Consider the following 72,089-nt stretch of genomic DNA (forward strand, 5'->3'; position numbering starts at 1 on the left):
TGAACGGTGCCGGTACCTTACCGGCATCGTTAATACCGCGGCCGCCAGGAATTAATATTCTTTGCCATGGGGTCTATGTTATTAACTTATTTCGGAACTTTAATTGACATACCATTCAGTTCTCTTACCTTTACGGCTGCTGCTCTTCACCATAGAGAGGGGTCTACATGGAACGAGAGCCCAACTACTGTGTTGCAGAATGCCTGCTGACCATGTGAGCTGCTCTGGTCTATGGCTTCTGTGGCATCCTCCAGAGATGTCTAATCCAAAATTGAGTTGTCCTCACCTCATGACAACTCACCTCATCCAGGGGTAGCTGCAAGGCATAAAATAAGCGGTGTCGCATAGCAATTTGCTATGCAATTCTGTAGGTTTGTTAATCAAATGGACACTTGTGTAGCAAAGTTAGCTATTTAAGTTGACCTCTTCAATGAACGCACAGCTCGTCCTGCATTCCTCTTGCCCATGGTGCTCTCTTCACCCTATTTGCTCTGTTCACTTCAAGTGCTAATGGAGAGAAAGTGCAGCAGTAATCATCTTGTCCACTCTTAAGTGCCAAAGGCATGTGTGGGAGTGCTAGGCAAGAATTTCTTTTTCTTTTTCAAATAATTGCAAACCAGAAGTAATAGGGATGACACTTTTATTAAGCTTTCTATATACTGTCTTGCAAAGACCAGTATGTGTCAACTTTATATTTATATAAAAATAGTCATGCAATTCCATTCTTAAAATGTAAGTTGTTACATAATGTATAATTACAGTATTGGTACTGTAACATATTGCATCATCTCATACTTTACAGTAACGTTTAGGTTAGTGTATCTAAATTTCATAGTGTCCACTGTATTTCATTTTGTTGGGAAAGATAGTCATATTGACAAGTGAACACTTTTGAAAATGTACATGATCAAACGCTTTTGATGGCAAACCTAGTTCTGTAACCTGCACGTTGTATACATCTTGTAATTGGTGCTCAACCCATGAGCAAACCTATATTCCTTGAGATTCTGTATCATCACTGTTGCTTTATACCAGGTACCCTAAAAGTGAGATGGGCACAAACTACAATATTCCACAGAGTAATCCCAGTTCTATGGCTGCTAGACAATCCACTCTGTTTAGTCTCTTTTTTACCTCTTACATAATGAATACACAAAGCGAACTAGATGCTTACGCAAAGTAATGATCAATAGTGCCATCCAGTCTGCACATCTACAATCTACTGCAATACTAAACACTGTTTGCCTCCAGAGAAAGCTTTGTTTTATGATTGAATTATATATTACCACCTGCAGGAGACAGCTGGCCAAACTGTTTTCAGAGCCTTTTTATCATATCTCTTTATTTGTGTCCATTCATGCAGCTAACCTTTTACATTTTACAGACCCTCATCTATGGCTCGCAAAGTCTTTTCATCCACTTGCATAGTCAAGTAGATTTTATAAAGGGTGGGTAGCATTTGCAAGAGATGTTTGGAACTTTTATTTAACATTTATGCAGAAAAAATGTCAAATAAAAGTTTCACTGTGCATGGCTGTCCTCTGGGTGGAAGCAGTGTTATGTTATGTTATGTTATGTTATTTTGCACTTATATAGCGCCTTATATACCATTGGTATGGTCTGAAGGCGCTGGTAGGTTGAACGCCCTTGGGAACCGAAGTTCAGGTCAGTAGACAGAGTAGAGAGAGTCAACGGCACGTGTGCGCACCGGGTATGTGTGCAGCTGGTGCAGTATTCGTTAATAGCTGCTTCTTAGCGGTAGGTGTGGTGGTTGAGATCAGGGGTATGTGTTCGTTCTGGCAGGATTTATCCAGACCGACTGGGGCTGCGTTAGGCCTGAGGAGAACGCCTGGCTGGGGGGGGTGTGACCAGCAGTGTTTACTTAGAGTGATGGGGAGTGAGCGGGAGGTGTTGGTATGAGAACAGTTATACCGAATGGTGTCATAGTATCTCTGTGTTCTACTTGAGTGGTGGTGTAAAGAAGAGAGTAAGCGTGGGTTGTGATATGATGGGTTACATGCTCTTTCATACCTTCTCCGCATTCCGGACCATACTATGTACGTCGCGCAGTTCTATGTGCTCCAGTCCGTTCTATGGACTTTTAATCATTCCATGTGTCCCCGTCAGCGCTACACACTGCGGTCTGCTCGGCGCACTCATGCATTCCAGTCCACCCCGCACGCTCCTGACTGCCACCCGCACGCACTCCTGTCTGCCCCTCGCATGCACCCTGTCTGCGCCTGTACTTCGCATTCACCCACCGTGCGCAGTCACCCGCTCCCCGCATTCACCCATTCCCGGCACTCACCAGCTTCGCACACTCGTCCGCTCTATGCACTCATGCTTTCCCGGCATCAACATTAGTGTGCACTCATTAGTCCCTTAGAGTCATTCGTTAATACGCAGCAATCCTGTTCTATACACTCATTTGCTCTCTAGCCTCATCCGCTCTCTAGCCTCATCCGCTCTCTAGCCTCATCCGCTCTATAGCCTCCTCCACTCTAGACGCTCCTCCACTCTAGACGCTCCTCCACTCTAGACGCTCCTCCACTCTACATGCTCCTCCACTCTACACGCTTCTCCACTCCACTCGCTCATACGCTCTGTGCAATCATCAGTTCTACATTTGCTTCTCTGTATTCATGCCATCGTCCGCCATACACGCTCATCTGATCTACATACCCAACCACTCGACATGCTCATCCGCTTATCATGTTCATCCATTCTATACCTTCATCCGATCTACATACTCATTCGATTTACACACTCATTCGATCTATGTAGTCATCTGTTCTTCCACTCATGCATTCTTTCACTCAGTGCATTCATCCGTTCAACACGCTTCATCCATTCTAACTAATTCATCGATGCTATTCACTTCGATCCCTCCTCATGCATTATGTGCATTTCAGCGGCTTACATCTCCTTACTGTTTCCATATGATTTATTCTTATCATCCACTTCACTGTTTTGATCTACATTACTCGTTTAATTCTGTCTGTCTTTCTAGTTTATATTTGGGTTATTAGTTGTCCATTTCTCGCCTCAGGTAGTTTGTTGGGTTGGTGTCGTTGAGATGCTGTTTGTCTGTTTGGGTTAGTTTGGTTACCGGTTGGTTTTAGGGGAAGAGCCAGGTTTTCATCAGTTTGCGGAAGGATGATAAATCCTCAGTTTGGCGGATGTGCGGTGGGAGTGAGTTCCACAGTGTGGGGTCCAAGGCTGAGAATGATGATCCGCCTAATCTGACTGAGTTTGTCTTAGGTATGACTAGGAGGCCGGCTGAGCTTGATCTTAGGGTGCGAGGGGGGTGATAGGGTTTTAGTTTGTTTTGAAGATATTGAGGTCCGGTTTTATGCAGTACTCGATGGGAGATGCATAAGGTTTTGAAAGTCACCCTTCAGGCTACTGGAAGCCAGTGCAGTGTCTTAAGGGCTGGGGAGATGTGGTCTCTTGGGCCGAGCGCAAGTAGCAATTTGGGTGCTGCGTTTTGTGCCTTTTGGAGTTTATTCAGTTGGTACGCGTGGAGTCCGAGGTATAGGGGGTTTGCATAGTCCTGTCTTGACATAACGATTGAGTGCCAAACAAAGTGGGTTTGTAGGGACATGCACAATTTTAATGAAATTACATTTTAAATGTTTAGGTTGAATAGATAAACTAAGTTACCCGACCTGTAGGCCTAGTTTAAGTTGAGAATTTGCAAGGCCTGCCTCCTCTCACTAATGTCTTTTTTCAACAGTGTGCAAAACTGCTATATTGTGGCTTTTTACATGTCTCGGGTACAAATAACCTCTGGTGGCATTAATAAATTACAAAATTGCTAATCAAATGAGCTTGTTTGCTAATCAAAAATAATTTAATTAGCAAACTCTTCTAATCAATTTTTGAAAACTAATTTATGCCTTGAGCTGCTTGTGTAATAGCACCTCGAGCGTTCCAAGTGCCGGATGGGATTACCAATAAATAATCTCAGGCCCAAATAACCAGACAGACTCAAAGAATATGGCAAAATACTACTTTATTATTAGCTCAATAAAGTAGGGAAACCTGGTGAACAAACGGATTGTAGCGCAAATACTCTCAAATACATTTCGGTTACACCAAAGCTTTATACCTCGATGTACATCAGCTCTGACATCATCCTACGTGGCAAACAGTAAAAACCTATTGATCGGAGGTATTGGTTAAAGGAACATAGATACCTATAGTTCATTTAGGTGTTGGTAACATCATTGGCTGCCCCTTATGTGGTAGGCAAGCCTTAAACTACCTCCAACTATGTATAATACAGATAATAGCAGAATAATAGCAGTGGATTGACTTCTGCAGCAATAAATAGTCCATTATTACATAGGCTCTCATGATTGGTTGTCATTCTCTTCCAATCTTGGACATTCATCTCGTTAGCAGCAAGTAAGTAACACGAAACCCAGGTGCGGGGAACAACATCAGACAACTGACCACTTGGCCAATTATCCTACCATCTCTCATCAGTTAGACCCTAAGCCAAGGTTTCTTCTTTATAGTTGACCTTGCTGGCTGTTCTCTTCCTCAGAACTTTAAAGGGATTGAAGGTACATTGCTACCTTTGTCTAGAGCTTTATGAACAGGCCTTGTTTCCTGGTCGTGCACCACCTGTGAGGAGACCATGTTTTGTCCATAATGCCCTTCTATTTAGTGCTATATATGATATGATAGGTTATTTATAACGCTCTTAATACCCAGAGGTTTCTAAGCGCGGACCCGGGGATCAAACCTGTGCTGCTCCGTGTCATCTTGCTTCCAAGGCGAGCGCGTTGCCTCTCCGCTATCTCCAGATTCAATTATACTGGGTGCTAGTACACCTCTTGACCTCTGGAGACTTGGTTGCTACGTCTTGCATATTCTTTCTGCATCTATGATTGTTCAATACTTGGCACTTGCAAATGTTCACTCCTTTGCTTAAGCCAAGAGAAATATGTGCGTATGTAGCTTATCCTCTTTGATTCCTTTCGTGCCTTGCAGCGGTTTCTTGCTGTGGCATCCTTGATCCCAATACAAGCAAATATTCTTTGTTCTCGCACACAGCTGTATTTCAGTGCCTATCAATCTGCAGCCTTGGTTTCTCTCCTTCAGGCTTCTCGGTTACTATTTATACATTTGACGTCCATATTCTCATCATGGCTGCTTTACCCGTGTTATATTTTCTACTGCAGCAAGCTTCTATATATCTCATCTACCTTGCGTTTCTGCATACATAGATCTACTGTATCTCTTCTCACTTATCGACTCAGTGTATATGAATTTTTTTCCGTATTTGAATAAATGTTCACTTTGTTACTTCCGTCACATCTTCATTCTTTAAGTATTCATACATTGGGCCTCATTACTAGGTTGGAGGTAGCCTTGCCAGTAAGAGCGGCAAGGCTACCTCCATCCCTGCATGAAAGTCTGGCACCCGTGAATGGGCAATTAGTGGGGTATTCCGACCCCGCCGGACCCGGTAATTGCCCTTTTGCGGATGCCGGTGCCGGTAGATCCCCATTCCCATTTAAGCCCCCATAGGGCTCCATGGGAATGGGGATGCTTGTAGCACCGGCACTGTTCATAATGGTGCCGGTGCTACAGGCATGCTGTGCTCACATGTGCCTTTCATTCCGCCAGGGCATACCTGGCGGAATGGAAGGCACCCGCGGCACAACTCAGAGTTTGCCAGTCCAGTAACAATAGTAACGGCAAGCATACCGGTACAATTGTTACCGGACCGGCAACCTTGTAATGAGGCCCATTGTTTCAGTGCATCCTTGTGTCTTCTCTTTATGACGTCACTTTACACTTGTGAGATTTCACAGCCGGTAAAATAGCTCAGCGGGTTGAGCGCTCGCTGGTGCGATCTGAGCGTGATCTGCAGAACGTAGGTTTGAATCCTGGCAAGGCCAACTCAGCCTTTCATCCTTCTGAGGTCGATAAATGAGTACCAATTTCGGTTGGGTGATATTGTATGTAAATATGTGCTCTGTAAAGTGCTTTGGATTAAGGCGCTATATAAATAACACATCATGTCCAATTCTAGAAACCAACTCTTACTATCTATGAGACAAGAAATCAGTAAGGAGTCCAAGAAGTCCCTCTTTAAGACTAATATCGAGAAATATTTAGGTGAGATTAACTGGAATTTGAGAGCAGGGGAACACTGTTCGGCAGTGAAATCTGCTTTAGCCAGGAAAGTCGATCTGGGGGACTGGATAGAGAATTACAATCGATAAAATGGATTAAAAAAATATCAATTTATAAAGTTTGTACTGTGCACCTCTAAAAAAACCTCAGCCATACTTGAATTTATGTCCAGCCCCAAGACTAAGACGATTTATACTTCTAGTCAGGATTAACCAGCTCCCTGTATTGGCCACCACTGGTGTTTTTGATAAGATTCCTAGGGCAGATCGTCATTGTCGATTGTGTAAGGACAACAAAGCGGTGGAGACCGGGAAACATCTATTGACTGGTTGTCCTAAGATGCTGAATGTATATAAGAGACACTATGATAAATATGTGTAAAATATTAATCACATAGGTGCGGACATCTTCTGGTGGCAAATTATCAACACATCCAACTTGAAGAAATGTATCGCAATGTATAATATATGGCTCACTTTGGAGAGATTGCTGAAAGTATCGATTTAAGTGGCGGTGAAAGGAATTTTTTGCTCCCTACACGCTGTTTACTTTTAGTAAAGAAATTCCTTAACTTCGCTAAATATAATGGATGTAAAAGTATGTTTTTTAGATTTTAGATATCTGCACTTGTGTAGATGTAAGATGTATATATTATGTGAAGTTTCTTTATAAACTAAAATACATTAATAATAAATACATTATCATTATCACTATAGTTGTTCTATAGTCAATGGTGTCTGCTGACATCCTTCTACCATGTCCGTTCGAGGGTACATTCGATATGGTTGTCTGAGCGCATAACATCTCTCATATCTTCGATGCAGTATTGGGATGATATCGGGTGTCACGCACAGTGTCTTCTTTTTGGTCTTCCAATATGACAGAGTTGAGGGGGTGGGCATTATAGTTGATGTGTACATCTGCCTCTCTAAATGCTGGTGTCTGATCCGATAGCCAGAAGGGGCCTTGGACCCGCAACCAGTGAATTCTTTGCTGCAGATCTGAAGGGGAGCCCTGTTGTACCCAATTATTTGCTGTTGTCAGGGCCTGTTGGGTTTCCTATTCAGAATTCAGAGGGCAAGATTGTTTAGGTCTACGAGACCCCCTTTATCTATTGAAATACATTGAACATAAGGTTCAACTGCAGCTATACTTGCGATACCAGAGCTTGTGAAGCCTGGGTAGAGGAATCCTCTGTGGTTGTGTAGGATTGGTAGTCTGCCCTTCATCCTTACCTGTACCCCACATACGGGATATTCACCTGTAACAGTGTACAATTGTATTAGGATAGGGCTTGCACTTCTCCTTGGTATCAGGACTTGTGTTACCTTATAATCTTGTAGGGTTTGTAATCTATATCCAAACACTTATTTTCCCCACTTCATACTACAGTAACAGTGTTGCCTTAAAACTGTCTGAATGCTAAAATCTTGTTTTAAAATGGCACAGGTAAAAACTTAAAATATTACAAATACATTAATAAAAATATATTAAAATCAAATATCATGGTAATCTTAACTCACATGAACCCGTAGGCCCTTTAAGACGAGGTAACAGTATCTGAGATGGATGGGGATGCAGATCTTACTAATACATCAATAATCAGACCGACTCAAGAAGTTGGCAAAAACACAACTGTTTTAATTGCAATTGTTTAAAACAGGGAGTACAACAGACATCATCGAATGCCGCACAAGCATTCTCTCAAACATTTTGCATAAAAAACAGCTTTATACAAAGCATTTGTCATCACTGACGTCCATACCACGTGGCAAGATAAGAAAACGTACTAGGGGATATGATAGGCTTAAAGAAACCATCTACATATACTTTCTATGGGGGATTATAGAGGACTGGACTGGACTGTGATTGGGAATGAGAGCATAGCCTTAGCCTCTGGTCTCAGTGTAGCTCGCCCCAAAGTCTATTTTCATCTGACCATGTGACAGGAGACCACGTTTTGGAGCTCCTTCGTTGTATTTAATACTATTAAATGAATACAACCTGACACCTAATGTTTTCCCATTACACCTCAAAAAGGAGCTTGGCTTGCTTCTCACGTTCATTGTAGCATCTCGAGTAGATAACCAAGTTCTTGGTGGCCTCAACTCTAGCAACGTCCCTTGTTAATTCTAGGTTAGACTATTGCAGTGGTATTCAAACTGTGGGTCGCGACCCCCTAGGGGTCCGCGGGTGCATCCCAGGGGGGCCCTGAGAGCTCAGCATGAAAAAAGATTTATTTTTTTTTTTTTTTTTTTTTTTTAGATTGGAAGAAATGGGCAGGGGTGGCCCACATGGGCGGGCTGAAGCATGAAACTGTCTCAGGCAACAATGAAAAAGTGGCCCACAGTTGTAAATGGATATTCATTCCTTTAGTCACAGACTGGGCCTCATTACTACTATGGCGGACCAGTAACAACGGTGCTGGTAAGCTACCGGCACCGTTGCTACCGTTCCGCCATAGTAAGAGTTGTGCTCGTGGGTACTTGACAGCAAATTGCTGGCTGCACTACCACTGTTTGTTGCCTTTATTATTTATTTATTGTTATTTATCTGTTTCTCCTCTGCTTCGCACTTTCCACTTCTCCCCCCTTCCATGCACTTTTCCCCTCACACTTGCGCGTTCTCAATGTCACTGGGCCTAGTAAGATCGCTGTTTTATTCTCCTCTGTTCCCCTCCCTTGCCTTGTCACGCTCTGAAACACTTGTGTACGAGCGCGATAGAAATAAAATATCAATGCCTGCCCCCTGGACTCCCAGCAACAATTGCAAACTGTTTGGCTATTTACCCATTTTTTGTTAAAAGTATGCTCTACAATGCAACATTTTAACCTATTATTTAAAAAAAAATTCACAGTGGGAAACCCCCCCGAACCTCCCCTTAATGCCCCTCCACTTAAAAAAGATTCACCAGCCGCCACTGGCCCTCAGACTGTGTTGGGAACGGGATGGGGGAACCGAGGGACTATGGTGGGAGCACAATGGGCGGGAACCATGGGATAGTGATGGGAGCAGAGTGGGGAGAGCCCTGGGTGTGTGATGGGGTGGGGAGAGACCAGCGACTGGGTAGGAGTGGGATGAGGGAGCCCAGCGACTTTGATGGGAGCAGGTGACGGCGCGCAATATATACTGTCCATTTGGCATTTCTGGGGGGTCCCGACCTGCCCAAATTTTGCTCAGGGGGGCCCTGGTCAAAAAAGTTTGAAGACCACTGGACTATTGTAACAGTCTCCTAGCAGATGCTTCTGCTGCTAATGTCACTGCTCTCCAGACAACCCAAAACGGTGCAGTCCGAGCCGTGCTAGGTCTGGCCAGGCACTCTTCTATTACTGATGCCAGGAAGAAATTGCACTGGCTGCCCATCAAGCATAGAGTATCCTTTAAGATACTCACTCTTACCTTCAAATGTCTGATTGGTTCTGCACCCATCTACCTGACCCAGTGTATTCATCGCTACGTCCCCGGCCGTTCACTTAGGTCCACTGAGCAAGCCATGCTCACTCAGCCCCATTTTCGAACTGCCAAGTTCGGCAAAACTATCTTCAGTGTCTCAGCCCCTACTCTCTGGAACACTCTTCCTCTCCATCTTAAGAGCTCCTCCTCACTGACTCAGTTCAAGAAAAATCTCAAGTCCCATCTCTTCAATGCTCCTTAAATCTTCATTTTATAGTTCCCCCTGAGATGTCCGCTTTTCAACTGTCTGTTTAGTATTGTCTATTTTGTTTTGTGTGTGCCGTGAGGCCTTTGGGTTATTTGGCGCGTTATCAAGAATTAAAATAAATAAATAAATAAAAACTCTTGACATTGGGCGAGGCAAGCCTTCTCAAATCTTCCTTCACCGTCAGCTGTTTTATTCTACTCCGCCACACTTTCAGCCCTTCTATTCACAGGGTCCAAGTTTGCTAAAACGTGTCGTGGAAATTCAGTATTACTGAAAGCTGCGACTCATAAACCCTCACCAACCATTGCTTTAAAAAAAGTCTAGTAGTCAGCTGATGTTAACGCCCAATAAAAGGAACTTAGCGGGCGATATCCGCGGCTTTTGTCTGCCTAGATGCGAGTTAGACACCTCACCAGTCGCGAACATTGAGAACAACATTGTGATGTCTGAATGCACAAACACTATGGCTGTTGTAGAGAGGATACGTGTAGTTAATAACAACATCTCTATTTCAGATACGATCATAGTGAGTGAAATGTGTAAGACACAACGAGAGGTAGAGCCAGCCCGCTTATTGATCTAACCATACAAGGAAACACCAGTGCCTCTAACATTCATAACATAGTGCCATTGACACTGACTAAAGTGAACGATAAAGTTGAGAACTGCGTAATAGTTGCATTTAATGTATTGGACTCGTGTGTCAACTCAGAATGAGAGGTGTGTATCAGTGGCGGTTGATGGGTCTTTAACATCCCCGTCGCCAATAACAAATAAGTTTTATGAATATTAGTTTGTGTTTTCAAAAAATGTGAAACAATATTTAGGGATTTTTTTTAATGTGTAGAGCATTTGGGGTACTTTTGTTACTACATTTTTGTATTCATGTTTATTTTTTTAATTAGAGGTTTGTTTTTTATTCATGCAAAGTATGGTTATTGTGATTTAAATGTTAATACCTTTGTAGATTGTTTAGCAATTGTTTTTGTTTAGTATATATTTGATTTTTAGTTGTATTGTATATTGTATTCAATATTTACAGTTTACTATTATGTATTTCTAATTTTAAAATGTATTTTTTAATAATGCAAATTATAAAATTTAAATGTTTATGTATAGTGTTTTTTAATTGCATGGTAAAGTTACATTAAATATTTGATGTGCATTTTCTTAATATAAGTGTTATATATGAATTATATGTATATATTATGTATGTTTCTAATTATTGAGTCTTTTTGTATCATAAACATGTTCTGGTTTGTTTTATGATTTTAACAGTATACATTGTACTTTTTAATTTTAGAAAATGACTTGTTAGCATGCATAGAATTTTGTCTCTTCATATAATTTACGTTTTTTAGGTTTGTGGTGGAGTTAAGGTTACCATGATATTTAATTTGAATATTATATTCCTATAAATGTATAGATGATTTTTTCATGTTACCTTAATGTTTTTATTTTGTAATGTTTGCAGACTTTAGGTTTTTGTTGTTTAACCTTTGTTCTTTTTTAAAACAATTTTGTTACAAATGTCACTATTTTTACGGTTCCTTAATTGTTTATGAAATGGTTTAAAGTACTATTACTTTTGTTAAATTATGTGTTTGAATGTATGTCCTTGAAATATATGAATGTTTCTGTAATTGTTTAATGTGTTTTCATTTATTTGTGTAAAATAATCAATGATTAGTATTTATGAACATTTAAATGTTTTATGATGGCCTGTTACGCTTACCTGGTATCCAAGGCGCCACACAATACTGGATGGAGGTCTAAGCACTATCCCGGATCCCTCTCTGCTTGGTTATGTACCAGACGTTGGATAGCGCTTATGACAGGAGAATGGAGGGTTAAGATACTGGTTCTGTGATGGGTGGACTCCCACCTCCCTCTGGTCCAAATCCCCTCTCTTGGGGTTATTGCTCACCTTAGGTTTTTGTGCGTTGAACTCTCCGTCCTGTGTCTCTGTGCAGGGGCGCGTGGTTAGGGCAGGCGTTCCGTGGGCCTAGTTGCTTCACTGGTCTGTGTGCCCTTATGTCGGGTCCAGACCGGCTATGACTCTGCTTGCTATCTTCCAGGTGAGTTTTAATGTCTTTTCCGTCTTTATTCTGTCTCTTTCTTTCCCTCCGTTTTCTCTGTCTTCTCGGCGTCTTGCTCCACTACGCTGTTCCCTAACAATGTCTTTTTGTTTTCACAGGGATGGTTGCGATCTCGGAGTTGCCGCTCCGATGGCGAAGACCACAGTGAGTTATAGATGCGCGGAGCGCTGCGCTGTTTCTTGGTGTTGATTGCTAACCTGTGTTCTCTTCTCTTCTTTGTACAGGTTGCAGTGATGTTCTGGAGTGATGAGCGATTGAAGTGCTGCTTGCCCAGGTAAGTGCTTTGTTATTGCTGACCTTGTTCCTTCTCCCTTGCAGGTTGCGGTGAAACCCAGAGATGGGCGAGGTAAGAGAAGCGCAGGATGGATTCAAGGCTGGTTACTTCACAGGTAAGTGTTCTTGCTCACTAATGCTTTTCTTGTTCTTCCAGGTTATTAATGGAATCCGGATCGAGGGCTTCAGGATCGGGCCACCGGGGAAGCAGATGAGCAGGAGCTGGGCACAGTGAGCGTTACGCTGCAGGAGTGCACAATAACGCGAAGCGTGTTCTGCTGTTGGGGTGTGGTTTAAATAGCCTAGGTAAACTAGTTCCAGGCCCAGCCACACCCAAAACACTAGAGCGCATGGCTTGGTTCTAAAGAACTGAGCTGTGTAATTGGCCTCCATGTTGGATTAAGGTCCAAAACTGGTATTGCTTTATTCCTGATAATGAGCCAGGTCTGACTCCATGTATGTTTCAGATGGAGTTTTAAGGCCCTTGGGGCCAGTGTGAAGGGTTTTATGCAAGTTATAAGATGAATGCTTTTATGTACTTATTCATATGTTTCTGGGTATCATTACGAAAATCACCAGAAACTGAGGAAGTACATAAAAGCATATTTACATGTTATTAATAATACATGAATATATATTTTGAACTTTTAGTTTATCTCATAAGGTGGATTAACATTTTGTAAAGTTACTGAAAATGTAGAAGTATGATAAGTATTGATAGTGTTTATGTAAGGTGATTTTTTTGTAAAAGGTATATAGACATTTACTGCATCATGTATTGTAGAAAGAGTGAAAAAGATGTAATCATATGTCATTTTAGAAAGATTATGTAAATGTAACCAATAGGAAGAGGTGTAATTAAAGGTTACTATATTGAAAAAATAATTTGTATTACTTTCCTAACATCCTTGTTTATTTTTTTGTTTAATTCAAATTGAAAGTATTTTAAGAATCATGTGTTATGAAATATTCTCCAAAATTACATTTCAAAAATAAATTGTATGATACATTTGAATTGTTTTGAAGGTGTGACTTTTTGAAGTGTTTTTATATACTGAGTTTTAGTAACTGTTTTAAATGCATTTGAAGTTTTAAAGCAGTTGTTGGTTGTGTAATACTGCATTACAAAGTATGTAATATTTGTTTTATTTCATGTTCATTTATATTTACAAAAGTAAAACATTTTTAAAAGTCTTTTGCATATAAAAAGTGCACATTCATGATTTTCAAAATGTTATACACATGTGACCTGTAGTACTTTTTATATTTGTTACTTTTATGAAGTAATTGTTTTTTTTAAATATTTTATGTTTTAATGTTACAATACATTGTTAAAGTAAGGTTACTTTTGTAAATACATTTGTTTGTACTAAAACTGCATAACCATTGTAGCATAACTATGTTTTATATGGTGCATTTTATCCATATACGCATTTTTAATATTGCTGTTTTTAATCATTTTAATTAGTATGTATCTTGCATGTTTGTTTTATTCAGCAATAAATGCATAGAAATATTAAAATGTATATTATAGACCAATTACCACAGGACCTTTTTTACTAAAAATCCTTGACCGCGCGGCCTACCGACAAATTCAGGAATACCTTGAATCTAATAAACTTCTGGGACTCAGGCAATCAGGGTTCCGGCCTCGCCATGGCACTGAGACCGCCCTTATCGATTTAAAAACGCAGATCGAAGAGCTCAAAGACAAAGGCAAACTGGCGTTATTACTTCTCCTGGACCTCTCTGCTGCCTTTGATCTTGTCAATCACAAAATTCTCTGCCATCACCTCAAATCAGCCGCACATTTCTCAGAAAATGCCGCTACTTGGATCAGATCCTTCCTGGACAATAGATCTATGCGCGTGTTTTCCCCACTTGCGGCCGCACCACCCGCTCCGGTCTCTTGTGGTGTGCCTCAAGGGTCTTGTGTCTCGCCCACGTTATATAACGTGTTTACCAAACCCCTTTTCGATATTCTGGACCACTTGGGCGTCACGTATACCAATTACGCTGACGACACACAGATACTAATCCCCATCACAGGAGACTACACAACTGACTCCCGTGCCATCAACGCCATCTACCAGGTCATCCAAGCGTGGATGGCCCAACACGGCCTCTGCCTAAACGATGAAAAGACCGAGCTCCTCATTCTTGGTTCACAACAAAAACTCACTAAACTCGACCCTGCCTTCAAGTCTTTCACCATTGATGGGAACACCATCCCTATTGCCAAGGACACGAAAACCTTAGGGATTTACATCGACTCAACCCTATCCTTGACTAGACAGTCCAACGCAGTCTCATCTGCAGCAGCGTATACTTGCAAGCTCATCACCGCCTGTCGCCCGTTCCTAACCACTGCCAACTGTGTAACCTTGGCCAGGACCCTCGTACTATCCAAGGTCGACTACTGTAATGCCCTCTACCTTGGTACGAATCTCCGCAACTTAAACAAGCTACAAATTGTCCAAAACAATGCGATCAGAGCGGCCCTTAACATTCCTAGGCGCCAGCATATATCTGACACCAGGCGCAACCTGCACTGGCTCTCTATCCCACATCGCATCTCCTTGAAGTCCCTGGCTCTCACACACAAATGCCTCCACAACCAAGCCCCTCGTTACCTGGCAAACAGATTCTCTTTCCACAATTCCACCAGACCTCGCAGAGCGGCCCAAGCCAACTGCCTTGTCATCCCGCGTTTTAATCACCAAAGATCAGGTGGAACCAGCTTCCCCATCCTGGCAGCCAAACTTTGGAACTCACTCCCCAATGACCTTAGAGCAGAACCTTCCTTCCTGAAATTCAAACACCTTACCAAAGCTTGGCTATCCTCCCAAGACAGCTAATACCAGCTTACTGCCCTACTTGCACTTTGACCTACTTTGCATCCATTATCAACTATCCTGTATATCACTGCCTTATCTATATGCGCTTGAATGTATACTTTGTAAATTTTTGTAAAACTTCTTGTAATACTCCTGTAATACTCTGTCACATGCCTTGTCCTGCCTTCATCTTGTTGCAACTAAGTTAAGCGCCCGGTTGCCCCTGGGCCTGGTGCGCTATAGAAATAAATAAAATACAAATACAAATACAAATTACTGATATTGGTGGGTTTTAATTTGTACACACGTTCTTACTGTTAGTAGGTTTTGTACAGCATAAAGAACATGGTTTGTTTATACTATCTTGTATGCATTTTTAATATTAATGGATTTTTAAAATTAGTATGACGTTTGTGTGCGTATGTTTTGTACAGCATAAACACATTGTAATTATGTATTGTTTTTTAATGTTTAAAGTTGCATATAAATTATATTTGTAATTTTATAAATGAACATATTTTTACTTATATACAAGTAATAATTTCACACACATATATATATATGTATATATGTTGTATTTACAATTTTGAAATGTGTTTGTGCCATATAAAACATACTTAAGTGTATGTTATACTTGTAACCTATTTATATTTATTCAGAAATTTATCATTAAATAAAATATATATTTTTGTATACAGCTTAAAAATCTATTTTGATTATCTGTATTGTACTACAAAAGCAATAGATATGTGTGAGGTGACAACCCATGTATACCTATCAAGTTTGAAAGCTGGTGACACAATAGGTGAATGTCTCATCATTACCCAATGATTCAACATCATAAGAAGCTGAAATGACTATGCTGAAGTTGTGAATGAAAACTCTGCAAGCAGTAGAAGTGTCTTTAAATATCATAATTGTATGTTCTGTTATTTGACATCTGCACAGCACCCACTTCCATATGGCATGGCATTGAAGCGCTGCAGCCAAAAATGCCACTTGGCAGACCGCAGACTGAGCACACATAAGGAAAGAAGCATCACCTTGCATACAATGGTAGTTATGAATTAATTTAAATAACTGCACAGTTTTTAGCAGAGATGCATCAGACACCATGTGACAGCTGGACAAAACCTCTCAATGGAGCCAGCCCCACTCCATGGGATATCAAAGTTCGAAAGGTCACTACTATGAATCAGTGTATCAACCAGGGGCAACTAACACGAATATAGGGCACCACCACACCCCACCTACAGAACAAATGCACAATAAACAACAAACTGCATGTGAATTACACATCTAAATTGTCCGAAATATGAGTCCTAAATAAAGAAAAGGTAGTCAAACGGAAAAATGTCTGTCCCAGGTTTATCAGCAATATGCAAAGTATCCTACCATGGTTCTGTTTTGTCTTATGAACATTTCGGGAAAAAGGATAGTTGGTACATTCAGCTAAACAAATAGTCGAAAGGAAAGAATGGCACTGAGAATTTAGGAGCCATATGTTAAAGCTGCCATTAGGTGTTCACTTTAGCTGTGGAATGGCATGTTGAGCAGTTATTCGGTATATCAAGTGCAAAAGGTAGGGATGCCACGGGTATGAACGAGCACAGAAAATATCAAACAAGACATGGTTTTAATAAATGTTTTTAAAGTATGTCTTAATTGATGATACATTGTTGCAGACAAACAGCAACATTTGTTTCTCCTACTCAATTATTGTTCCACATTTTAATCAGCCTAAAAAGAATAGGCATAGCCTGGATCATTATTTGGTCAATTTGGAAGTACTACAGAATCGCCAATTTGATATTTCTGAGACATTTTGAAGTCATGGGTTCATATTTTTCAGCTTTTACACTTTCAATAGGTTTTCTTTAGTACTGTGCTTTTTACTACAGAACAACTCTTTTTTTTTATTTCAGTGTGTTAGTTTGTTTTGTTTCTATAAACATTTTTAAAATATATTTCTGCATGTCTATTTCACATATATGACACCATGGCAGAATTTTCTAAATTATATTTTTGATAGTTACCCCTGCAAATTACTTGCGTAGCATTTTGCAAATCAGCTGGCTGGGGAGTTTCAAAGTAGCCCCAAACCCAAGATCTTATGTTGCCAAATAGAATTGTTCCAGAAGTAGATATATTTTTGTTGATGATTTTATGTTTTTTTCTAATAACACCACTTAACATGCTTGTATTACTGTAAGTTGTAGGGACATTGTTTTGATGTTTTCTTTGTAGGTGAACTTTCTGATATATAAATTGAAGAAGTGCTCGTAATAAGTAAGTTATCGTTTTTGTTTTTGTGGACCACAACACTTTTAATCCTCAAAATTCCACTACTTGAAATATGAGCTTTAAGTTGTTTTTTTGATAATGTTGCAGTTATTGGCATTGTTGCAATGCCACTTGGTTTATTAGGCAAATTATTTGTTTGATTTTTATGTATAACAAAAGTTTTAACATTTCAAATACAAGTAGTAGAACTGCTACGGTGTATTTTAAGTTTGTACCATTGCAGTGCACTACTAGACATAGGTGTGAAATATATTTTTTTGGAGCGTGCATAATAGAAGTTTGCACATTTAAAAATTGTACTAGAAACAGTCCTAGGGAATGTATGTGTTCTTTTTTGGAATTTCTGGAGTTTGGACTGTTAGAATAGTACTAGCTTCAGTATAAGGAAATGTATCTTTTTCATTTTCTTGTGCAACAACACTTTCGATTATTGAAACAGCGCTAGAGCTAGTAATAGGCAATGTAGGTTGTTTTTCACTTTCAATAGAAATTTGTACTGTTAAAGTGTCATTTTGACGGATTTGTACTAATTTTAATGTCTTAATTTAAGGTGCTTGGTTAATTAATGAGGTGTGCAATAGGGAGTTGAGTTGTAACATTGGCAGTATTAACAAGTAGATTAGTATGTTCAGTTGTTTGTTTTAAATCCTTTAAAGGATTTAAATGACTTGTGAAGACTAAAGTAAAGACTTGAATAGAAGACTGTTTAAAAAATATTTACTAACTAGCTTTATTGCTTACTAGCCCAATGTTAAAGTTAGAATGGTTAACTAATTGTTTGCATGCAATATTTGGTTTAATTGTTCTCAGCGAACACGTTTTTCAAATTTTCAGTACTAACCCGTTTTACCTTTCATATATTATATGCCAACATACATTTATCATGCTATAATTCTTTTTCAAGAGAAAACTAGATGTGATCAAGTTGGACTATGAAAGTGTCTTTGGTAAGTTGAAACGGTGCAATGATCATTGTTTCCCTATTAACTTGATGTTCATGGAATATATCTTCTACAAGTCATCTGGTAACATTATGAACAGTTGGTATAGATGCAATAATATCCGTGTATTGTGAAGAAATTATTTTTTGAACTTGCTATTTGCTAATGATTTGTGTGTTTTCCTTTTTTGGATGAATGTTTGTTTTGTTTTTCCTTTAGTTTTTTTTCTTTCACAGCTTTTATTTATGCTTGTGTTTTCAAACTGAAATTGAATAACAAAGGACAATTTTGTTTAGAAAAGGACAATGTTTTTCACTTTTATTGGTTTTCACAATTTTGTCAAAAAAAACAATTTTGTTTTACTTTTGTTGGAATCACACTTTTTTCAGTAACAAAGGGCAATTTTGTTTTTTTTATTAAGGAAAATGCTTTTTGCTTTTATTGTGTTATTAAATTTGTTTTAACAAAATACAATTGTATTTTAATTTTATTGGACAGGAGCCAATTCAGTTTTACTTTTGTTCACTTTGCAAGTGTTTTTTTCAAATGTTTTCAGTTGTTGTTACTGAGTGCCTGAAGACTGCCACTGGGTTGTAGTGGTGTGCGGTATAAATCAACATAACATTGCAGTAAATAGTACTTACAACATTAATGATTGTTTTTCTTTTTCTCAATGTTTTGCTGAATTGGATTTTTATCTGTTAATGATGTTCGCCTTTAATAAAGAAATATGTTGTGATAACAGTAAAGCATGTGTATGTTAATGTAAATGTAATCATTGTAACATTGGTAAATGTATTTATTGTGAAACATGTAATTTGTTACATTTGACAAATTATTAAATAGATTATATACATACTTTATAAACCATTGTGTTAAACCATCCATAGTTGTATTTTTGTGGATGTTTTGTTAACTATACAAACAGTCGTTTGTGGCCATAGGAAAATTACCTTAAAAAGTATTATAACATAGTAAGTATATGGCTTTTTTAGTATATACAGGCCGATTCATGTAATTCCTCACAAAAGTGTCGCACACGGCTGGCGCACAGCGTGCCCGTGAGAATGTCTGCGCCAGCCGCGTGCGATAAAATCAATTTCCGCGCACAGCGTATTCATGGATTCTCGCCTCCAAAAGCAGACGTGGCGCCGAGTGGAGCAGCGACCCTGCAGCAGCGCCAGTTACGCCCCCAAGAATGCTCTTGCGCAAGGAAAAGCCATCAAGATCGCAAAACCATTGCAAAGGGCTGCGCCAATCCTGTACCAGGTTACCGGACTGGCAAACAGCAAACGCAAAGCGGGGAACGAGTATTACGGGTGTCGGGAACACACGTGCGCGAGAAGTTTCACACGCGATCTGGCCTGGGGGAGCGTGTGCGTGTATTCCAGGGGTGCGCGAGAAGTATTACACGCGAATGGCCTGGGTGCGTGTATTTCAGGGGTGCGCGAGAAGTTCCACACGCGAATGGCCTGGGCGCGTGTATTTCAGGGGTGTGCGAGAAGTACTACACGCGATCGTGAAGTTCCACACGCGATCTGGCCTGGGGAGCGTGTGCATGTATTTCAGGGGTGCGCGAGAAGTCTCACACGCGATCGGGCCTGGGGGAGCATGTGCGTGTATTTCAGGGGTGCGGGAGAAGTTCTACACGTGAATGGCCTGGGTGCGTGTATTTCAGGGGTGCGCGAGAAGTTCCACACGCGATTGGCCTGGGCGCGTGTATTTCAGAGGTGCGCGAGAAGTTCCACACGCGATTGCCCTGGGCGCGTGTATTCCAGAGGTGCGCGAGAAGTTCCACACGCGATTGCCCTGGGCGCGTGTATTCCAGAGGTGCGCGAGAAGTTCCACACGCGATTGGCCTGGGCGCGTGTATTTCAAAGGTGCGCGAGAAGTTCCACACGCGATTGGCCTGGGGGAGCGTGTGCGTGTATTTCAGAGGTGCGCGAGAAGTTTCACACGCGATCTGGCCTGGGGGAGCGTGTGCGTGTATATCGGAGGTGAGCGAGAAGTTTCACACGCGATTGGCCTGGGCGCGTGTATTTCAGGGGTGCGCGAGAAGTTCCACACGCGATTGGCCTGGGCGCGTGTATTTCAGAGGTGCGCGAGAAGTTCCACACGCGATTGGCCTGGGCGCGTGTATTTCAGAGGTGCGCGAGAAGTTCCACACGCGATTGGCCTGGGCGCGTGTATTTCAGAGGTGCGCGAGAATTTTCACACGCGATTTCAGCAGGGTATGTGTATTTCAGGGGTGCGCGAGAATTTTCACATGCGATTTCAGCAGGGTACGTGTATTTCAGGGGTGCCGGGGAGTCCTACATGTGATTTGGCAGTGTGGGTCCTCCCAGGTGTCCCCTGTACACCCTCCACGGCCCCTGCAGGCAGCCCACACCACAGGGGACTACCCTGCATCCCTGGTCATGTCCCGCAGGCAGCCACCCAACATGGGCATGCCCCCCAGCAAAGGCACATGTCTCCTTGCACTACTGATCACCAACTCATGTCCCCTTGCACCCCCACCCCCAGCATTGCGGGGCACCTGCCAGCAGGCCCCCACTCATGTCCCACTCATGTCCCCCTGCACCCCCACCCCCCAGCATTGCGGGGCACCTGCCAGCAGGCCTCATGCCCCCTGCACCCCCACCCCCCATTAGCATTGCGGGGCACCTGCCAGCAGGCCCCCACTCATGTCCTCCTGCACCCCCACCATTGCGGGGCACCTGCCAGCAGGCCCCCACTCATGTCCCACTCATGTCCTCCTGCACCCCCACCCCCCAGCATTGCGGGGCACCTGCCAGCAGGCCCCCACACATGTCCCCCAGCCAACATGTCATCACAATCTAGATCCCTGGCCCTTATGGTCAGCCTCCAAATGCAAAACACCCACTCAAGTATTGCATCCACCCACTTAGAAATGGCAGTGACAGGATAGAACCCCAATAGCAAGTTTGGAAATGAACACATGGCCCTCACATACACCCAATGGGTGTCAGTGAATCTCAAAACCCATATCATGATATGCATGATACCAATGAGATGATACTACACATTGAAGTTTGATGAAAAAAATTTATTAAAAACAGCATAAATGGAATTAAAAATAAACAAATGACAATGGGAATCAAAAACCAAAAGCAGCATGTCCGTAAAATAATGAAATACGAAAAATCATAATCCAAAGGAAAGGTGTCCAAAGTCACAGTTCAAGAAAGTAAATCCAAGGTAAAAACAAAACAGAAAACCATTGCTCCATGGGTAAATCCCAAAAAAAATGTAAAAATCCAACAGTCAACTATATACAGATAAACAAACCAGGGTCCATGATCCCAACTGAAGAAATGAAACCTACATAAAAATACTACCTAATAAAATAAAACTATATACAAAAATGTGGCCCATTGTCCAAAAGGTCCAGAATAAATAAAAAAGCAAAGGAAACCTAACACTAACTACATAACTATTTACAAGGGCAGCGGGCTAGTCCGACGGCTCACTGGTTGTTGTCATGGGCCAGGGCATAATCGAACTCCTGTTCAATGGCTTGGAGGCGGGCATGTTCCCTGGCCCGGAGGTCCTGCAGGGATAATGCAGTGTCCAGCTCCAACTCCCTGCGAAGACCGTCGAGGCACTCGGCCCGCCTCAGCGCCCTCCGCATGGAGTTCTCCGCCCTGACCATTGTGAGCTGTTCCTCCTCTGCCCGCTGCCGCTCCGCACCTATCTGCTGGCCCAACCGCTCCCACACGGAAGCCACTCCCATTCCAGGGTTCTCCTGCCCTTCGGCCGATGCCTGCACCCCTGATGTTGATGGCCCCGAGCCATGATGCCTCCCACGTTGAGCCTGCCGCTGTCTCCGACACAACTGCCTCTGCCAGCACGACGGCATCCAGGCTGATGGAAACCACCGACGCCGTCGTGCACGTGCCCTGCCCGATGATGCCGTCACATCCTCCATCTGCTGGGGTCCAGTTGCTGGTGTGTCCACCCCTGCTGGACCTCCCACTCCCGACTGTGGCAGGGATGGGATCCCCACCGAGGTGGCTGCATTAGTCGGGGCAGGTCCACAGGGGGCCCTGGTGGCATCTGGGCCGCAAGACGGCATGGAGTACGACTGGCGCATAGCCTCCACAGAGGAGGAGAGGGTCGCCAGAGTGCCCGACACATGTACGAGACCCCCGACCATGACCGCTCCCAACTGGGCCACGTTGGCACGGAGCTCTTCGTGATGACGTGCGTGCTCCCCCCGGGAAGCACGCACCTCATCACGAATGACAGCCGTGCGCAACGCGACAACAATCAGGACCTTCTCCATACGGCCAGGGGTCCCCTCGTCCGCAGGTGGAGGGGAGTCAGATGACATGGACATCCCCCCCTACCTGCGGACGGGCCTGGGATGGGGCATCCCTGCTGGTGCATGGTGGTGCAGTCACAGTGTCAGGGACAGTGACATGCACAGGCACCTCCACGGCGACCTGTGCTGCCTCCTGCCCCTGCCCCTGGACTGCACCACTTGCACCAGCAGGGATGCCCCCACCAGGCCCCATGTGCGGCTCAGTAGCGGCCTCCTCCTCCTCTGTGGAAACCACCAACCTGGATGGCTCCACACTGTCTTCCGCCGTTGCAAGCCCCTGTGGGGGCTCACCCACCCCTTCCGCTGCAGCCGTGGGGGCATCCCCGCCGCTTAGCTCCACAGCGCCGTCTCCACCCTCTTCTTCACTTTGCGCTGTGTAGAGGGAGACATAGAACACAAGCATCAGGGTACTGTACAATGGTCCCCTAGACAGGAAGCAATAGCAGATGAGTGCCACTGTCAAAGATCACTTCCATCATGTCCCTCCACAACACATGGGTCAGTGCAGGCAAAACACATGCAGTAACAGGCATGGCGCATGCTATGGACATAAGCAAACATGTCCAAGGGACTCTTGAAGCATACAATGTTGTTTTTGGACTCACATGCATCATGGGTCATGCCTATCACATGCACACACTTCAACGTACTTTCATCCATCTGGACTCGTACACCCCAGACACAGTGGATGCAAGGATAACTAGGCTGCAACTGTGAATCTGAACATTGTCACAGACATATGTCATGCATCCATGGCATCCACAAGTCACAGACACGCAGGTCAGAAACACAGACATGGACACCATACATGTACATGGCATCAGCACCCATCCCTCACCCACACCCATGTCCAGGAACAGAGACTGGCATGCTCTCATGTGTCCATTCCGCATAGGGCTCCCCATGTTACATTTAAACACATACACCAACCGTGTGCTTCACACATTACTGGTCTCACATGCATGACCATGACGTCCCTGCACACACACATGCGTACATGGCCTATGTCACACATACAGGCAAGTATCAGACAACCAGCATGCTGCAACATGCCCTGTCTCACACAGCAATGCTTGGCCACTTACCGCTCGACTCTAGACGGGTCTGCCTCTCAAGGATCTGGGCATGGAGAGCTGGGCGTACGCGTTCCAGGACCCTCAGCTGGATGGTACTCATGCTGCCCCGGCCCCCTCCACGAGGCGCCGAGCCTTTATGAGGGTCCTGGACCTGAAGTCCTCCCAGCGCTTCTTGACTTGCTTGATGTTGCGGGTTGCCACCCCCTCCGCGTTGATGGCAACCACAAAGTCGTCCCAGATCCTGTCCCGTCCTTCCTTGTCGGCGCGTGGTGATCCGAAGAGGGCATCATAATGCCCCAGGACAAGCTCCACCAGGACACCAACTTCCTTCTGACTGAAGCTGGTGGCCCTCTGCCCCTCTGGCTGGGGGTCGCCAGTGGTCTCGGATGGTGTTTGCCCCGACATGGCGACCCCCGAGGCAGGCGTGGGTGGGCAACTGGGTCCTGGGGCTGGGCTGTGGAGCGATGGTATCCCAGTCGGGAGTGTTCTGTTCCAGCAGGGGTGGACACAGCAACTGGACCCCTGCAGATGGCTGATGTGCAGGCACCAAATGGCAGGGCACGGTGGCAGCAGGCAGGCAGCAGCAGATGGCTCGTGGGAGGCTGCTCGGGGCTCTGGGGGGCAGTAATTCGGCCTTTTGGGCAGGAGCGTGGTCTTCCGTGTGCTTACGCGTGGCCAGCTTGATACGGAGTGATTTGGCACGTGAAAATTCTGCACATCAGCGTGTGAATCGAGGAAAGGCCCTTAGCGCGTAAGCGCGTCAGCACGCATACGCGATTCCATTGGACCAAAGGCCCTTAGCGCGTATGCGTGTCTGTGACGTATCACAGCGGGTGGGTGTTGGCTACGCGTTCTTCTACACGCAAGGCAGACGTTGAGTGGTACCCTGCTCCCCCAGGCCCGATCGCGTGTAAAACCACCCGCGAGCCCCTGAAATACACGTACCCCGCTCCCCCAGGCCCGATCGCGTGTAAAACCACCCGCAAGCCCCTGAAATACACGTACCCCGCTCCCCCAGGCCCGATCGCGTGTAAAAACACCCGCGAGCCCCTGAAATACACGTACCCCGCTCCCCCAGGCCCGATCGCGTGTAAAAACACCCGCAAGCCCCTGAAATACACGTACCCTGCTCCCCCAGGCCCGATCGTGTGTAAAAACAACCGCGAGCCCCTGAAATACACGTACCCCGCTCCCCCAGGCACGATCGCGTGTGAAAACACCCGCGAGCCCCTGAAATACACGCACCCAGGCCAATCGCGTGTGAGAAACTTCTTGCGCACCCCTGAAATACACGCGCCCAGGCCAATCGCGTGTGGAACTTCTCGCGCATCTCTGAAATACAAGCACACGCTCCCCCAGGCCCGATCGGGTGTGGAACTTCTCGCGCACCCCTGAAATACACGCGCACAGGCCAATCGCGTGTGAAACTTCTCGCGGACCTCTGGAATATACCCGCCCAGGCCAATCGCGTGTGGAACTTCTCGCGCACCTCTGAAATACACGCGCCCAGGCCAATCGCGTGTAGAACTTCTCACGCACCTCTGAAATACACGCGCCCAGGCCAATCGCGTGTGGAACTTCTCGCGCACCTCTGAAATACACGCACACGCTCCCCCAGGCCTGATCGCGTGTGGAACTTCTCGCGCACCCCTGAAATACACGCGCCCAGGCCAATCGCGTGTGAGAAACTTCTCGCGCACCTCTGAAATAAAAGCGCCCAGGCCAATCGCGTGTGGAACTTCTCGCGCATCTCTGAAATACAAGCACACGTTCCCCCAGGCCCGATCGCGTGTGGAACTTCTCGCGCACCCCTGAAATACACGCGCACAGGCCAATCGCGTGTGAAACTTCTCGCGGACCTCTGGAATATACCCGCCCAGGCCAATCGCGTGTGGAACTTCTTGCGCACCTCTGAAATACACACGCCCAGGCCAATCGCGTGTGGAACTTCTCGCGCACCTCTGAAATACACGCGCCCAGGCCAATCGCGTGTGGAACTTCTCGCGCACCTCTGAAATACACGCGCCCAGGCCAATCGCGTGTGGAACTTCTCGCGCACCTCTGGAATACACGCACACGCTCCCCCAGGCCTGATCGCGTGTGAAACTTCTTGCGCACCTCTGAAATACATGCACACGCTCCTCCAGGCCCGATCGCGTGTGAAACTTCTCGCGCACCTCTGAAATACACGCACACGCTCCCCCAGGCCCGATCGCGTGTGAAACTTCTCGCGCACCTCTGGAATACACGCACACGCTCCCCCAGGCCCGATCGTGTGTGAAACTTCTCGGGCACCTCTGTAATACACGCACACGCTCCTCCAGGCCTGATCGCGTGTAAAACCACCCGCGAGCCCCTGAAATACACGTACCCCGCTCCCCCAGGCCCGATCGCCTGTAAAACCACCCGCAAGCCCCTGAAATACACGTACCCCGCTCCCCCAGGCCCGATCGCGTGTAAAAACACCCACGAGCCCCTGAAATACACGTAAACCGCTCCCCCAGGCCCGATCGCATGTAAAAACACCCGCAAGCCCCTGAAATACACGTACCCCGCTTCCCCAGGCCCGATCGCGTGTAAAAACACCCGCGAGCCCCTGAAATACACGTACCCCGCTCCCCCAGGCCCGATCGGTGTAAAAACACCCGCAAGCCCCTGAAATACACGTACCCTGCTCCCCCGGGCCCGATCGCGTGTAAAAACAACCGCGAGCCCCTGAAATACACTTACCATGCTCCCCCAGGCACGATCGCGTGTGAAAACACCCGCGAGCCCCTGAAATACACGCGCCCAGGCCAATCGCGTGTGAGAAACTTCTCGCGCACCTCTGAAATACACGCGCCCAGGCCAATCGCGTGTGGAACTTCTCGCGCACCTCTGAAATACAAGCACACGCTCCCCCAGGCCCGATCGCGTGTGGAACTTCTCGCGCACCCCTGAAATACACGCGCCCAGGCCAATCGCGTGTGGAACTTCTCGCGCACCTCTGAAATACACGCGCCCAGGCCAATCGCGTGTGGAACTTCTCGCGCACCTCTGAAATACACGCACACGCTCCCCCAGGCCCGATCGCGTGTGGAACTTCTCGCGCACCCCTGAAATACACGTACCCCACTCCCCCAGGCCCGATCGCGTGTAAAAACACCCGCGAGCCCCTGAAATACACGTACCCCGCTCCCCCAGGCCCGATCGCGTGTAAAAACACCCGCAAGCCCCTGAAATACACGTACCCCGCTCCCCCAGGCCCGATCGCGTGTAAAAACACCCGCAAGCCCCTGAAATACACGTACCCTGCTCCCCCGGGCCCGATCGCGTGTAAAAACACCCGCGAGCCCCTGAAATACACGCGCCCAGGCCAGTCGCGTGTGAGAAACTTCTCGCGCACCCCTGAAATACACGCGCCCAGGCCAGTCGCGTGTGAGAAACTTCTCGCGCACCCCTGAAATACACGCGCCCAGGCCAATCGCGTGTGAGAAACTTCTCGCGCACCTCTGAAATACACGCGCCCAGGCCAATCGCGTGTGGAACTTCTCGCGCACCTCTGAAATACAAGCACACGCTCCCCCAGGCCCGATCGCGTGTGGAACTTCTCGCGCACCACTGAAATACACGCGCACAGGCCAATCGCGTGTGAAACTTCTCACGCACCTCTGGAATACACGCGCCCAGGCCAATCGCGTGTGGAACTTCTCGCGCACCTCTGAAATACACGCGCCCAGGCCAATCGCGTGTGGAACTTCTCGTGCACCTCTGAAATACACGCGCCCAGGCCAATCGTGTGTGGAACTTCTCACGCACCCCTGAAATACACGCGCCCAGGCCAATCGCGTGTGGAACTTCTCGCGCACCTCTGAAATACACGCACACGCTCCCCCAAGCCCGATCGCGTGTGGAACTTCTCACGCACCCCTGAAATACACGTAGCCCGCTCCCCCAGGCCCGATCGCATGTAAAAACACCTGCAAGCCCCTGAAATACACGTACCCCGCTCCCCGAGGCCCGATCGCGTGTAAAAACACCCGCAAGCCCCTGAAATACACGTACCCTGCTCCCCCGGGCCCGATCGCGTGTAAAAACAACCGCGAGCCCCTGAAATACACGTACCCCGCTCCCCCAGGCACGATCGCGTGTGAAAACACCCGCGAGCCCCTGAATAACACGCGCCCAGGCCAATCGCGTGTGAGAAACTTCTCGCGCACCCCTGAAATACACGCGCCCAGGCCAATCGCGTGTGGAACTTCTCGCGCACCTCTGAAATACAAGCACACGCTCCCCCAGGCCCGATCGCGTGTGGAACTTCTCGCGCACCCCTGAAATACACGTACCCCGCTCCCCCAGGCCCGATCGCGTGTAAAAACACCCGCGAGCCCCTGAAATACACGTACCCCGCTCCCCCAAGCCCGATCGCGTGTAAAAACACCCGCAAGCCCCTGAAATACATGTACCCCGCTCCCCCAAGCCCGATCGCGTGTAAAAACAACCGCGAGCCCCTGAAATACACGTATCCTGCTCCCCCAGACACGATCGCGTGTGAAAACACCCGCGAGCCCCTGAAATACACGCGCCCAGGCCAATCGCGTGTGAGAAACTTCTCACGCACCCCTGCAATACACGCGCCGAGGCCAATCGCGTGTGAGAAACTTCTCGCGCACCTCTGAAATACACGCGCCCAGGCCAATCGCATGTGGAACTTCTCGCGCACCTCTGAAATACACGCACACGCTCCCCCAGGCCCGATCGCGTGTGGAACTTCTCGCGCACCCCTGAAATACACGCGCACAGGCCAATCGCGTGTGAAACTTCTCGCGCACCTCTGGAATACACGCGCCCAGGCCAATCGCGTGTGGAACTTCTCACGCACCTCTGAAATACACGCGCCCAGGCCAATCGCGTGTGGAACTTCTCGCGCACCTCTGAAATACACGCGCCCAGGCCAATCGCGTGTGGAACTTCTCGCGCACCTCTGAAATACACGCACACGCTCCCCCAGGCCCGATCGCGTGTGAAACTTCTCGCGCACCTCTGAAATACACGCACACGCTCCTCCAGGCCCGATCGCGTGAGAAACTTCTCGCGCACCTCTGAAATACACGCACAGGCTCCCCCAGACCCGATTGCGTGTGAAACTTCTTGCGCACCTCTGGAATACACGCACATGCTCCCCCAGGCCCGATCGTGTGTGAAACTTCTCGCGCACCTCTGTAATACACGCACACGCTCCCCCAGGCCCGATCGCGTGTGGGCCTTCTCACGCGTGTAGGACTTTGGCGCACATTTTTTTCCTGCGCAGGGACGCTACTGCCTGCTTTCGTGTGGTGGACATGTATGGGCCTGTGCGCGTCTTTGGCCGTGCGCTGTTTTTCCCTATTCGATTCCATGAATACGTGTTGTAGGCGAGCGTGTGGGCGTTCTGCGCACTTGCCTCCTGTACTTCCCCCGTGACGCCCACATTTTCACGAGTTGTTCCCCATTCTGCGTGTGACGCCCCGTGTTACGCCTACTTTTGTTATGTGCGCCGCGCTATGTGCGAATTCGCAGTGGCCTTATCGCACGGCATTCGATGACCTGTGCGCCAGCGTGCGCCGCGCACTTTTTCAGCGCACATCCCACATGTTGCACGTGCACGGACTTCCATGAATTGATGTGCGATGTTTTCTGTGCGATAATCGCACTTGCACTGCGATTTTCGCTATTTCACTGCGAATCGCACCTTTTCGCACACGTGCGCCTTTTTTTCGGCGCACATTAATTCCATGAATCGGCCTGTAAATATCTGTTAACACAAAAGGCCTCATTTCAAGTTGGGCAGTAAGTGGTAAGATTGGCAGTAACTAAGTTACTGCCAATGTTACCACTACACCAAATTATGAGTTTTGGTTTTGAGTGGAGTATTTACCTCCAGTAAAAGCCTGGAGGTAAATCTTCCCACCCAATGCCAACAAATCAGCAGAATTGGTGGAATTACCACAGCAGTAATTCTTCAGCAGGAATTCCACAAATAAAGCCCCATTGGGTCCAATGGACCCAAAATAAATGGGGGAATTACACCGCCACAACCACTTGTAATCAGGCATAAATTCCACATTACCAAGTGGCGGCAACAGTAATTCATTTTTGGCAGATTTAGCACGGAATTACTACCTCACTAATAATGAGGGCCAAAGTATAATGTGATTATTGAAATGTTTAATCAAGAATACGTGAAGTTTGCAATAATACACATTTAATAACGTGTACACACATAATTAAATGTTCTTTATGAAAAAGTTACAATACATTCAATTTAAAGCTTACATACCTAAAAAGTATATGCTTAAATGTAAGTGACACATTAGTGCGAATGTAAAAACAAACATTATGTAATGTAGGCAGTGCTACAACCATGACATTAAACGTACATAAGTAATTAAATGTATATCATTATGAAAACGGGACACACTTTGAAAAAGCTGAAGTTCCTAATAAGGATGTATTTTTAATAAACACAATGTAGCCCTTAATATGCTTGTAATGTGAAGCATACAGGTTTATAAGCTGTACTAGTTTTAATTTCTGAAGAATGTTTTTATAAAATGTGCACTAATGTTATACGTACTCTTGTGGTTAATAAATGTTAATTATTTTAATTAACAGAAAGTGTACCTCTAAATAGTACTGAAGTACTGTTATTAGTATTCGGGCAAATGAAAAATTACAGAATTGTACGTTCCTAATGTTATACGTACATAGATGTACATTATAATTTCCAGGATACTTTTAAAATATGATACTTAATGGATAGTTATTCGGCGTACACACATGCTGAAGCTGTAAAGCGTAGGAAGTGTACAAACTCATTGAATCTATAAATAGTATGCTACCGCATACATTCTTTTTTACTAACCTGGCTCTAAAGCTTATGAAGCATAAAAGGTCGTAGAACCGGTCAATAAAAATGTACGGAATTGTATGTTAGTAATGGTGCAAGTACAGCAGGTGTGAGCAAATGGATGCTCTAATTGCTAGAACACTTGTTAAATATCAACTGTACCTACTGGATAGCTTTTGAGCGTACATCCACGTTGAAGCTGTAAAAATGTGTGAAGTATAGAAAACTAAATAGTACACTACTCTATACATTTGTATTTGCAGTTAATATTCAATAAAGTACTGATATCATTTGTACTTTGCTAATTAAATGTTTTCTCAAATTGTACGTTACTAATTGTATACGTACCTTAGGGGTAAAGAACTGAATATCATAATTACCAGGGCACTTGTAAAATATGAAGTGTGCCCAATAGATGGTTATTGAGTGTGCACACCTGTTGAAGCTATGAAGCGTGCAAACTCGAACATATGTATTTGTGGTTAATATTTAGTGTGATGAAGCATTATAAAAAAATAACAAAGTGGTATGTTTTTATTGTTTAACAATGTTTACATATAAATATGTGTTCCATCGACTGCTAAATGTAGATTTAATAATAACTATTTCACTAACCTGGCTCCGTGGAAGCATCCAAAGTAGGGTTTGACATTTTTAAATTTGCTAAAATAAAATAACCATACAGTACTTATTTTTTTAAATACCAAATGGCTGTTCAATGTACTGTGATGAGTCAAGGTTATTCAGCCCATCTCTGCAGGGGGAGCCACCTCTTTTGTGGCTAGGGAGGTGAGCCCACTCCGTAAGACCCTCCATAGGGGTCTGGGCAAATGGGACCTCAATGGGAGTAACTCCCCATTAGGAGACAAGGACTCCTATTCCGAGGAAGCATACCCCAGACCATATAATGAACTACTTGCTATGAAGACTAATCTGTCATCCTTATGTTTGGCTCCAGGCAGTGTGGGAACAGCCATACCATGGAAAAGGAGATGTCTCTTTGAAAAGAGACGTGTATTTAACTGGTATGAGTAGCTCTTGTGAGGAAAGAGAGTACGGTATGCAGGGGAATCCCCTTTATGTGATAATGCCTTGGAGAGGTGAAGCAGAACGAAGTCGAGGAACCTGTGACTTTCGGAAAGGTGAGGAACGCCAGAGTGAGATGCCAGAGTGTCAATGAATCCTGCAACGGGAAAACTATTGCGCGAACAGGGACCTAAGACCAGTGCAATGTGGTGGCACTATCACGGATGCTTCATGGTGGGCAAGACGCCCAATGAACGACACTGAGACCACCAGAGAAGAGAGTACTGCCAGTTACCTCCAGCCTGTGTCTGTAGATGGCATCCTATGTCAGAGGAAACGAGAACGCCATACACAGAGAAGAGCAACCAAGAGGCTGAATAACTGAGTGCCTGCTGAACCCAGTGAGGTTGCCCTGTGTCGGAAAAGGTACCGGGGAGATAGAGAGGTGGTAGGCCGCTGGGGCAATGTATTGAGAAGTGAGATAACTCTCAAAGTCACAAGTATGAAAGTAAAATAGTACGTGAGCAGAATTGGAGATATCTGAAAGCAATACAAATCGTGGCGAACAACGTTGTTTGAGAACTAGAAAGTGGAAGCGAATATCCTCGGAGAAAGGGAAACGTCCCCAGGTGCTAAGGCTTGAAGAAAGGAGAGAGCCCACTGCAAATAAGTGTAAGAAGTATTGTGAAATCGGGCAGTCAAGGGAACAGAATCATCAAAGGGAGAATCCAACACCAAGAACCCAGCAAAGGAGCGTACAAGGTTTAACTGTCAATAATATAATCGACCTTCAGGTAAAGACCAGAGTGTGAGAAACTAGTTCAAGGGAAATTGTCATAAAGGAGGCACTAAAAGGAATGCAAAGCCCTCCAGTATATGTGAAGACCTACATGAGCTTATGAAGGAAAAGTCAAGAGTCTATCAGGGAAGATAACTTAAAGAATCTTACATTCCAAACAGAGACATTTGTGTATCAATAACCACAGCAGATGAGATACAGCCTTAAAAAGAAAGCCGCTGGGAAGCATAGACAAGAAGAGAGACGACCAGGAGAATAGAGACAATCTCTTGGCCTATTTTGAGTTATTCATACCGGTGATAGGGTCAGGTAGGGTTAGGTTTGGGACTGAGGACAAAATATACATTTTTACTTCCTGATGACATACAGACTCCTTTAGTTAGTTTAAATATGCTGGGTCGAGCCCTTTCATTAAAGTAAGGTAACATGTCCCCCAAGAGTCAGACTCCTCCTTCCCACCCGCCACAGTACACACATGTTCAAGCTTTAAAGAGTATGAAGCGCACAAACTTGTAGAACCTATAAATAGTATGCTACAGCACACATTCGTATTTACAGTTAATACTTTCTGCCATGTAGCATTAAAAACTAAGTAACTGAATTACCAGGACACTTGTTAAATATGAAATGTACCTAATATATAGTTAGTCAATGTACACACCTGTTGAAACTATGAAGCGTACAAACATGTAGAACCTCTAAATAGTATACTACTGCATACATTCGTATTTGCAGTTAATATTTAACCAAGTACTGTTATCATTAGTACGTAGCCAATTAAAATGTTAGCAAATTGTACATTACTGTTATACATACAGTGGGCGGTAAACAACTGTACGTAATATTTACCAAGACACTTGTTGTACTGTAAACATAAATGCCTTCTATACTAGTATAAGAGTTGATAGTCATATACTTGATCAATGAAATAAAATTGATAAAGATGCCCTGATGAACACAGATTTCTGGATTGAATTGTAGGGGAGTAAATAAAGGTCTGTCCACATAGAAATGGTTCCCATGAAACCCTGTGCAGAATGTAATGGGGAGAGGAATAGGAATTCACTTATAAGACTTAGCGATGAAGTCATCCTATCACACATTGTTGCACTTTTGTACAAAAGGGGGAATGAGCAAGCAGAACTGTTTTTATTTCCTTTAACTAACAGATGTTCCTTTGTGATGCTTGCAATTGCCAATCCTATGTTTTTTTTATTAGTTGTGTTTCATCTGACTGTCTTGTAGACTCTATCTAGTTTTTCTTCAGGCAATGCTGGTTTTCTCTCAGGCTCACTTTTGGACATACGCTGACCACGTTTTGCAAAACTGCCATCTAGCAGTTGTGTAAGCCATGGTCTTGCTGGAGTATATGACTGATAGAACTGGTTATGATCGGCCAATACAAAGGAACTGTTGAACAGTTAAGGGTAGTTGTCTCGATGGGAGGGGTTCAATTGCTCCTCTGTGGAAAATGCATGGAAGGATCTTTTTACGTGATACTCCATCTGTATATTTGCATCAATGACAGACTCATGCCTGTAGTGGGTTGTGTGTTCATACGGGTGGGAGGTTCCTATTCACCAGAAGGCCTGGAGTGTAATTATTCGATGTACTGCAATTCTGGTTTCAAATTGGTCACCTGACTGATGACCTAAATTGGTTGGAGACCTGGAGGGAGGATTAGGTTGTTCCAGTCAGTTTCCAGGATGTTGACTTTCCACTGCCCCAAATTCAGGAGAGAGATTTTTTTCTCTGACAGTTTGTTGCAGCCTACCTTTGAAGATGACTGATTTGGGGGTCCCAGACTTGATTTGATTTCAGCTATTTGTAACGTGCTGCAATAACCAGGAAGAAGTAACTGCATCTAGACGCAAGTGAAAGCACAAAACATTTATAGGCAAGGTTGACAAGAAGCAGAAATTTTATAAAAAAGATATGTTTTAAAGGTTTCTGGACAAATATCAGGAAAGTAATGTTTCTATTTTGAGAGGGCAATGTGTTCCACAGATGGGGTACGTAGGCCATGGACCACACAGTCTGTCAGCTCTTATCTCTAAGCGGGTACTGGGAATTAAAAGAACATGTTTATCGGCCGATTGAAAGACCTGTGCAGGTTGGTAAAGTTGAATCATCTTGGACAAATATGAGGGTCTGCGACCATGCAAGTGTTGATCTCTCCTCCATGGCAAGTGCGGCGGGGGACGTGGCAGCGGTGCCCACTCTCCCCTTTTGATATTTGCTCTATCCATTGAGCCCCTGGGTAGGGTGTATCGGAATAGACACCAGGCTACTGGTTGATTGTTGGGGGCTACGGGGGAGAGACACTGTACATGTATGTATGCAGAGGACGTGCTCCTGTAAGCACAGAACCCTAGGGTGAATTTGCAACAAGTTAGGTCCACTGTGGAAGAGTTTGGACATCTATCAAGATTGATCATTAGTAAGTCCAAGTCAGCCATTTAGGCATTGCCTCCTGACTCTTGGAGTGGTCTGGGGGCAATTCCGGATGGAGATTCTGGTTGATGTACTCAAATACCTGGGCATAAAGGTTAGCACAAATTGGGATTGGATGTATTGCCAGAATTATGGGGAAGTCAATGGCTACTTTTCAGAGGTTAACTGACTTTTGAATAAGATTTCCCATTTTCTTGCTAGAGCGGATAGCCTGGTAAAGATGATAATATTACCAAGACTGTTATGCGTTTCATGTGATGCCAATGGTTCTGAAGTCAGCTTATTTAGATTGCTTCATAAAACTTGATCCAGGTTTATTATTATTATTATTATTATTTGTTTGCATTTTTAAAGCGCTCACACAGCCCGGGGGCATTGAGGCGCTGTTATAGGAATATGACTTAGTTGCGTAATTATAACGCGCTTAATACCCAGAGGTTTATAATCGCAGACCTGGGGATCGAACCTGTGTTGCTTCATGTCGTCTTGTTTCCAAGGCAAGCCTGTTGCCGCTGAGATATCCTCCCGGGTTGTTATGGAAAGGGGGCGCTCCCAGGATAGCACTGGAAACTTTACAATTGCCAGCGGACAAAGGAGGCATCGGGATGCCAGACTTCAGATCATCCTATTTGGCATTGATATTGAAGCACGTTGTTGGTAGTTGTTGGTTGGTTTGTGCAGCTGCACATAGATTGTAACACTGTTTGGATGAAGAAGGAAAATGGAGCCACAAAGTTTTGGAATTGCTTGGAGGATGGGAGAGTGAACTTGGGATCTTGACTCCAGTGAGTACTATCATTTGGGTGCGGTCGAAGGCCACCAAAGGGATAGGACAGAGATTTCCCTTTTTGCTGGTTGTGCCATTGGATTGTAGTAGATTGAGACAGGTAATGGCTGGGTTACAGGAGGGTGCAATTGGACGCCTGGAACGGGGAGGTTTCTTAGATGATTGAATTATATGTGGAGGACAGGGCTATTACCTACTCAGAATTTCAGATTTCCCATCTGGCGGTTCGCCTGAATTTCCTAGAATTTGCCACCTTGATGGCTGGGGTAATAGATGCCTGGGTTGGCTTTCCTGAGAAACCGTGCACTCACTGGGTGAATAGAACACTTTTCCAACTGGCCGGGGGAGGGGGGGATGTTTCTGACTGTATGTGGCAGACTGAAAGTGACACTAAGGCAGAAGAGTGGAGACTCCAATGGGAAACTGATGTAGGGGAGCAGTTCTCAGATGGTGACTGGAATAGAGTTCTCGAATATGTGAAGCAGGTTTACCAGAACGTAAGATTTCAATGGATACAATACAAGATAGTGCAGCGAGCCTATATTACTCTGGTCAGAGTGGTTCAAATGGTTACCACGGCGGATCGAACCTGCTGGACATGTGGATGAGAAATTAGGACCTTCTTGTACATGTGTTGAGGATGTGATCGGGTGGAAGGGTTCTGGGAAATGGTCTGTTCAGAACTATGTAGTATGTAGGCTGGTCGCGGTGAGAGTTAAAATTTTGGTGACACATTGCCTGTTAGGGCTACTGCCACGAGGGAAGGACAGAGAATACGTAAATATTGATGTCCAAATAAGACTACCTCTGTTTTTGAGGGATGAAACTGGAGGCTATTTTTTTTTATTCCTATTTTTTAAGTCCTCGGCTAGGTTGGAAGTCTGGATATAAATCTTGGTGTCATCGCCATGAGTTAGGAGGATTGAGAAGATCCGTGGAGTACCCCACAAGAGGTTGAAATTGGGGTAGTGAAAAAGAGGCCAATTTTAACAGATTGGGATCAGTCATCCAGGAAGTAACAAAACCAGGCCAGGGCATGATCATAAACTCTAGCTATGTCAGATACAGGACAAACTAATATTATCGTCAACCATGCGGCTTGCCCTGGATTGGTCTAACATGACTAATAATGAAAAATAAGTAACTCGAAATATTGTCCCAGTTGGTAAGGGAAGCTGTTTCCGTACTGTGCAAGGGGACCAAAGGACGCAAGCCTGCATGTATGACGTCCAGTAACTGGAATTTCTCTACATGATTCTACAATTGAGTAGTCACTACCTTTTCCAGTATTGTGGCCAGCCATGGGAGTCCTGCAATAGGGAGATAATTATTTAGAACCTCAGGATCAAGGGAAGGTTTGTTTGGTACAGGAGAAGCAGTAGAGACCTTCAAAGAAGGCACAATACTACCTTACAGCTAGGAGAGGTTTATGAAGGTAGCAATTGCATTGGCCAAGGGATCAGCCAGGTGACTCGAGTGTCAAAATAACAACGTGTGGGCTTAAGTGCAGCTAGAAAAGAAATGATAGTATCAGGAGAGACTAATTGGAAATTAAACATAGCCCTAGGGGAGCAGGTTCAATAGGTCGAAAGGTAATTCCCAAGGGAGAATGAATCCAAATGTCATCTTATTTTTTATTTCATTTGTTATCTTCCCTGCAAAGAAATTAAAATCATTGGCCAACTTGGCAGGCGGCAGAGAAGCAGAGGTTAAGTTAGATGTGTTAATGAACATTTGATAATGTCCAATAGATTGAAGACCCACAGGCCTGATTCATGGAAGTGTTTTATAATGGAGCAATCCCACAGGAAAAAGTCCCATGAATCAGGCCCCCAGTTTGTGAGAAAAGGTGATTTAGAAGAGAGGATTGCAATCTTATTTGTCGCAAGAGCTGCCTTTGTGAATTTAAGGTAAGAAGTATCATTCGATTTCCTTCAATTTTATTCTGTCATATACACAACATTTGGCGGGAAAAAGAAAACCAGATTTTTAAAGAACTTAATGCGCGGGAAGGGAGTCTACACAATCATATTGTACGGAAGCTGACTCTGCAAACATCAAAGGAAGTGCTCATAAAACATGTCAAACTCAAAAAATTGAATTACAAACATAAGGTGTTCAGCAGAAATCGTTGCTTTATCTTTCTTGCTCTGAGACAGTAGACACACAGGAGCAAATTGTTGACTAGTTGAAGGCATGTGCACAGGGAGAGAGGAAAAAAAGTGTAACAAAATGATTAGTCCAGATGACCGGAAAATAATTAGTAAAAGTCATTCCTGGTCCTCTAACCAGGATCCCATCAAGGCAGTGTCCTGCCTAATGAGAGAATGACGTTGTTAAGGATGACAGCGATCCTGGCCATAAACAATCTGTTATTGTGTAATGGAATTCGTATTGTTCAGTGTCATGCCAAATAGCAACATCCCTGAGAGGCCAAGGATGAGTATATTGTAGGGCCTTCATAGCTGCAAATTCTTATACATCAGGAAGTTGTTAGCTGAGCCAGGATACTTATTATACAGCGTCACAATCACAATATCTTCTAGGCTGGGGGAGGGAGGGGCATTCCAATATTACAAAGCAGTGGTTGAGCATGCATGCTGGCCACTGTGAGGGATGTCACCTGAAGGACCACTCCGGCTCCTGGAGTTGGTTCCCAGGGTCTTTATTTGGTAGGAAAAACACACATTTCTTGATGGAATTTGCTGTAGAGGTCTGAGCCAATCGAGGTCTTGGGGAATTCGGCAAAAGGACTGTCCCTCTCTCTGTACTTCCCTCGATTGTATTTCCCCCTTCCCTAGCCCAGACCTCTGTAACAAGTGTTCGTGCTACTGCCAGGGCACTCCTATTGTCTGCTGCCTGACTAGTGCTGCAGTGTTTTCCCTGTGCGATGGCTAACTGACTCCCTAGGGGTTGTCTAGTTTTCCCTCTCCTAGCCCAGCTTAGTGTTCTACGGGAATCACTGGATGGTGCCTTCTTCAAACCAGTTAGAGCCACTCGACACACACGCACAGCCTCACCTTGCCCATCTACACTGGTGTCCCACAATGTTCTCTTCCCCGCCATGCTACTATGCCTACGATGTTGAACTCCACCTTGCTACCTCCAACCTTCAATGTTACTTCTTTTCTAATTCTCCACTTACTACCTCCTAATAACACTAATCTGCTCCAACTCCCTTCGGTACTTCATCTCCTTGCCTCTACTACCACTTCTCCAAACTCCTTATTCCCCTCACTACTACTCCCCCTTCTGATGTTACCGACAATACTCCCACCTCTAATTCCAGCCACTGCTCTTCTATCACAACCACTTGCTGTACTGCTGCACACTACCATCCACTACAATTACCACTACCTACTGCCACTTTACTCCAACTACTACTCCACTACCTCCACTTACAATCACATCTATCTCCTCTACTCCTGCACTACCACTAGTTCACTCGCTCCTATCACTCATACACAACCACTCCACAGACTCCTCTCTCCAACATCCTCCGCACGCATTCCACACAGTTCTCCTCTGGTCTCTCAGACGTCCTCCTTAAACCTCCTGTCCTCACCCAACTAACCTGCAGACTCTTTCCAAAACTCCTTATATTAGCCAGCTCTTCCTAGCCAATAACTTACCTGGCTTTACAGGGTGTAACAAGGGAGGGATGGGTAACGTTTGATAACCCACCCACTTGTTAAGTGGACTTGCCACATTCCTAGTAGGGGAACAACTGTTGCTCTCTATTGTCATGGCCTATCTGTAGACCTTGCGTTAATACTATCCCTAGTGGGCTAATGGATTCATTTCCTTGTGTGGACTCCAGCTGGCTCTGCCTGCCAGACCCACGCAGTCTTTTCCGATGCCACTCCGGTTTGTGGCTCTTCTGGCGGTTCTCCTTCTGCTGAGGTGGTGCTCATCCGTGGGGCCATACTCCACCCATTCCCTCCCATGGTCCACTCTCCCTCCACTCCTCTACGCGATCCCACCTGGTTGTCACGTCTACCGTGCTCTTGTTGCAGCGGTCCGCCGTGGCGCGAGCTGACTTCTCGTTGTGGCTCTGCCAACACTGTTGGGCTGGGATTTTGTTGCAGCACTGGTGCTGCCATCTCGGCAGGTAAGGAGGGTGTGGGAGGGGCTTAGCCCACAAGCAATCCGACACCCGAAGGTGTGCTAGGAGTCAGGGTTCCTTCCCCTCCCTGTCAGGGCTGGATACATGGCCTGGTTACACTACCTAGACATGAATTACCTAATGATGCACACACAGATGGCTGGTTATGTACCACCCTATCTTCTTCCTTTGGGCGTGATGAAATGGGTGAGAGTTTTTAAAGGCTTGAGGTGTGAAGTACCTTATGCAAAGCAGTGCCCATTGAGAGTGCTCCCACAAGTTGTTAAAACATGAAAAGGTGGACTTGAGGCCATGGTCCAGCGGAGGGTGTGAGATGGCTGCTGATCTTTGAGGTGAATGGCTTCCTTGCATGCGAAGAAATAAAAACAAAGTATGGGATCCTGAAAAGAACCCTCCTTCAATTTGCTGGGCTGTCCAGGGCAGCCCATGGATGTTGGGCAGTCTTCCCAGAGGACCAAGCTGAATTGGCTGTATTGGGTGTGGTACTCTAGATAGGTGTGGGACCGAGGGACATGGATATGAGCTGCGTAAACATACCCATGATTTGCACAGCTCTCAATCCAAGGCTATCAATATATGCTTAGAACCTGCCTATTGACTGGCAAGTCACACACAGTATATGCACACAGAGATGCATGTTCACTTAAGTGCATTGAGCTATTGACTTTGACATCCCTTCCTTTCAGCACAGAGATAGAAAGAACCCTCTTTGTAGTTTCCCTATCTTTTATTTGCATGAAAATAATTTTTTCAAAGCACTGCTTCTTGCTCTGTAAAAACAGAGCGTGCATAATGTATTCGGTTATTTGTCACATTTTATTATGAAAACTGAACACATAAAGGAAAGCAATGATTCAAGCCAGCACAGATATTTTTTCAACACGAGATGTTATTTTGAAATGTTTCATAGCACAGTGTGAGAAAAGCGTGTTTACATTCTTGTGAAAAAGCACAAACAAATGTGCGTGTGTTATTTATGCAGGCTAATATTAGGTCCTAACTTGTCATATTTCACAAATGTGTCTCCATTTTAGTTGTTACATATTCATATCCTTGAGAGATGTTTGTTGTAACAAACTTGCAATGCTAAAACCAATTCAAGTATTAATGGGTTCATAAACCTCAAGAGATCGACAAATCAATTTCATGTGACACCTCAAAAACACACTGATCCCATCTGCATAACGGATATTTAAAAAGTTTCTTCTTTTAATTTTCACAATTCTTATTGTAGTGTGTCCATTTTATGGGGCAAATCACATAATTATTCACAGAATCTACAAATATAAAGTGGTTTTTATGAAAGCTCAACATGTTTCTGTTCCTTTTATTATGAAACATTCTTCAGGAGTTGAACTCTATATTCTTAATTGCAGGGGAATTGTTTCATTTTTTATTTTTTTATTGTACATTTGAATGGCACCCATACAGCCAAGGAGTTTCCAGGTACCACAAGGTAGGGGTGGGAAGGGTGTGGGGGGGGGGGCAAGGAGAAAAACAATAATGTCCTACTAGGCCATGTGACTTTCAGATTGTGCAAGTGCAAAATAGGAAGTGCAAGAGGAGGGGGCAGATCAAGAAGGAAGGAAGGATGAATGAGGGACAGGGAAAGGGGGAGCTTCAGGGGCAGAGGGAGGCCCCAGGGCCTAGGCAAGTGCTATGGGAGCCAAGAGGGCAAGTGCCAGGGTAAGGGGTAGACTAGTGAGAGTAGGGTGGACCGGACTCCGTAGGCTGGTCATGGAAGGTTGCCAGAGGGCAAGTGCTGGCTAAGGAGGCTTGGAGAGGGGACTGGTCAAGGAGGGTCAGGCCCCAGTAAGACTCATAAGGGACCAGGTACCAGTCACAAAGGCGGGGGCCTCCGCAATGGAGGGGTAGAGGGAAGGAGGAGGAGAAAAGGAAGGTCTTGAGGTGCTTGTGGAACTTAAGAAGATACGGCTGAAGTTTGAGGGGGGCTAGAAGGCCATTCCAGAGGGAGACCCCTGTCAAGGAAAGAGATCTACCCCTACTCTTTGCTTGGAGAAACATCTGATCTGCAGAGAGTTGGGACTGGAGGACGGAAGGACTCTAGCAGGGCAGTATTTATGCAGAAAATGTTGGATGTAACAGGGTCCCCAGCCCCAGAAAGCCTTGTAGATGATGCAGAGAGTCTTGAATTTGATCCTTGCAGCCACCGGGAGCCAGTGGAGAGATTTTAGGACTGGAGAGATGCGGTCCCTGGACATGAGCCCAAGGATAGGTCTTGCAGTCCTATTATGGATTAGTTGAAGAGGGCCGAGCGAGGAAAGAAGCAGGTTGAGGAAGAGGCTGCTGTAATAGTCCAGCCTGGAGAGAACCAGAGCTCTGGAAATGTTGAGTTTCTGGGGGAAGGTGAGGAAAGGGAGAATGCCTCTGAGAAGATAGAGCTGATAGTGGGCCTTCTTGGCAAAGTCAGCTATGTGGGGCGAGAAGGAGAGAGTGGAGTTGAAGATGACCCCCAGGTTTTTTGCCTCACACGAGGGTGAAGGGGAGGGCCAAAGGAGGGTGGCCAGAGAGTAGGCGGGAAGGAGGCGGCGGGAGTCCCGATGAGAAGGATCTCAGTCTTACTGGCATTGAGGTAAAGATCCTTAGCAGCACACCATACATGAATTTTAGTCAGTCGGGAATGAGGTACAAAGGAGAGGAGATGGGGAGCTTAAAGGTGAGCTGTGTGTCATCAGCATAAAACTGGAAATGAGGAGAGAAGTTGGATAATTAAGTGGGCAAGGTAGATGTTGAAAAGCTAGAGAGAATAGAGCCCTCAGGGACGCCACAAGCAGAGAGTGAGGTAGAGGATAGAAAGGGTCCCAGTTGGACATGAGAGGTTCGATCAGAAATAAAAGAGGTCAACCAGTCCAGTGCCCGCTCCGTGTTGCCAGGGTATCGCGGGGCCGTTTTATGAGGATGTCATGATTGACGGTCTCTAAGGCAGAGGACAGGTCGAGGAGGATAAGAGCAGAAGGAGAGTCGGAATCAAGGTTTGAGAGCAGGTCTTCACAGGTGTACAGGAGAGCAGCTTCCTTGCCTCTGGCTGCTCTAAAGCCAGACTGATGGTCGTGGAGACAGCCAACAGATTCAGTGTGAAGGATTAGTTGGGAGATGACCAATTTCTCCAAAGGTTTGCCCAGGAAAGGGGTAGTGGAAATAGGGCAGTAGTTGACTGGGCATGAAGGGTCCGCAGATGGATTTTTTTTTAGGAGGGGTGCAGAAGGGAGTGCTTGAGGGCTAGTGGGAAGGAGCCAGTGGCAAGAGTGGTTGCAGAACTCAGCCAAGGAGGGAGAGAGGGAGGCAATGTTGTCCTTGATAGTTCTGGAGGAGCAGGGAAGCACCTGTTTAGAGGAGACTTTCATAGAGAACACTGTTTTGGTGACCTCCTCGGGTGCTGTGGGTCAGAAAGCAGAGAGTAGGGGGGAAGGAGGGAGGTGGGCCAAGGGAGGCTTGAGAGTGGAGGAGGCAGGAGAGAGGGAAGAGGGAAGGGGGTGGAGGAGAGTGAGGACAGGATGGGCCTCATTACAAGTTTGGAGGTAGCCTGCCTGTAACACAGGCAGGCTACCTCCAAGCTTGCAAAACACTCTGGCACCCGCAAATAGGCAATTACTGGGTCATTACGGCCCAGCCGGACCCGGTAATTGCCCATCCGCGGGTGCCGTAATGGGATGCTCCCCATTCCCATTTGAGCACCATAGGGCTCAATGGGAATGGGGAGGTCGGATGCACCGGTACCGTTTATAACGGTGCCAGTGCATCCGATATGCTGTGCTCGCGGGTGCCTTTCATTCCGCCAGGTCAGACCTGGTGGAATGAAAGGCACCCGCGAGCACAACTCAGAGTTTGCTGGTTCGGATACAACGGTACCGGCAAGCTTACCGGTGTATGTGAACTGGCAAGCTCGTAATGAGGCCCGATGTCCTGGGTTTTGGATATGAAATGGGAGGCCAGGGCTGTGCGGAGGGTCTGGGAAGGAAGAGGAGAGGTGGAGACTGCAGAAGGACTTGCAAGTTCCTTCCAGATTTTAAAGAGTTCAGCTGTGTTGTTGGCCCCAGAGATACAGGCTTGGATATGGGCTTGCATCTTGGAACGGATGAAGTATCTGTATTGCCTTTGGAGCAGGTGACAGACCAGTCTGTCAGAGGATGTGCTAGAAGCCAGCCATTTCCATTCCATGACTCTGCACTTGCTTTTCAGCGAGGCAGCGTCTGAATCATAGCAACTATTGCAATTGGAAGTAGGCTTCATACAGATCATCATGGCGGGGGCAAGGGTGTCATGGGTGTAGAAGATGTGAAGGTTAGCAAGGACTGAGTCAGTGGGAAAGTTGATATCAGGGCTGGGAGGGGTAATGAAAGAGGCGGCAAAGGCAGCTACTGATACTCGCTTCATTGGTTGAATGAGGGAGCAGGAGACTGGCAGTGGGGGAAGAGGTTTAGCTGGGGAGCCCAAGAGCTCTAGGTGAGAAGAGAGGAGAGCATGGACCGACCAGGAGAGAGGTGTACGGAGAGGGTTTGAAAGGGAAAGTAATGCCCGTTAAGATGAGTGCATCCAGGGTGCACCCGGCTGAGTGGGTTGTCTGGAGGGAAGAACGGTGAGGGAGAGAGAGTCACAAGGGTTGAGGTAGAGTAAGGTGGCAGGGAAGTCTAGATGAATATTGAAGTCTCTGAGGAGGAGAAGCTTAGAGGCACGGGTCAAGAGAGAGGAGGTAAGGTCAGCCCACTCTGAAACGAAGAGGGAGATCAGCCCAGGGGGCCTGTAGATAGTGGTGAAAGTGAGTGAGAGGGTAGAAGAGATGCAACGTTTGCAGACAAGGCATTCAAAGGAGGAGTATGATTGTGCGTGTATGATGGAAGCAGGGACACATTCAGGGAAGATAAGGGTCACTCCACCGCCAGACTGGTTGTTCTGCATAGGGACAGAGCAGAGCCCCTTATATCTTAAATAACAAAACATTAAATCATTTTTTACATCATCCTCACCCTTTATTTTGCATTAACAAAAGGGAGATTACAGGTATTCCTTGCCTCAAGGGGTTCCAACGCTTTCATTTTATGCAACAATATTAATTTACTGGACAACTTCTATGTAAAAAATACAGAGAGGGTATTTTGATATAGTAGTAGAGCAATAACTAAGAATGCGTGACTTTATAATTAACAATTAGAAGGATGGCATCTGGTTGTCTAAAGTACCTGTGCATTCAACCATGGGGGAATAGTGTTGTATTTCCAGACTTGGTGTCCAAATTGGAAAAGCCAGCGGCTTCCGACATGTTCTAGGGAATTCAGTGTCCCTCCATGAATGTTTTAAATTTCTGTAGAAAATCCAGACTGCCATATTGAAAATTTAATGTAATCCTACTCGTACCATTAGTTCATGTTTGGGTGGGAACATGTATACACTAAGAATAATTTCTTCCACCACCATCTAACTTTATGTTTAGGTTCAAACATGTCAACCCAGATTGAAAAGTGGAATTGTGCATATAGAAATATAAAAATATAAAATATAAAACATGTATTTAAACAGCTTCTGTGTTCCATGATTCTGCTTTTTACTTTCCTATCTGTTTTCCCAACATATCTTTTCTCACACGGACCTTTTTATCATGTAAATATCAATACAGGTTTCACAATTAGTGAATGGATTGTGTAGGGAGTATGTTGAGAACATAGAATATTTATCTTACACAAAAGAGTAATAAGCTTTGGTTCCTAGATACTGTAGAGATAGACCAACGACAATGTTGATGTCGAATAGTAAGCCTGTGACCTGCTCTGTGGTAGTGGTTTCTCTTGCACTAAGTACAGGGATCCAACTCTCTCGAGAGTCTTTTGTCGGTGCAGCCATATTCTTTACCGCAAAACTGATCACAGCCCCAGGTGGGCATTTAGACCTCCTTTGGGGTGGAGATTATGCTCTGGTATAAAGGGTATGATTGAAATCATCATGGCATAATCAGTGGTCGAAGTGAGCGGGAATAGTCGGGAGTGGAGTTCCACTTCTATGATTTCTTTACTGTTAACAGTTCCACTACTTTTTTCAACCGTTTCACCATTCTGGAACTGTTCTTTGTGAAGTTAAAGCACACTGCTCCACTTTACCTCCCAATAGCAGTTACAGCAAAACTAAAATATGTTTCAACTGAATTGGCTATCAAACAGCAACTCTGCACCCCTTAAAAGAAATGTGTTGCACATTGCTCCTCTCCTGCATACCCTGTCCCCCACCGGGATCACGGTTCACTTCTACCACTGGGCAAACTATGGTGATTATATAGAGGTCCTGCATGATGGGTGTGGCAAGGCCCAAAACCATGGCTGTGTCAAGAGTCGATGGGAACTCCTCTGAGCCCGGGCAGAAGGCGTAACACGGGGAAATCCAGAAAAAGTCCTTCCCCTGAGGACGACGATGGCAGTTGAGAATGTCCCAGTTCCTAACCCCCTCGTGCCAGCATGCTGTTATACAGTACTCACATGTCTCACACCATCCCTCCTGCACAAAGTGCGTGCCAGTGCCGCAGTTTTTTTTAGAGAGTCAGCAAACTTATGTGCCAGAACACACAGCACCAAAAGGAATGAAGTCCTTGAGTGCCACGTGAGGTCCATAAATTGAAAGCAGAGACCTGGACCTAAAGAAATCAAAAGAACCCTCCATCAGCCAGTGCTACTGGCATTTCACAGCTGATCCAGCAGAGAGAGAAAACTAAGCTTAGCAACAACAATGTGGTGGTGGAATGAAGCCGCACATTGCTCTCCAGCGCCAGCAGCATCGCACTGCAGCCAGCGGTACATTCCCTAGACCACCAGAGACTTAACAATGGGGCCTGTGCAGACTGTACTTTCCAAAGGGGAAACACAGGAACAAGCCCTTTACCGCAGTCAGGAACATGAGTGCCTCGCACCATCAGCAGTGGACACGCATTGAGCAAAGTGGGTGGGGCTTAGACTGCTACTTCACGATTTTGCAGATTATGTAACAACCCAGGTGGGAAAGATAGGAATAGATTCAACAGGGAAAGCAACAAAAAGGCAGGAGGAGGGAGAACATAAAAAGAAGGAAGCAGAAAGTTGTGAGTTATTCGGGTGAGGCAAAAGGAAGTGGAGGTGGCAGACCAAGAGACTAGCAAGAGGAAGGATGGAGCAGCAGAGTGTGTAGGAGATTTCTAGAGGGGAGTTATTGGTTAGTGGGTGCAAATAGTACTGTGGTGTGAGTGTGCGGGAAAGTGAGGCAAGTGTGGCTAGGTGAGATAGTTTAAGGCGTGATTGTGAAGTGTGTGTGACTGAGTGGAAGGTGGGTGCCTGAGTAGGAGGTGGGTGGAGTTGTGGAGAAGGGAGCCCTGGAGTGGAGCCGTGAGTCGTAGTAAAGCGAAAAGAGCAATAACAACAAAAGTGTCAAGGAGAGGCCTGAAAGATACAAGATACAGAAGATAAGAGGGAAGAAAGTAGAGGTGGGCAGACTGGTAAGAGGAGTGTAAAGAGACGTGAAGACAGTGAGGTGTGCCTGACAGAAGAAAGACTGAATCAAGCAGGGTGTCTGCAAAGCACGCTCCCATACCCACTTAGAACACGACGAACTGGCTGCAATAGGGACAGATAGAAAGTCCCTGAGGGACTCTGATGTGAAACACCAAAGAGTGACATACATTTTAGGGATTGTTTTTGGGGTCTGTTCAACCGCATCATACCGGTTTCTGTTTTTCGTTGTATTCTTATGGATGAAAAATGACCGATTACATTTGAAGGGAATTATGAAAACATGCACGTTCCGTGCACAGCACTGGACGTGGAAGGAATGCCTTGCCGCTCTCTATACAGGCTACGTGTTCACGAGAAACAGCAGTCATGTGTTTTCAACTTCGTTTTATGTACTTAACTTCCAGCACCTGATGGTAGTGTATTATTTAGGTTTTTGCAGATTAAAGAATGAGCTCTTTACTGTCATTTTCAGCACTTTTGTTTTTATATTTACAACGTTTTTCCTTGGCTGTGGTGCTGCCCCTTTAAAGGCTTTGGCACCCGGCGGAGTGACGTTGCAATCCGCTGCGTGCCTTTAAATAAAGGGGGCGTGCCCATGTCGCGCAGTGCGACCGGGGATCCCGAGCCTGAAACACATCTCCGTGTGAGTCTGTGCCACTGGGGGGCAAGGGGCTCACAGAGGATCGCTGGGGGGGGGTATGGGACACCCCCACAACAGTGGCGACGAGGCCGATGACGAACCCGGCGGTGATATTTTCTGCAATTTTTTCACATGAACGAGGGACGGAATCCACTCATTCTATGCATGGGGGAGGGTGCATTTCACACAGCGGTGCCCATTTTGTCCTTCAAGACACGGATGTTTCCCGGCGCTCTGGAGGGGCCCGTGAATGCCATCCATGCATTTTTTGAAATTTGAATAGCTGCCAGCTATTCCTACATGGACATGCCTGGAATTTTGATTTTTCTGAAATTTTCGAGGTACATCTCATCAAGTGAAGGTGAGGCACTGGGGGGATACTGGCTGCTCTATGCATCTACCCTAGGCCTCCCTGGCTCAATTTCTGGACACTCTTCACTGAACTTTGTGGGCCTGGTGATATTTTCAGTGGCCATTTACCCTGTCTGGACTTTCTGGTGGGTACTTGGTGCCCTGGAGCTGTGCTGGTGGGGATTTCTGAAGATCAAGAAGGCCTGCAAGGGCTTGGCCCTGTGTGTGTCCTGGTGTGGAAGTTCGGAAGATCAAGGTGGCCTCAATAGTCCAATCTGGCTGGGTGAGTTGCGGCCCCTGTACAATCGAAGAGGGGTGCTCGTGTGCTTGACCCATGAGTGATCCAGCAAACCAGGACGGAGGGCAGCCAGCAGCACAACAGCAAACTCAAGGACTGCCCCCACCTCCACCTCCAGCCCAGATGAGGGCCCTGGCGGCCCTTCCACCCATCCCCGGGTTGGATGTGTCTGGCCCTCCATCCAGCCTGGGGCCGAGGTGTAGGTGATGGATTGATCGCCTAGACATGTATTTTCGGGCAACAATGGAAACCAGTGATGACAGCAAGCTGGCCACGTTACTGTATGCCGCCGGACCTGCGATGCATGAGATCTTTGATTCCCTCCAGCCGGCAGACGGGTCCTATGGCGCAGCAAAGACTGCTTTACATAATTACTTCCTTCCCCTGGCCAATGCGGACTACGAGTGTTTTGTCATGCTATCCACTCACCAGAAAGAAGAGAGGCTGGGCACTTTCTAAGGCCGCCTCAGGAGGCTGTCAGTGGGATGCGCATGGGACAACCCGGACGACATGGTCAGGAACCAGCTCATCCAAGGGTGTTCCTCAGGAAAACTACGGAGACAAGTGCTGAGAGAACCGGGGATCACCCTACCTCGCATCCTTGAGCTGGGTCGCTGCCAGGAGATATCGGAGGTACGTGCATCAAGGATGGAAGCAGGCACTCGTCCTATCAAGTCGGAGGAGGTCTGCGCTGTGAGGTGTGGTGGCAGGGGTGCCATGAGGCCGGCTGGAAACTTCTACGACAGGGGCGGAAAGCCAAGAGAAGCATGCCAAAAGTGTGGGTATGACCTGCCCCACCCTGCATAGTGCCCAGCAGCAGGAAGAACATGTGGGCGGTGCGGCCTGGCAGACCACTATGCCTGGGTGTGCATAGCTCCCCTACCGGTGATGGTGCCCATGGGCCCAGTTCGGTCTGGGTTTTTCAGACAATCCCGTCCTCCCAATGTCACCCAGGTGGACCAAGGACAGGAAGGCACACAACCTGATGAGGAGGAGGAGGAGGAGGAAGAGGAAAACATTTTCTTCGTGTCGAGCATTGAATCCCTCAAGTCCAAGGGCCGAAGACAGCCGAGGTGCATCGTGGCAGTCAATGACTCTCCCATTCCATTGATGGTGGACACTGGTGGGTCGGTAAATGTGATGGCCCGAGAGCACTATGATGCCATGGACTGCCCAACAAAGCTCTCAACCCCGAAGGCTCGAATATTCACGTTCGGGGGTTCACATCCTATCCCCCAGGACGGTGCATTTGTGGCTCAAGTGGGGTATGGGGGTTCAAAAATAAAAGCACAATTCTACGTGATGCCCGTCAGCACCAACACCTTACTAAGCTTTGCAGCGGCTGAAGCCCTTGGACTCGTACGTTTTGCTTACTCTGTGTAAGTGGAGGACATACAAACTCTACTGGAGAAGTATGCTAAACTGTTCCAAGGGATTAGACGCATGACCGGCGACCCAGTAAGGCTGCATATCGATGAATCTGTGCAGCCCATTGCCGTCAAGCACCGCAGGGTGCCGTTCCACCGGAGGCAATTGGTAGACAAGGAGTTGGACAACTGTCACACCGCTTCCTACTAAGTCAAGGACACGCCCCTCCGCGTCTACCTCTATCCGCGCTCCCCGGCACACACGCTCAGATCCATGTACTTCGTTTCCCACTCACGTTTCACACAACAGGGCACGGCATGGCATGTTTGGCGGAGCTGGCGTTTATCGCCCTTCACGGCTGTGGCAAACCAAGTGGAGACTCCTTCACTCCAGGAACTCACATCCTTCGCGGAGACCGGCGCTGCCCGGCGTGTCACGGATCACGTGACTCTTAGTTGCCTAGCAACGCTACAACGCTTTCGGTTCACTTCTCACGTGATACTGTCACGTGCGTCCCTTCCAGGGATAAAAGGAGTTCGAAAACCGAAGGCGTTGCTTCACAGCTGTTTCAACTAGGATCACGTGACGCTCTCTCTTCGTTCAAGGACCTGTTCTATTCTGACCTACGCTTGCTCCACGGATTGTCTTTGCTTAACCCTTCACTGACTCTGGAACTTTGGATTGCCTATTGCCGACTTACGCTTGCTCCACGGATCGTTTTTGCTTAAACCCTTCACTGACTCTGGAACTTGGATTGCCTATTGCCGACTTACGCTTGTTACACGGATTGTCCTTGCTTAACCCTTCATTGGCTCTGGAACATTGAATCATCTGTTTTCTGACCTCGGACTGCCTGGAGTTCTCTACAGATCACGTGTTTCATTAGGACCTCGGTCCTACAATAGGTGGTTACCTGCTCTACCTTACAGCCTTGTCCAGCCACAGTCTGGAGGTTCACTCCTCTTTCAGCCTTGGGAAAGACACAAGTCCTCACAGGTATTCCAGTGTTTTGGTATTTGCATTTGGGAAGATTGTGTCCTGCTTTCCTACTTACATAACCATTGTACCTTGCCTTACAGCGCTCAAGGGGTTCTTCCGGCTGTCCCGCGTCCTGGCTTGGGGACTTCCACCTGTGGCCTTAATAATCACGCTGACAGTATTTCTGGTGTTGTCAGGGTGTTTCTTGGGGACAGAGGGGTTGGTCATACTCTACACGACCAGCGAACTTCGTAACAGACTGTGAAGCCTTTTTGGTCATCCAGAGTATGAATCCCTCCGCCGGGGATCCAGTGACCGCTTTGTTGCAGGCAGTGGCGGCCCTCAGGACCGACATGGCTACCGCCACGACAGCCATACATCACCGTCTGGACGCCCTACAAAGCACACGTTTCCCATTACCCACGGATGCCGATTTCGGGGACACAGTTCCCCCAGCCCAACCAGCACCTGTCACGGCCCCTGCACCCACTCCTGTATCGCTTCCTACACCTGTCCCTCTTGCTGCGCCAGAACTCTACCAGGGGGACCCTCGGAAGTATCGTACTTTCGTTAATCAATGCAAATTACATTTCTTGTGCAGGCCCTTAGCGTTTCCCGATTCTGTTACAAAGGCCGCGTTTCTTCTGTCCCATTTGTCTGGGGTGGCGGCCACCTGGGCGAACCCAATGCTGGAGAACGATCATCCCGCTCTATATGATTTTGATCTTCTTGTATCAGAAATGGCCAAAGTCTTTGATACACGCTATAAGGCCCAATCAAGGGATCTCGAACTCCTGGATCTAACACAAGGTAAACAATCATTGATAGAATACATTACTAGGTATAACCAACTCGCTGCTGAAACATCCTGGCCAGAGGAGAAAAAGGCAATCGTATTCTATCGTGGCCTATGCAACGCCATGAAGGATGCACTCTCAGTGGTTCCTGCCCTTCCCTCGGTATTTTCGGATCTGGTGGATCTTGCTTTGCAAGTTGACGCAAGGAGATCCGAGAGAAGGGCCGAAACAACGTTCACTAGTCAATCTGGACATTCCGTTTCTACCACCCTTGCTGAACCCATGCAAGTAAGCGGTATCCGTAGTCCGATAACCCCATCCGAACGAGAACGTCGGAGAAACGATAATGCCTGTTTTTATTGCGGGTTAAACGGACACTTTGTAAGGGAATGCCCCCGACGCCCCAAGAACAAAACCTCGGGTTTTCAGAAGGCTCGCCCATGATACAGGGGGCACCGGCGAGCCTGTGTATGACCCCCTCTGAACCCACCTTCGGGCCTGTCAGACCAGTGGTAGTTCATGCCCTACTGAAGCCCACTAGGGAGATCGCACACATAGTTCATATTGTAGTTGATTCTGGGGCCACTGGTTGTTTCATCGATATTCCCTTGGCCCATCGTCTCAATCTGCCCCTGGTCAGGAAAGAACACCCGGAACCTGTACACGCCGTGGACGGCACTTCCCTGTCTTCCGGCCCAATCAGGTTCCAGACTGCTCCGATGGAAGTGGTGATACAAAACATCCATAGGGAAACCATGTTGTTTGATCTTATCAATACACCACAGTTCGGCATCATATTGGGAATACCCTGGTTACGGCAACATAACCCGTTGATCAATTGGGGAAACGGACAAGTCACGTTCGAATCTGAGGTGTGTCAGCAGTTTTGTCTCATCGAAGCTGACCCGCTGTCCACTCCTGCCACGATCCTTGGTGCCATGGCTGCCACCCGTATCGATGACATTGTTCCAGACCCTGTGCTTTCGCACGCCGTGGGGGCCGTTACAGCTAACATACCCGTTGCCTACCACGATTTCCATATGGTTTTTGATAAAGCCACTGCTGAGGGTCTACCCCCACATAGACCATACGATTGTCCGATTGACCTGGTTCCGGAGGCTCCCATTCCCAGGGGTAGGGTCTATTCGTTGTTACAGTCAGAGGAGCAAGCCCTTAAGGAATACATACATCGGGCTTTGAAGTTGGGTCACATATGGCCTTCTTGTTCTCCAGCTGCCAGTCCGATCTTCTTTGTGCCAAAGAAGGAGGGCGATCTTCGTCCATGTGTGGACTACAGACGGTTAAATTCCATCACCGTAAAAAACAGGTACCCGCTTCCGCTCATATCCACGCTGCTGGACAGGTTGACTAAGGCTTCTGTCTTCACCAAGCTGGACCTAAGAGGAGCGTACAACCTGATTCGTATGCGGCTTGGGGATGAGTGGAAGACGGCGTTCTGCTCCCGACAGGGTTTATTCGAATATACAGTAATGCCCTTTGGGCTTTGTAATGCTCCCGTGACGTTCCAACGATTCATCAACGACGTATTCTCGGACATCCTGGATACGGTCGTGGTGGTATATCTGGATGATATTTTGATCTACTCATCCTCCCTGGAGGAACACGTCGGTCATGTTAGAGAGGTACTCTCTCGCCTCAAGGCAAACGCCTTGTTCGCCAAACCTGAAAAATGTTTATTCCATTCAAAGGAAGTGGAGTTTCTGGGTTTTCACATCTCCCCTGGGGGCTTGTCCATGAACCTGTCTAAGGTTCGTGCTGTCACTGAATGGCCAACTCCCGTTAACATCAAACAACTCCAGTCCTTTCTCGGCTTCGCTAATTTTTACCGGCGATTCATCGCCGGCTTCTCTTCTATCGTTTCTCCTCTGACCGCTTTGACCAGCCCTCTTGTCCCGTTCTCTTGGACCCCTACACATCAGAAGGCTTTCGAGGCACTCAAGGCCAGGTTCGTTTCTGCCCCTGTTTTGCAACACCCCGATCCCGACCTCCCCTACATTCTGGAGGCAGATGCCTCCTCGTTTGCTCTAGGTGCGGTACTGTCTCAGCCTTGCCCAACCACGGGTTGTTTGCATCCGGTAGCCTATCACTCACGAAAATTCTCGGCAGCCGAATCACACTATACTGTAACCGAGAAAGAGTTATTGGCCATCAAGGATGCTCTACAAGCGTGGCGACATCATCTCATGGGGGCAAAGTATCAGACGGTGGTATATACAGACCACAAAAACTTACAAGACTTGGCCTCCCTGAAATGTGCAAACAGCAGGCAGGTGCGTTGGCATTTGTTCTTTGCCGCCTTTGATTTTGTAGTCAAACACAGACCAGGTCGCATCCATGGCAAGGCTGATGCTTTATCCCGTTCTCCTGGCGGGGAGTCATTGTCTCTGTTCCCCGACACACTACTAGGAAAAGGCCATATTATCTGTATGTGTACACCATCTCCCACCATGCTTACCGACATTAGACAATGGGTTTCCCAAAATCCTCATGCACTCACCGAATGGGACGTTGCCCTTCACGAGGGGTTACCATTCATCCAAGGCAAATTGTTCCTCCCTACATGCGATGTACGCAACCAGGCACTAGCCTGGTCACATGATGCTGCTATAAACGGCCATCCAGGGCAACAACGCACTTTAGACTTGTTACAACGTTGGTGCTGGTGGCCCTCCATGAGGAAAGACATTGAACATTATGTTAACACGTGCTCCATATGTGCACAATGCAAACCACGCAGGGGACGGCCTTTAGGGCTACTCTTACCGTTACCGGTACCTCCCAGGCCTTGGCACACCATCTCTATGGATCTCATCACCGACCTGCCCCGCAGACAAGGCTACGATACCATATGGGTTATCGTCGATTCGTACACCAAAATGGCCCGCTTTATCCCCTGCACAGGCATACCGTCTGCCCCAACCCTGGCTCGCTTGTTCTTTAGAACTAACTTCTGTCTCTTTGGTTTACCACAGGTCATCATCTCAGACCGTGGATCGCAGTTCACGTCCTGTTTCTGGCGCGCTCTCACCAAACTCCTGGGTATAGATGCTCGCTTCTCTTCGGCTTATCACCCTGAAAGCGACGGGCAGACCGAGAGGGTGAATCAGGCTCTAGAGCAGTACTTGCGGTGCCTGTCCCTTCAGTACCAAGACTCCTGGTCCAAACTGTTATACCTCGCTGAATTTGCGTATAACAACTCCCGTCATTCGACCACTGGTTTCTCCCCCTTTTATGCTCTGTATGGACAACATCCGCGCACCCTGCCGCTCCCTGATTTCCCCTCTGCCACTCCTGCTGCTAATGCCTGTGTGCGCGATCTGGCCGGTGTGCATGCCCAGACACTGGTCCATCTCCGTGAAGCCCAAGCGGTGATGAAGACTAAGGCTGACCGCAAGCGGGCGAAGGCTCCGGAGTATCAGGTGGGCGACCGGGTGTGGCTGTCGACCAGACATTTGCGGATCCCTGGTTGTCGCAAACTGTTGCCCCGTTTTGTGGGCCCTTACCGGATTACCAAGGTCTTGAATCCCGTGGCTCTCAAACTCTCTGTTCCCCTTTCCTGGCGGATCCACCCGGTGTTCCATACCTCTCTCCTCAAACCGTACCTTGCTCCCACTCGTGTCCTTGTCCCGCCTGCCCCTGTCTCTGTGTCTTCCCAGGACGTTTTTGAGGTTAGTGCTATCCTTGGTTCCCGTTACCATCGGGGTCGCCTTCAATATCTGGTGGACTGGCTGGGCTATGGTCCCGAGGATCGTTCCTGGGTTCCCTCCCGGGATGTCCGGGCTCCGCTTCTGGTGTCGCGGTTTCATAGGGACAACCCTGCTAGCCCACGTGGTCATTGGCCTTTGAGGGGGGATTCTGTCACACCGCTTCCTACTAAGTCAAGGACACGCCCCTCCGCGTCTATCTCTATCCGCGCTCCCCGGCACACACGCTCAGATCCATGTACTTCGTTTCCCACTCACGTTTCACACAACAGGGCACGGCATGGCATGTTTGGCGGAGCTGGCGTTTATCGCCCTTCACGGCTGTGGCAAACCAAGTGGAGACTCCTTCACTCCAGGAACTCACATCCTTCGCGGAGACCGGCGCTGCCCGGCGCGTCACGGATCACGTGACTCTTAGTTGCCTAGCAACGCTACAACGCTTTCGGTTCACTTCTCACGTGATACTGTCACGTGCGTCCCTTCCAGGGATAAAAGGAGTTCGAAAACCGAAGGCGTTGCTTCACAGCTGTTTCAACTAGGATCACGTGACGCTCTCTCTTCGTTCAAGGACCTGTTCTATTCTGACCTACGCTTGCTCCACGGATCGTCTTTGCTTAACCCTTCACTGACTCTGGAACTTTGGATTGCCTATTGCCGACTTACGCTTGCTCCACGGATCGTTTTTGCTTAAACCCTTCACTGACTCTGGAACTTGGATTGCCTATTGCCGACTTACGCTTGTTACACGGATTGTCCTTGCTTAACCCTTCATTGGCTCTGGAACATTGAATCATCTGTTTTCTGACCTCGGACTGCCTGGAGTTCTCTACGGATCACGTGTTTCATTAGGACCTCGGTCCTACAATAGGTGGTTACCTGCTCTACCTTACAGCCTTGTCCAGCCACAGTCTGGAGGTTCACGCCTCTTTCAGCCTTGGGAAAGACACAAGTCCTCACAGGTATTCCAGTGTTTTGGTATTTGCATTTGGGAAGATTGTGTCCTGCTTTCCTACTTACATAACCATTGTACCTTGCCTTACAGCGCTCAAGGGGTTCTTCCGGCTGTCCCGCGTCCTGGCTTGGGGACTTCCACCTGTGGCCTTAATAATCACGCTGACAGTATTTCAGGTGTTGTCAGGGTGTTTCTTGGGGACAGAGGGGTTGTTCATACTCCACACGACCAACGAACTTCGTAACAACAACCTAGTAAACCTCAACATCATTGAGAAGGTGGAGGGTCCGAGACCCTGGGTGTCCCCGATTGTGATCGCCAAGAAACCCAAGCAACCGGATTCAGTGAGAATTTTTGTGGACATGAGGCTCCCCAACAAGGCGATCCGGAGGGAGCGACATCTCACACCAACGATAGATGACATTATTACGCTGCAGGGGACTAGCTTCTTCTTGAAGCTTGATCTCAGGGCTAGATACCACCAAGTCCTCTTGCATCCAGAGTCGAGATATATCACAACGTTCATGACGCACCGGGGTCTGTACCGGTACAATCGACTCAGCTTTGGAGTGTCCTCCATGGCTAAGGTTTTACAAAACATCATCAGGGGTGCACTGGCAGACCTGGAGGGAGTGCTGAACATCAGCGACAACATTCTTGTGTTCGCCAGGTCGGAGGTTTGACCACCTGCTCAGACTGGCCAAGACATTCGAAAGGCTGCAATCATTGGGTCTGACACTCCATCGCGAGAAATGTGAATTTCTGAAGACAAACATCGAGTTCTTCGGCTTCATGTTTAAAGAGGGTAGAGTGTCTCCAGACCACAGAAAGGTAAAAGACATTAAGGATGCTCGTCCGCCCGACAATATGTCCAAAGTCAGAAGCTTCCTAGGTATGGTCACATACTGTGGCAGCTTCATCAAAAACTTGGCATCCAGGTCCGAGCCCCTGTGGGCCCTTACCAAGAAGGAGACAGCGTGGCAGTGGGGACCACTGGAGCAAGCAGCATTCGAGGATATTAAGAGCGCCCTCAACGAGGAAAACACAATGGCTTTCTTCGACCCTGCTCTCCAGTTTGAGATAATCGTGGACGCTAGCCTGTTTGGCCTGTGAGCCGTGCTGACACAAGTTGGGCCTGACTCCAGCATCCGCCCCGTGGCATACGCCAGCAAGGCTCTGTCTGAGACTGAACAGCGCTATTCTCAGATAGAGCGGGAGGCGCTGGCCGTTCTGTGGGGATGCAGGCACTTCCAGCTGTACATTCTCGGGAGGCCGGTGACAGTGGTGACCAACCACAAGCCCCTGCTGCCTATCCTGGCCAGATCCTCTTCAAAACCACCAGCGAGGATCGAGAGGTGGATGCTTGCACTTCTGGAGTATGGGGTCTCGTTGCTATATCGGCCTGGCTCCACCAACGCAGCCGACTATCTCTCTCGCCATCCGGGGCATCACCACGACGGCGAGGTGGATGCCGCTGTCCAGACAAGTGGTCGACTGTAAATTGGTCAAAAGACAAATGGTCGACGTAATTTGGTCAAAAACCAAATGGTTGAATTTTTTTTTTTATTTATATATGTATTTTTTAGGTTTTTGTTTAGGGAAAAAAAGGGTTTTTTTTAAGAAAAAAAGGGGGTTGGGGGGACCCCCCAAAAAAAAAAAAAGGGGGTGAAAATACTCACAAAAACAATTCGACCATTTGGCTTTCGACCAAATTGGTTCGACCATTTGTCCAGTCGACCAAATTTATTCAACCAAATGTCTGGTAACCGTGGATGCCTGTGCAGAAGAGGCAGATGATCACGTTCAACTGGTGGTCAAGGTGGAAACCTCAAATGCCCTGCCACTATTGGAACTGGAGGTGGCAGCCGTGCATGATGAGTGCTTCTGCATCCTCAGGGCGGCCTTGCAATAAGGGTCATGGAGGAGTGTGCTGGAGTCGCTGGCAGGGCGCACGCAGAAGGCAAAGGTGGTGCTCGAGCAGCTGTGGAGGGTGTGAGAAGAACTGTCATTCTCAGCAAATGGACTGCTATTGAGAGGAGATCGGATTTTGGTCCCGCAGGTCAAAGTCCAAGAGGTGATTGGGCTAGCCCATCAAGGCCACCAGGGGGCTGCAAAGACCAAGGCCTGCCTACGCCTCAAGGTGTGGTTCCCGGAGCTCGAGCAACGGGTGGATGACTATGTAGCCTCATGTGTATGATGCCAGGCAACTTATCCTGCACAGAGGGAGACCGCCATCGAGGCCATGCCACGCGGCACGCGGCCCTGGGAGGTTGTCCATGCCGACTTTGGTTCCACGTCACAAGGGACTCACTTCCTGGTGGTGGTTGAGTATTCGGTGCCTTCGAACACGTGGTGGTGGCGATGGAGAAAGTGTTTGCTGCTCACGGTCTCCCCACAACCCTGTGCTCTGACAAAGGGGCACCTTTCCAAGGTGAGCGATTCGCTGACTTAATGGACGATTATGGAGTGCAGCATCGGAAAGTCACCCCGCTCTGGCCGAGGGCCAACGGGGAGATGGAGAGGCTAATGCGCACTTTGAACAAAGTGTTCCGAATTGCACAAGGGCAGTGCCTGGAGAGGGCCCTGGATCAGTTCTTGCGGGCCTACAGGACTACCCCACACACCTCGACGGGGGTGGCCCTGGCGGAAGCCCTGTTCAAGCGGTGCCGGAAGGGGCTGCTGCCTGAGGGTCGGTGAGAAGGAACCGGGAGTCATCAATGAGCAGCAGGTGGAGCAGGACTGACGGCTGAGGATAAAGCAGGAGAATGTGAGGAGAGGCCTCCGACCTCAACAACTTGTGCACGGGGATGAGGTGCTAATTCGAAACAGGCATCCCTGTGGGAACCTGTCGCTGACATATGAACCGGAGCCGCTGGATGTGACTGCGGTCAAAGGGTCAATGGTGACCGACTCGGATGGCCGGGCTTCGTCACAAGGAATGTCAGTTTCTTCAAGAAGCTGGGGGAACCCAGGACCGAGGCACCCCAGGACAAGGACATTGCGGACATACCCGACGTGGGCGGGGGTACGGAACCCCTTCCTCAGTCCCCTGTCAGCATACCGGCTACCAGTGGAACTCCCATCCCCGAGGCGAGCAGGAGGTACCCCCTGAGGACAGGGCAAGGGAAACCTGTTTGCCTCAGTGACTATGTTTTGGAGCAATGACTGTGTTTGACACCGGTGGGGTCTGCCAGGCGTGGGGGTGGGAAGGCCCTGGGGTGGCTGTGAATAAAGGGGTTTGTTGGTTACAGTTGTGTGGGGTTTGGCGTTGTTAATGTGTTTTGAGTTCAGAGTGGTTATGCAAGTTACTATTGTTATTTGTTGTCCTCATGAAAAAGGAGGAGTGTGGTGCTGCCCCTTTAAGGGCTTCAGCACACGGCGGAGTGACGTTGCACTCAGCTGCGTGCCTTTAAATAAAGGGGGCGTGCCCGCGTCACGCAGTGCGACCGGGGAGCCCGAGCCTGAAACACGTCTCTGTGCGAGTCTGTGCCACTGGGGGACAGGGGGCTCACAGAGGATTGCTGGGGGGTATGGGACATCCCCACAACATTGGCAATCTTCATATGTTTCAAACTTTCCAGGAGGGTAGGGGCAGGCCCTCCGACCTGCCCCTACCCTCCACCCACGCCCCAGGCGTTTTCACTTTGGACAGGGGTTAATTGGGTGGGATTATTTTGCTTCAAACAAAAGCAGGGCCCATTTTGAAACAAAGGGATCGACTTTCTTTTGATGATATGAAGGCCTTTCACAGCTGTAAAAGTAACTATGATTTTAAGGGGAGTTGTTGCGCCTTTGCGTACGAGTTCGCTTTTAAACCATCTAACCAGAACACATTAATTCTTAAATACTGGACTATAGTAATGTTTACAGTCACATGGTTATTTCAGCGTGTAGACGTGCCCTAAATTGACCCAGCACCCATTATAAATCACCAGTCATAGAGGACTTACATCACGCATAAACATACAAAGACTACAATGAACAGGAATCTGTTTACCATGTCTATGGTTAATGTAATAATTTGCAAAACCTCACTTGCGCACTTGTTTGGTGTTAAACAGTATTTCTTGGGTATGTGGGCTTTATTTAAGTACTCTTTATGGAATGGCAGACGTCACCATGCCCTACATATTTCTATTTGCTGCTTTCATGATAAATGATGTGTGCGTTTTGCTTCATCGTGTTCATGTTTGCTCTTCAGTTTTCTATTCGCTATTTCTTCATTTTAGTTTTTCTTGCCTTTCTACATTTGACTTTCATTTTTTGTTTCCTTCCTCTTTCGTTCTAGCTAGCTTTTTTTTCTGTCAATCTCACCTGTCAGCACTCCCTTTCCTTGCCGGTTTTATCGACATCCCACTCTTCCATTATTTTGCGTCGTTGCTTACTCTCACAAACAGCATGTCAGCTGACCCTGTGTTCCCAAACCACGCCACCTTTATGGAGCCTTCCTGGTGCCCTTGTTCTCTCTTTATTATGCATTTTTAAAGCAATGACACAGCCAGGGTCATCGAGACGCTGTTACAGACTGTGTTGTTGTTGTCTTAGTTGCATATTTATAACGCGCTTCTAAGCGCGGGCCTGGGGATCGAACCTGTGTTGCTTTGTGTCGTCTTGCTTCCAAGGCGACGCTGCCACTGAGCTATCCTCCCGTACCCACCTCTTCATCTGGTACCCAACCCACCTCTTCATCTGCAGAGGTAAGGTGGCACCCAGATAAATAGATCTTTGATGCAACTATAGATTTTCTTGTTTCTATTGTATAATTTAAGTGCCACCCCCTTCCGCTTGCGGGTTGAAAACCCATATGTCCTCCAACGCCAAGCTGCAGTGCATCCACCTGATCACTGCACCCTCCCTTGCATCACGAGTTGGGGGGCAGAAACCTCACCTGCCATCAGTCCCCATGAGGTGCAAGGGCAGGGAGCCCATTCACCTTGCTGGATGCTGTGCCTTCAAGGCACAGTCCCCTGTAGACGCTGTTGTCCTATGAAGGACAGCGAGGCCTGTGCTTTGCCGGAAGTGAGGTGTGTGACCTGCTCTGAACGTTACAATCTATGTCTCCTCCTCAAGGGCAGACTTTAATTCTACCATAGACAGGATTTGTAGTAGCATTTCCATCCAGTAAGATAGAGGGTACATCTAAAGCAGGCGGAAATTATCTGCACCTCATCTACAAGTCCCATGGACCAGCCTCCAGTAAGATAACTCCGCGTTTTAATATAAGTAAGCACCTCTTGCAGAAATATGTTTGAACTTAGAATCCGCTTATTTCAATTCCAATAATATAGGTTGGTAAGTTAACGAAACTGCTGTGGAACACTGTATGTAACCACAGGGTGCAGCTGCACAAGAGATGCAGACAGTGAAATGGAAGGACAATGACTGTGGGAAAGATGGACAGGGAGAGGAAGAAAAGGGGAGGAAGGTAGGTAAAGACGGGGAGAGAAAAAACCAGGGAGAGGGAGCAATGTGGAGGGTAGAAGATGGGGGAGGGTCAGGGTTGGTGGGAGAAGAGGAAGAGTGCTGGTAAGTGGATTTGAGAAGAGAATTATTTAAGGAAGAAAGACTGAGGAAGGGATAGGGAGGGAGGAGGGATGATAAGAAGGGAGATTTAGGGAGAGGGACCAAAAGACACTGAGGAGTGTGAGTGAGAGATGGAAGGAGGAAAGGGAAGAGGAGGGAAAACTATAGCCATAGCATGAAAAATGATAACTGCACGCCCGCTACAAACCCCTGAACAAGAGTGAGAGGTGTATCACATTTAATCATGCCTGAGGAATAAAAGGTACGGGCCTTTTTATTCAGCATATGTGCATTGTTGAGCTATACAAGCTCGGATAAAGAGAAGTACGAACGTCGACCAATCTTCCCATCCCATCTTTTGTTGCCTTTCTATTCCAGCCACTCCCCTTTCTCCTTTGATTCCCCCCAGTAACCTTACATCCACTCCTTTTTACCGCCACTCCCATGCAGTATCCCCCCCCCACCATGTCTTCTTAACCTAGCTGGGAATCAAGGGCGATGCTTCCTCTCCTCTTCGAAGGCTGATCAATGTGGCCTCCAGCCCTCCTTCCACCTCGGCTTCAGTGCTGCCAAGGAGAATGAAAAGAAGCCGGACACTGCCACTCTCGCAGTGAGCGAACTTCTCGCACTCATTCCTTGTGGAACCAGTACTGGTGGTCAAGACCTCATTGAGAGTTGGAAGTGTCAGCACCTCACTTGGTTGAGGCAAGTCAGAAACCTTGCACCATCTCCTCCAGGCCGGACGAATGGGAAGCTTTTCCTGCAATGATGAACAGTGTTTGAGCAGGTCCCTGGAACTCCTCGGCCATCAGTCCCTTCTGCTTCCCTCAAAGACCACTCAGAGCAGCACAAATTCCGCTCCAACAACTCCAAGAAGTTGGCTGGCCTGGGTCCAAGAAAGTCATCAAAAGAGCCGGCACCACTGGCCTCTTTGACCCTAGAACTGTGTCTGTCGCTGGCTTGTCCTCAGGAACGTCATTTCAGCAAAATGCCAGGGGTAGCAGAAGTGACATCACACGACCCTTGACCTCTGATGACATCACAGGAAGTGATTTCATTTCACCCCACCACAAAGTCACGTCACAGGAAGAGATGGAACACAACCTTTCGCAACTGGACAAAACAGGAACTCGTATCACATTGCATTGTTCCTAAGTACATTACGATCAATATGGTTACAATATCAATGTAATGTGATATACATTTCATACAAGAATGGATCACCATATGTATCGTTTATATTAGTGTGTATAGGCCCATATTACCAAATTACTGTGAACGCAAGCAGACTTCCAAGGCCAAATGATAAAGATGTGTTATTATATAGCACTTAAGCTTAAGTGCTTTAAATAGAACAAATAAACATACATTTTTTTGGGGGTTAAATACATACATACAATATCACCCAAACTGTGTTGATCCTAATTTATAAACCTCAAAAAGATGAAAGGCTAAATTGACCTTGCTGGGATTCGAGCCAGCAACTTGCAAATCACACATACATCGCAGCAGGGAGTGTTCAACCCAATGTGCTATCTTACCAGCTATAGTAAAATGTGCAATTACGTGTCTGAATGTTCTCATAGTCAGAAAGTAAAATACACTCTGTAGTGGATACCGATAAAATGGTAACTGTATAGAATTCCATAAAGACTATTTGTTATTAATGTTCTTCCTTATTAGGGTCACTGCTCAAAGTGTTACACTTGTGGAACCCTCTGTTTTTTTAAGAGGCCTGAACAGGAAAGCCAGACACTCCAGAAACAAAGAGCTACATGACGCCTTCCATAGCCGAGGAGCCTCTATTTAAAAAAACAAAAAACATTTTTTTTTCTTTTTTAGGGCAGCAAGGGAGACCACAAGAGTCACAAGGGAGACCTCAGGGGTCGCAGTTGTGACCCCTGGCCACCCCCAAATGACGTCCATGTTGTCCTTGTGCAGATGTCATCCACGCCCACCGCCCCTGAGTTGCAGAAGTGGTTCTCTTCGGCGCCATTGGTGCCTTTGCACTCTGCTCCCCAGAGCAGGCTCAGCCTGACTGTTTCAGTACCTTGTTCTGACCGGGATCTTGCTCAGAAACGCATGCTGTGCTTAAAGTGACCTAAATTAGGTTGTTTAACATTTGGTCAAATCATTTTGATCGATTTGACCAAATACATATGGATTTTGGTGGGGAGAGCACAGGGGTCAGAGAGTGGGGCATGGGGACACAATACAAAAACAAAAAGAGAGCGTACGACCAAGGTTGCTCGAAATTAGTTAACCAGATGTAAATCGACCAAATGAGGGTCGTTTTAACCATGTACAGGCCTCGGAAACATAGGGCTGTACCCTTAAGTCCACTATTCTTGACAGGACATTCTACAGGTGAAAGTCTTGTGGTACAGGCGGCCACGGTTGGATACAAGCCCATTGCCTTTCCTACTGTTCCAACAGATAGGAAGTCTAGGGATGTGGGAGCATGGGATCAGAAGGGCTTGATGTACCTTAACCTGATGATCACACACCCTATGGCAGGTAAGGCTCTTCTGACTGACATGCTTGGCTCGTTTCCACAAACCGTGCCGGACGGGAAGCCCTTTCTTCAAACTGGATCAGATCTGATGTGCCATGGTGACAGGAGCATTGCTATGGCGCCGCTCCTGTTTCGGGGTTCGATGTGGTCATGGGAGGAATGAGACAGCAGACAACAATCCACCCACCGCCTCCTGTTGGGTTCTCAGTGTGTGTGTGCCACACTATCTTTACTAGCATTGGCGCCAACTCACAGGACACTGGGAAGATATCCCCTGAACAGCTAGGCCCCCATTACTATCTAATAAGAACCTGTCTGCCACCCGTTCTGCTATTCCTTAACACCCTTGAGCCCCAGAGTAACTCAAGCACAAGTGTCTTACCTGGTGTGAAGCAAGGGCTGGCATCACTCCAGAAGGTTCTACAGGTTCCTGGATTGCAGCATAGTGGGAAGGTGCAAGATGGTGAAAATCCCTACAGCTTTAGGGGAAAACCCAGCCTAGCACAATAAGGGTTAGATGATGCTGTAGCCTGAGGAAAAGGTGGGAAGTGGAGAAACCAGAGGTGTGCCAATGGAGAGGAATGCAATCACGCCCCAAAGCTAGGGGAATCCTATCACAGTCCCTAATAACAGGACTGGGACGCGAGGGCTGAAGGCAGCCAGCGGGAGGGCAACAGAGAAGAGCGCCAGGACGGAGAGGAGCGGTTAACAAAACAAACCTGTAGGCAGGAGTTCAGGGAGGACTGGAATATGGATAACGCGTGCACGTGCGTGCGGTGAGGTCAACCCTGGAGCAGAAACGACTTGCCGCACAAGGAAGGAACAGGAGAGTCAGCCCAAGGAACACGAAGGAAGCCGGAACAAAAAGGAAATACAAACTTCACTTTGAAACACCAAAGAGAAAACCATCCCACGGATAGGGCTCACCACGAAATGTTGCCAAGCACCCTTTTCAGGGCACAGAGTCTTAATAAAGGGCCATAATTGCTGCAACACCAGAATGACTTTAGTATTTCCTGTGTAGTTTTGGCAAACAGAACAGCCACCATGGACTAGTAACCTTAAATCTAATGGTCACCACATCCTTCTCCTTCCTTCCACTGCCAGTCCGAAGTCTCAGGAGGATAGCTCAGGGGCAACGTGCTCGCCTTGAAAGTAAGACGACATGTAGCACCGCAGGTTCGATCCCGGGGTCGCACTTAGAAACCTCTTAATTCCATTTGCTCTGCTTCTAAACCTGAAATCGTGAATATAGCAGGTTATTAATAATGCTTAATACCCAGAGGTTTCTAATCACGGACCCGGGGATCGAATTGGTGGTGCGCCATGTCCTCTTGTTTCCAAGGCCAGCACGTTGCCTCTGAGCTATTCTCGCAAGACACACGACGGTACCAATCTTTATTATTGATATGCAGGAACAATTATTAGATATGATGTTCGGCAGATGAAACCTTTTTGAAACTGAAACATATTGAAATCTGGAGAAGTTTATCTGTCAGATGGCAAAATCCTTGGCTTCTGGTCCATTCTTCTGCTTTTTCTTTTTAGAGCGGAAGAGACTGTCCTTCATATTTCCTCGCAATACCATGCCAACGCGCACGTTACTCTACGAGTTAATTTTCTAGCCTGAAGAAATCCTTCTGACCCCCCATCAAATGTCTGCAGTTTATAGTGGCAGTGCTGGATATGGGGTGAAGCATGGCAGCCAGACCACTGCAATTATTTCCAGCCAAACATGGCACTCACGGCTTGGGATTCTTGAGGATGCTAGAACTCACAATGTCCTGCGTCTTCATAGGCACACTAGCAAGACTGTGGATGTATTTGCTACAGTAGATGAGTAGCCAGTGGTCCCAGTTCAATGGAGACAAGAAGGACATTATCCTTCCACCTGGTTTTCCCCAACAGATATGCAAAGACCTGCCTTGATGGGCATCCATGCCCAACCTCCATCAGGGGCCTCATTCTGGCAGCTGCGGCCAATGGTCACCCTGGCAAAGGATACTTTCTTGATGGGATGGTAAACTCATCTGCAGGATCCTTCCCTGAGTGGTCTGCGGGAATCCTTCCATATCAACTTGCTGGATCTCCAATCAGTTCATCTAGTCTTCCGATTCTTCTTACCATCAAGCCGAGGTTGACAGTCAATGTCCTCAGACAAAACATCACCATGGACTACATTAACAAAATGAGAATAGTGGGGTTGCTCAAGCTATGTAAGGAGGCCATGTGCCTGTGGTTTTGTGTGATCGAGAACCAGGTAACAGTGACAGTTTCACACCTCACCTGAAGTCTGAACACACAGGTCGATACTAGAAGTCTGCTCTCAGAAATCTCCCATGAGTGGGAGCAGAACATGGAGATTGTTTAGCAGATCTTCTCAACGTGGGGGCTTCCCCTGATCAAACAATCACTTCCACCCCAATACGAAGAGTAAGAACTTCTGCTACACCGGGTTCCCTGTGGGAAGCACCCTTGGGGATGCTTTGGTGATTACATGGCAGTTGAATCTTTTCTACGCATTTCCTCCATTCCCTCAGATTTATTTTGGTGGTGAGGAACTTGATGCAGAGTGGAGCAAAAATGATCTTGATCTCTCTGGACTGGGCATGGAAGACCTGGTAACCAGTCATGTTGGACATATTGCTTTCATCTCCTGGGATGGAGAGGTGATCTTCTGATGCAAGCTTTCAGCAGAATGCATAACCCTATAGCAGGACGCTGTGCCCACATGCCTGGCTAAAAGGATTCGGATCCCTAAGAGGAGGTTGTTAGCGTGATGCAGTGCACAAGGTGTGTGTCCACAAAGTCCATCCATGCTTGTTGCTGGCACAAGTTCACCAGTTGGTTCTTTGATGGAGAACTTGACCCACTGCTATGCTCCACCTTCATGTTAATTGTTCTGATCATTGGCCAAATTGGGTTTTAATACTGGTGTGGTGAAGGGTTGTCTGGTGGTTTTGTCTCTCCAAGAGAAAGAACCTGAACGAGGCAAATTCTTTTCAGTTCCTAGGCTCTTTCAATTCTTCAAGGGCCTGACAAACTCCTATCCACCAAAACACTTTCTGTACCACCTTAGGATCTGAACTTGTTTTTTTACCTTTTTTATGGTGGCTTTGTTTGAGCCTAGTTACTCATATCAATTGAGGCTTTTTTCAATTAAGTTTGCCTTCCTGGTTTCCTTTGTATGAGTCCGAAATGTCTTGGAATTGTAGGCACTGCCAGTTTCTCCTCTGTGTGTGCAGTTTACAAATGAAAAGGTTGTTCTGTGGGTCGCACACTCTTCAACGTAAACTGGTATCTAAATTTCAACATAGACAAATATACACCTGTCCGTTGTATTTCCTCCTGCACGCCCTTCCAAGGCAGGGGAATGGTTGCATAGAATGGACCCTGGAAGAGCAATGACGTTTTTAAGTGTCAAGATGAAATGAGTACTTTGTGGATGACCAGCTCTTAGTGGGGTTTGCTGGATCTTCAAAAGTTATGTGTCAAGCTTAGTCTAAACTAAGAGTTGTTGTTAGAGATGTTAGATGCTTTCTTAAAGCTTCATCGACCATATGGAGCTCTCCCTTTTATCCCCATGGATCTCCATTCTTGAGTTGGGGATCACTTGAACTCTAAACTAGATTATGTAAATCGCCTATACGTGAGCCTTTTAGTGCCCAGGTCCAGCAACTGTGGAGCATGCAACCCTCCATAGTGTGCCCAGCATTTGGATTTAGGAAGAGGGGCCACCATTTCTCCACTCTCAGTCCCTTCCCCGGCATCTGGGGTTTTGCTGCCTAATTTTTAAGGAAGGTACACTGCAAAAGGTCACCTTCAGCAACATCCAGGGTGCGACCTATACAGCGTGTTATAATGGCCCAAACGCACATGGGCCTTTATTGATAAACAACTAGTTGTAGGTGGATACAAAACATACATGTATTATACAAACATAGTATACTTACAACTTGACAGTCTAAAAGCATATATAGTATTTGGGAAATGCATTGTTGTGAATAAATATCAATCAGTCATTGCACAAAAATGATCCTAAATCCTAGATGTACTAAGAATGCATTAACTGCCTTTAGAAAATATTTTGAAAAATGGGCAGAAGGCAAGTGAGTCCACAGATGGATTTCTTTGAAACGTGATGTAGTCATTCAAATTCTGTCATCTTTAATGAATTCCAACTTCTATGTCAACTTTTGTAGGTCCTGCTCTTCAATCTGAGGGGATTAGTCAATCTGACTTATACTTGCCTGGTGCCCACCAAGAATTCTCTTTTTTCATACGCCATGTAGATGTAGCAATGAGAAAGACATTTGCTCCTGAAGAGTTTTAAGGCCTTCCAGAATAGTGCATTGTACTTTGGGAATTGAAATAAGGTCTAAAGGATTGTGGTCTCGGAAGGTTTGGGAGCCTTATGGCCTCTAGCACACAGGTACTCTCTTTGCCCAGGTTACATACTGTAGAAATTACATCTAACCATTTATTGGGATTGGAGGAAGGTTCTAGGTCGTTTTTATCCTGATATCCCAGCAGATCCAGAAACACCTTCCTTGATGGTTGATTGAAGCCCGCATTATGGTTTTAGACTTCGTCTACTAGTAACCAGAGATATTGGTAACCTCAAATGGGTTAAAATTAGACTTGAGGCCGTCAGGGAAGGATGAGGTGTGATTGGATTGAAATTATGAAATGAATTCTGTTAATGTTGCTTTTTAGTAGGGATTTTAGGTTTCTTTTAACTATAAAATGAAGTTAGCAAATGGTGTTTTTTCAGTAGGGATGTTAGGCTTCTTTTAACATGGCGGAAGGTACATTTTTGTAATCTGTTATTCTGTGGATGATGTGTATTCATGATTTTATATTGTCATTTCTCTGTATATATATTTTATGCATTAGTGTACAAGGTTGTATGATGCAACCAGAAGCACTTGATTAAATGTAAAAAAAAATATTGCATCACTTTGAATGCTTTCTATATCAGGGCCCCTTATAAACTCTACTTGAATTCTTTCTTAGCCTTCTCTTGCACCGTTTATATCCCTTTCCCAACCGGTGCCACACTCCCCAGTGCAAAGAAGGGTAAAGGAGATGTGTAGACCTGAAAGCAGCTTTCAAAGCAGTGACTATGGAGTTGTTGTGGGAGGGGAGACCTGATGTAAGGGTACGTGGCAACACTAGAGGCGCTTCAGGGTGGTACTAGGAAAGGGTCAGATATGGCCTGAATAGGGATTCAATGGGACATTTTCTGTAGGGATGGGTGCCAGACATGGGTGGGGTGCTGGCTCCTACCATATTTAGCCTGTTCTGTAAATATTTGGTTAGCCAGCCATTGGATGGGCACAGTGCGCAAGGGCAGGATGTTGGATACCTGCTATTTGTAGATGGTGGCATGCTATTCAAGAGAAAGAAAGAAACTACTGTGCACCTTTTGTAATTACTTCATTCACAATAAGGTGGTAATTCATTAGATACAAACAAAGGTTGGGCCTAGCTAAGTGCCCCAAGAGTAGATTTTTACAAGTAGTATTTGACATCGAATACCCAGAGCGTATGCTTCAATAAAATAAACCGATGGAAAGGAGTGGCAATACATGGGACCAATCTGCTGGCGGGGTTCTGAGGTTCAATAGGAAGTGTGTGGGGAATTCCATTGCAAACGCCTTCGATGGCTATCAATGAAATGATGTCCCTATGACTGAACATGGTGCTGAGGTCTGGGGCTAGACACCATGTGCGGCGGTAGGTGGCATTGAAAATGTCTTCCTTGTAAGCCTCTTTCCATTGACGAAAGGAACTATGACTATGCCCCGTGTGGGTCCTATCACTGATCATAACTCCCTCTGATAAATGCCTACTGGATGGTTCCAAGGGGCAACTCTGAGGTGGCAGAATAGTATACCACACTGACAGATATTTTAGGCGTAGATGCTTGTTTCAAGAGGCTGTGGTTGGCCTGCTGAAGAAAACGTTGTCTTTGTTGGGCTTTGGAACCCTGTGGGAGTCTCCAACTATAATCACTAGAGATTTCCTGAGCTAAGTGAGGTGAGACATTTTGCGATGGGAGGCGATTTGGATAGCTAGGACAAACGCCCTGGGCTGTCCTTGTGTTTGGAACAAGTGGCTATGTGGAGGGGAGCGGGGGACGGGGGAGGGGTGGAGGCTTCATTGGCCTCAAGCATACACAAGGCCAGGAAGCTATGGATGCAGTTTAGATTGGGATGTCTACCTAAATGCTGAATGGGGCAAGGCGTCGAGACCAGGGTGCACTTCTTAGCCTTATGCTGACAAAACGGGGATCTATCTATCCCCCCTTAGGTCAAACAATATTAAAACACATAAGGAGGCCGTGAAATAATGCATATCTACTGAAAGCTAGCGCATGACTGAAGTAGTGGCGTATTGCACCACGGCGTGGCACAAAGGAAGGTCCCGTGCTGCCTAGATGTGTGCGCCCTGCTAAGGCAGAGAGGGAGAGCTTTGAGAAAGGGATGTGTGGGGTTGTATGGAATTTATCATTTGTATTGCTTATGTGGTAGTATGGGTGCCTTTTCTCTATTATTACAATGGGTGTTGGTCTAGCCATTATATTTCGTTTGTTCTCTATCTATGCTGGAAGGGATAGCCAGCCAAAGAGAAAGTGAGAATGAGATACAGATAGGAATGTGGAGGTGGGAAAGAAAAGCTAGATGAAGTGATACAGAAAGGGGGCAAAGAGAAGGACACTGATTGGCTGAGAGACACTGCCTGAGGCAGCCTGGTTAGGACAAAGGAGGACTGTTACCAAGCGGAGGAATTATGGTGAAGAATAAGGACTATGGTGAAGGAGAAAACGTATGAAGAAGGACTGGGACAAAGGAGAATGACTATAATGAAATAAAAGGTCTCTGACGAGTATGACTGGAGAATGCAAAGCATTATGATGGGCGGTGGTGAAGGGGGACTGTGATGAAGCAAAAGGTCTGAGGAAGGAATGATGAAGTATGGAGAAGGGCTTCCACAGAGATGGACTGTGATGAAGGGCTGGGATGAAGGAGAAAGACTGTGACAGAGAAGTACCATGATGGAGGAATGTGACAAGGAAAAGGAAGGACTGTCAGGAAGGACTGTGAAGTAGGACTGAGGAAGGGCTGTAATTAAGGAGATGGACTGTTATGAGGAAATAAGGACTTGTCTTGGAGAAGGACAGTAATGGAGAATGACTGATTCTGGATCCTTCCTCTTCTCTGTAGCCTGTTTTGGCCACAAGCAGGGCTTATTTGCCCAAATCAAAAACAGCAAGAGAAGATAAATAAACATAGCTTGGAACAATGCACGAAAGGAGAGAAAGAGAGCTGAATTACAATGTGTCCTTATGCCAACCCAAAAGCTCATCTAGACAGGAATATGTTGGCAAAGTTGACTCTGCCTCTATGGAATATTCATGTCTGGGAAGCAAGCCGAAGATAAACCCAACCAGATACTAACTCTGCCAAGGTAACAGACCACCTCATAGAAGTATAGTCATTGGCACAGTGAGCAGAAATAATTGTCCCGGAGATTTACCGTCTAGGCCGCAAGAGAGGGAAAATAGTGTGTGAAATGGTAATTCTCAATATAATATTTAGAGCCCCTCGCCACCCCCCAGATATAGCAATAATTACAAGCACATGGCCTGAGAAGAGATTGGAGACAGTTGGTGTTTGGGCTTCAGGGAACTCCCTCCCGTGCGG

This window comes from Ambystoma mexicanum, chromosome 1p (assembly GCF_040938575.1).
Source record: "Ambystoma mexicanum isolate Mex_15411 chromosome 1p, UKY_AmexF1_1, whole genome shotgun sequence".
Taxonomy (NCBI): Eukaryota; Metazoa; Chordata; class Amphibia; order Caudata; family Ambystomatidae; genus Ambystoma; species Ambystoma mexicanum.